Source organism: Ranitomeya imitator, chromosome 2 (assembly GCF_032444005.1).
Source record: "Ranitomeya imitator isolate aRanImi1 chromosome 2, aRanImi1.pri, whole genome shotgun sequence".
NCBI lineage: Eukaryota > Metazoa > Chordata > Amphibia > Anura > Dendrobatidae > Ranitomeya > Ranitomeya imitator.
In genome coordinates this window covers 316,432,142-316,504,230 of record NC_091283.1, presented here as the reverse complement: position 1 = coordinate 316,504,230, position 72,089 = coordinate 316,432,142, and the positions used below count along the sequence as shown (strand labels likewise).

Here is a 72,089-nt window from a genome sequence, read left to right as displayed (position 1 = left end):
GCGTTTTTCCTGGCGCTCGGATTGCTGTACGATGAGCCTAATTCTGTGGATCAGGCAGAGAAGAATTTGCTGGCTCTGTGTCAGGGTCAGGATGAAATAGAGGTATATTGTCAGAAATTTAGAAAGTGGTCCGTACTCACTCAGTGGAATGAAGGTGCGCTCGCAGCTATTTTCAGAAAAGGTCTCTCTGAAGCCCTTAAGGATGTCATGGTGGGATTTCCTATGCCTGCTGGTCTGAATGAGTCTATGTCTTTGGCCATTCAGATCGGTCGACGCTTGCGCGAGCGTAAATCTGTGCACCATTTGGCGGTATTACCTGAGCTTAGACCTGAGCCTATGCAGTGCGATAGGACTTTGACCAGAGTTGAACGGCAAGAACACAGACGTCTGAATGGGCTGTGTTTCTACTGTGGTGATTCCACTCATGCTATCTCTGATTGTCCTAAGCGCACTAAGCGGTTCGCTAGGTCTGCCACCATTGGTACGGTACAGTCAAAATTTCTTCTGTCCGTTACCTTGATCTGCTCTTTGTCATCGTATTCTGTCATGGCATTTGTGGACTCAGGCGCTGCTTTGAATTTGATGGACTTGGAGTATGCTAGGCGTTGTGGGTTTTTCTTGGAGCCCTTACAGTGTCCTATTCCATTGAGAGGAATTGATGCTACGCCTTTGGCCAAGAATAAGCCTCAGTACTGGACCCAGCTGACCATGTGCATGGTTCCTGCACATCAGGAGGTTATTCGCTTTCTGGTGTTGCATAATCTGCATGATGTGGTCGTGTTGGGGTTGCCATGGCTACAAGTCCATAATCCAGTATTAGATTGGAAATCCATGTCTGTGTCCAGCTGGGGTTGTCAGGGGGTACATGGTGATGTCCCATTTCTGACTATTTCGTAATCCACCCCTTCTGAGGTTCCTGAGTTTTTGTCTGATTACCGGGATTTATTTGATGAGCCCAAGTCCGATACTCTACCTCCGCACAGGGATTGTGATTGTGCTATCGATTTGATTCCTGGTAGTAAATTCCCAAAAGGTCGACTGTTTAATTTATCTGTGCCTGAGCACGCCGCTATGCGGAGTTATGTGAAGGAGTCTTTGGAGAAGGGGCATATTCGCCCGTCATCGTCGCCATTGGGAGCAGGGTTCTTTTTTGTAGCCAAGAAGGATGGTTCACTGAGACCTTGTATAGATTACCGCCTTCTAAATAAGATCACGGTTAAATTTCAGTACCCCTTGCCATTGTTATCTGATTTGTTTGCTCGGATTAAGGGGGCTAGTTGGTTCACCAAGATAGATCTTCGTGGTGCGTATAATCTTGTGCGTATTAAGCGAGGCGATGAGTGGAAAACTGCATTTAATACGCCCGAGGGCCATTTTGAGTACCTGGTAATGCCATTCGGACTTGCCAATGCTCCATCAGTGTTTCAGTCCTTTATGCATGACATCGTCCGAGAGTACCTGGATAAATTCCTGATTGTGTACTTAGATGACATTTTGATCTTCTCGGATGATTGGGAGTCTCATGTGAAGCAGATCAGAACGGTGTTTCAGGTCCTGCGTGCTAATTCTTTGTTTGTGAAGGGATCAAAGTGTCTCTTTGGTGTTCAGAAGGTTTCATTTTTGGGGTTCATCTTTTCCCCTTCTACTATCGAGATGGACCCTGTTAAGGTCCAAGCCATCCATAATTGGACTCAGCCGACATCTCTGAAAAGTCTGCAAAAGTTCCTGGGCTTTGCTAATTTTTATCGTCGCTTTATCTGCAATTTTTCTAGTATTGCTAAACCATTGACCGATTTGACCAAGAAAGGTGCTGATGTGGTCAATTGGTCTTCTGCTGCTGTGGAAGCTTTTCAAGAGTTGAAGCGTCGTTTTTCTTCTGCCCCTGTGTTGTGTCAACCAGATGTTTCGCTTCCGTTCCAGGTCGAGGTTGATGCTTCTGAGATTGGAGCAGGGGCTGTTTTGTCGCAGAGAAGTTCTGATTGCTCGGTGATGAAACCATGCGCCTTCTTTTCCAGGAAGTTTTCGCCTGCTGAGCGAAATTATGATGTGGGCAATCGAGAGTTGCTGGCCATGAAGTGGGCATTCGAGGAGTGGCGTCATTGGCTTGAAGGAGCTAAGCATCGCGTGGTGGTCTTGACTGATCATAAGAACTTGACTTATCTCGAGTCCGCCAAGCGGTTGAATCCTAGACAAGCTCGTTGGTCGTTGTTTTTTGCCCGTTTTGACTTTGTGATTTCATACCTTCCGGGCTCTAAAAATGTGAAGGCGGATGCTCTGTCTAGGAGTTTTGTGCCCGACTCTCCGGGTGTATCTGAGCCGGCGGGTATCCTCAAAGAGGGAGTAATTTTGTCTGCCATCTCCCCTGATTTGCGGCGGGTGCTGCAGAAATTTCAGGCTAATAAACCTGATCGTTGCCCAGCGGAGAAACTGTTTGTCCCTGATAGGTGGACGAATAAAGTCATCTCTGAGGTTCATTGTTCGGTGTTAGCTGGTCATCCTGGAATCTTTGGTACCAGAGAGTTAGTGGCTAAATCCTTTTGGTGGCCATCTCTGTCGCGGGATGTGCGTACTTTTGTGCAGTCCTGTGGGATTTGTGCTCGGGCTAAGCCCTGCTGTTCTCGTGCCAGTGGGTTGCTTTTGCCCTTGCCGGTCCCGGAGAGGCCTTGGACACATATCTCTATGGATTTTATTTCAGATCTTCCCGTCTCTCAAAAGATGTCAGTCATTTGGGTGGTCTGTGATCGCTTCTCTAAGATGGTCCATTTGGTACCCTTGTCTAAGTTGCCTTCCTCCTCTGATTTGGTGCCATTGTTTTTCCAGCATGTGGTTCGTTTACATGGCATTCCAGAGAATATCGTTTCTGACAGAGGTTCCCAGTTTGTTTCGAGGTTTTGGCGAGCCTTTTGTGGTAGGATGGGCATTGACTTGTCTTTTTCCTCGGCTTTCCATCCTCAGACTAATGGCCAGACCGAACGAACCAATCAGACCTTGGAAACATATCTGAGATGCTTTGTTTCTGCTGATCAGGATGACTGGGTGTCCTTTTTGCCTTTGGCTGAGTTCGCCCTTAATAATCGGGCCAGCTCGGCTACCTTGGTTTCACCATTTTTCTGCAACTCTGGGTTCCATCCTTGTTTCTCTTCAGGGCAGGTTGAGTCTTCGGACTGTCCTGGTGTGGATACTGTGGTGGACAGGTTGCAGCAGATTTGGACTCATGTAGTGGACAATTTGACCTTGTCCCAGGAGAAGGCTCAACGTTTCGCTAATCGCAGACGCTGTGTGGGTCCCCGACTTCGGGTTGGGGACTTGGTTTGGTTATCTTCTCGTCATATTCCTATGAAGGTTTCCTCTCCTAAGTTTAAACCTCGTTTTATTGGTCCGTATAGGATTTCTGAGGTTCTTAATCCTGTGTCTTTTCGTCTGACCCTTCCAGATTCTTTTTCCATACATAACGTATTCCATAGGTCATTGTTGCGGAGATACGTGGCACCCGTGGTTCCATCTGTTGATCCTCCTGCCCCAGTTTTGGTGGAGGGGGAGTTGGAGTATATTGTGGAGAAGATTTTGGATTCTCGTGTTTCAAGGCGGAAACTCCAGTATCTGGTTAAGTGGAAGGGTTATGCTCAGGAAGATAATTCCTGGGTCTTTGCCTCTGATGTCCATGCTCCTGATCTTGTTCGTGCCTTTCATATGGCTCATCCTGGTCATCCTGGGAGCTCTGGTGAGGGTTCGGTGACCCCTCCTCAAGGGGGGGGGGGTACTGTTGTGAATTCTGTGGCAGAGCTCCCTCTTGTGGTCACAAGTGGTACTTCGGCTGATTCTCTCTGTGAGCTTCCGTTGGTGGAGGAAAGTGGTACTGCGGCTTCTGAGTTTCCTTCCTCAGGTGATATGGTGAAGTCGTTAGGTGCTACCCTATTTAACTCCACCTGGTGCTTTGATCCTGGCTTCCAGTCAATGTTCTAGTATTGAACCTGTTTCCTCCTGGATCGTTCCTGTGGCCTGCTGCTCTGCATAGCTAAGTTCCTCTTTGCTATTTGTTTGCTGTTTTTTTTCTGTCCAGCTTGTCAATTTGTTTTTTTCTGCTTGCTGGAAGCTCTGGGACGCAGAGGGTGTACCTCCGTTCCGTTAGTTCGGTACGGAGGGTCTTTTTGCCCCCTTTGCGTGGTTTTTGTAGGGTTTTGTGTTGACCGCAAAGTTACCTTTCCTATCCTCGCTCTGTTCAGAAAGTTGGGCCTCACTTTGCTAAGTCTATTTCATCTCTACCTTTGTCTTTTCATCTTAACTCAGTCATTATATGTGGGGGCTGCCTTTTCCTTTGGGGTATTTCTCTGAGGCAAGGTAGGCTTATTTTCTATCTTCAGGCTAGCTAGTTTCTCAGGCCGTGCCGAGTTGCATAGGCAGCGTTAGGCGCAATCCACGGCTGCCTCTAGTGTGGTTGGAGAGGATTAGGGATTGCTGTCAACAGAGTTCCCACGTCTCAGAGCTCGTTCTTGTTTTTTGGGTTATTGCCAGGTCACTGTATGTGCACTGACCTCTATGTCCATTGTGGTACTGAATTACCTTTCATAAGTTTTCCAGGAAGAATTTGCAGGCATTTAATCCATCTTGGTGTGGATATTGGAGTATAAAGATTCCACATCCATGGAGGCCAGCATGGTTCCTTCTGGTAGAGGATTAGGTTTCAAAAGATAAACTGCAAATAAAGGAAAAGGTTGTTTTCTTAGGTCACTGCATTTCACCTCAGCAGAAGCACATGACACCAGAAAGGAAAAAAGCCGTAAGCCAAGAAATTGTGCTCACGTCCATCAGTACAGTGAGAACATTCCTGGGGCTGATTGGCTACTGTAGAGAACGGATTTCCTGTACATCACAAATCATGTAGACATCTCTTTGATGTCTTGTCAATGTGTAACATTGCTCAGCCATACCAACTGACCACAGAAGCAAAAGAGGGGTTCAAGGACCTGAAGGAAGCGATTCTCTCCGCCCCAACACTAGGAATCCCAAGTTATTACCTACCTTTCCGTTTGTACTGTCATGAATCCGGGGGGACATGTTAAGGGTGCTCTGTTTTTAACACAGCTACTTGCCAATGTGCAAGAGACACCAGTCCCTAATGCAGGTCTAGAGCTTTATGTAGATGGGTCACAGTTTTTCCAAGATAAAGTACCTCATTCAGGTTATGCAATAGTTGATCAACATGAGGTGGTAACAAGTGAAGCTTTACCTTCTAGGATGTCTGCTCGGGAAGCTGAATTGAAAGCACTCGCTGAGGCATGTATAATGGCAGAGCATTTACCGATAGTGTCACGCATTCTGCATTTTCAATGATTACGGTCCCATGTGGAAGAGCAGAAAGTTTATTGGTTCTTCTGGTAAAGCTGTTAAAAATGCAGACTCGGTGGCTCAACTTCAAGTTGCTATAGTTAAGGTGCAAGCTCACACTACAGAGCGCACTAGTGAAGCTGAAGGTAATAACCGAACTGACATTGAAGCAAAAGCTGCTGCTTTGCTTCCTCTCCCCAAAGAGATATACACTGTGCAGATGTCCAGGGGGATGGACCTACAACTACTCCAGAGCCCGCAAGATCAGGCCTCTACACCGGAAAAAGAAGGATGGCAAAGGCACTCAGGTGCTAAAGAAGAGGATGGACTGAGGAGAGTGGACAGTAACTACTGCCTGCCTCGGGCACTATTCTTCATTATGTGTGCCCTTTATCATGGACTGACACCTCAGTCTAAGGACACAATGGTAAGTCAGGTAAAAGCTAATTGGGTAGCCCCAGAATTCCATTGTGCTGCTGCTAGATTCGTATAGGGATGCACAATCTGTGTATACCTAAATGTGGAAAAAGTCCACCGCCTGACCATTGTACCTGCTTTAGCTACCTCAAATTAATTTCATACAGCTAAAGGTAGGCATCTATGAATATGTGTTGGTATGCATCGACTAGAGGACATTTCTGATAGTATAACTGATTATTTATTTGATGCTCTAAATGTTGAATCAGCCTACATGAAACAGCTTATAGTTATTAATCAGTGTTCCATCTATCTATATAATCATCTAAGGGTCACTTCCATCTGTTTGTCTGTCTGTCATGGAAATTCCGCGTCGCTGATTGGTCGTGGCCGTCAGTGACAGGCACAGTCCGGCCGCGAATTCACCCCTTCCTACTCTCTGTCAGTGCCCCCTCCAGTCAGTGCTCACACAGGGTTAATGGCTGTGTTACACCGTGTTATGCCGTGGTGTAACGCAGTCCATGAACACTGCTATTAACCCTGTGTGACCAACTTTTTATAGTAAAAAGATCTAATGTTAAAAATAATAAACAAAATAAAAAATCATTATATTTTCACCTTCCGTCGCCTTTCCCACTGCTCCTTGCGACACTCTGGTCCATGCATTGCGGTCTCGCGAGATGATAACGTAGCGGTCTCGTGAGACCGCAATGCATTCTTGGGACCGGAGCGTAGCGAGGAGCAGCGGTAAACACCTGACTTAGATCCAGGGGCAGACAGAAGGTGAGTATATAACTATTTTTTTTGTTTAGTCTTTTTTTTAACAGGGATATGGTGCCCACATTGCTATATACTATGTGGGCTGTGTTAGATACTGCATGGGCTGTGTTATATACTACACCTCTGTGCTATATACTACGTGGCTGTGGTATATATTACGTGGCTGGGCAATATACTACATCGCTGTGCTCTATACTACGTGGCCTGTGTTATATACTGCATTGGCAGTTATATACTACATGGCTGTGCTATATACTACGTGGCTGTGCTATATATCACGTGGCTGTGCAATATATTACGTGGCTGGGCAATATACTACATTGGCTGTGTTATATACTGCATGGGCTGTGTTATATACTGCGTGGGCTGTGTTATATACTATGTCTCTGTGCTATATACTATGTGGCTGTGGTATATATTATGTGGCTGGGCAATATACTACATCGCTGTGCTCTATACTACGTGGCCTGTGTTATACTGCATGGGCTGTGTTATATACTACGTGGCTGTGCTATTGTCACGATATGGTATGAAATCTATATATATAATTGTCTAAGGGTTTTTCCGTCTGTCTGTCTGTCTGTCTGTCCTGGAAATCCCGCGTCTCTGATTGGTCGAGGCCTGGCGGCCTCGACCAATCAGAGACGGGCACAGCGACGATGATGTCATAAAGGACGTAGACATCCCGCGTCTCTGATTGGTCGAGGCCAGGATTGGCCTCGACCAATCAGCAACGGACACAGCGACGATGATGTCATAAACGAAGTAGAAATCCCACATTTCGGATTCAGCGACAGGCACAGTATCGACGTAGATGTCATAATGGTTGCCATGGCGACGATGATGTCATAAAGGTTGCCTCGACCAATCAGCGACGGGCACAGTCTGCCGCGAATTCTGGAATCATCATTGTCCATATACTACGGGGACATGCATATTCTAGAATACCCGATGCGTTAGAATCGGGCCACAATCTAGTATCATATAAGTTTAGTTGCTCTTCAGCTCATGAGGTGGGCTAAACCCCCCCTTCACTAGCTGACTCTACTTGTTTCTCTCTGGGCTACAGACTGTATGCTAGAAGGGGGTTTTATTGCCCTGGGGTCGTAAATTCCAGGCTCAGAGGAAAGTCCCTCACCCCTCCCACCTTCACCAGTTAGAACTGGAAAAATGGCTCCAAAATTCATGAAAGATTCTTTGTTTGGTTTTTGTACGATATTATGCACCATGTTTACGTTAAGAACACGAAAATATATATTCGTATTCCCACTCGGTGTATGTACCCATCCCTTGAAACTCGGGCTTCTAACTCCATCTGGTAAAGAAGTAGGGTTTTCTCTGTAAATATGTATCCCAGATAGGACATATTTGATCTCATTAGAATGCTCACGTTAATCCGAGATGAATGATAGGTTGAGTCTGACTCTGTCGTGTTTTGTAGCGAAGTTATAGCAAGTAGATAAATTTAAGATTGAAGTACTCAGAATGTAGAGAGAGGAGGGTCTGGATAAGCCAGCCCTTCTGTGATGTCAAAGCCTTAAGGTATTAAGTTGTGGCACACATCCCCAGCTCACTCTTCTGCTGGATTTCTTCTTCTGGACTTCTTGTCCTATTGTCCTGGAAGAGCTGAGTACATCCCATGGACTGGGATGTATGGAAACTGCACTAGCCTGGGGTGTCCGCCATGCTTTTAACATGTGAGTGTTATCTTTTCTCATTTATTCCCTTTATGTTATAATTACCCATGTACATATTTGCAATTGTCTCATTTGTAACATCTTTATAAAATATTTTTGATAAAGCACTGCCTAATTTGTTAATGGGATATACTATTAAATGTTAGTTCAGTTCTCCATGCTCTAAACGTACCCTGTCTCTTGAAGAGAATTACGCTACTGTGTTGGGTTAGCTTCGGACCCGTTTAATCGAAGCTGGTGGCAGCGAGAGTGCGCTGACTGTTGAGGGATGCTGAAGCGACTGCGGCGTTAATAATTATTGTTCCTGCCTGAGTGGGAGTAGTTATCGCGTCACTGCAGCGTGCCCAATAGCCAGTACATAGCAGGCAGCCTTTCTGGCGACTAATTACCCAGGGTGCAGTACCTAATCTGACCTGAGAGTAAGGGGGGCGCCAGAGAGCTGCAAGTGTTAAGTGGAACTGTAAGCGGGATATACATAAATCCCTACAGTTCATGGTATACAGAAAAGCAGTGGGATACCTAGAATAAGCCCCTGCTGTAAACTAAGAGGTCAATAGCCTTGTGTGTGGTTTTTCATCACATTGTTAGCAGTGGAGGGACAACTAAGATAAGCCCCCCTGCACATGTGATAGCCGTCTGTTGGCTTAAAGTCACCCCAACCCGTGACGTAGGGGTGACGGTCACGGTGTGAATCCTGACCCATTGGCGACAGCGGTCAGGGGAATCGTGACAGCTATATATTAAGGGGATGTTCAATATATTATGTGGCTGGGCAATATACTACGTATCTGTGCTATATACTACTGGCGCTGTGCTATATACTACGGGTGCTGTGCTATATACTATGTGGCTGGGCAATATACTACGTGGGCTGTGCTATATAATACGTGGGCTGTGTTATATACTACGTGGGCTGTATGCTACTTGGCTGTGCTATATTTCTCTGCTGTATCTGTGCATCATGAATCATGGTATGTGTTAAAGAGGGGGGCCCACTGAGACACTTTCGCCCGAGGCCCTCAAAAACCTGGAGCAGGCCCTGGCTTCACTGATTGTTCGCGCCCGGGCGTGACCAATCAGCGACAGGCGCAGTCCGGCCGTGAATTGGCACGGACTTTGAACCACGCTTTGCTAATTGGTCGCGCCTAGCCGGCCGAATTCGGTGTATAAATTGCATTATTCTGAAAACTTCATAAATAAACTACATACATATTCTAGAATACCCGATGCGTTAGAATCGGGCCACCATCTAGTGGTGTATAATTATCTAACAGCCTCTCAAGGAGGATTCTGTAAGGTGGTAGGACCTGCCTGCTGCCACTATATGGATCCTAAAGGATTAATGACAGTTACCCATGATATAGAACAAGCTGAAATGATAAAGGGAAGGGGTGCGAAAAGCTACAGTAATTCATTCGATGATTTACCCCTCCATGAATGGCTTTCATGGTTAAATCCCTTGAACCTGTTCAAAGGAATAGGAGGATGGATATCAAGTGTAATTCATTTCTTAATTCAAGCAGTTTTTGTGATACTAATCATTGCAGTGATGATAAAGTTATTTATTATGCTTTTAAAGAAAATTCTCAGTTCTAAGTGCAAATATTTTCCAGGTAAGCGTAAAGCTAATATCAATACTGACTCTGAGATAAGGCAAAGTCAAGTGATGACTACCTTGATAATAAGGCAGACCCAAATGCCTAGGTAGGCAAAGCTAATAACCCATGCCCCTGCGATATCCCTCAGACTAGGGAAACCCTGTCTGTCCCTCTCCCAGAGATTACACTGATGGAGTGCTTGTCTGGGCCGCCAGGCCTGACCCTAACTCCTGTTTCAGTACTAATCTGGAACCTCCACCCAGTGATAATTCCTCACACCAACCCCTACAGAAAGCACAGACAGGGAAAACCAAAAACGCACCACGCCGCAAACACACTCAGGAAAACACTATAATGAGCACAGGGCAAAACAAAACACAAATAGGAAGGAGAAATATGACAAAGGATCATACACCACCAGATATATTTCCACTCCAAGACCACCACTCCGAACCGAGATCACCAAGTACAAGACACAAGCTATAATCGGCGACGCCCAAAGTTCAGAAGAACTATTTAAAGGCCGTGGGCGTGACCCAGCCTCCAATCCAAGTACCAGCTAGATTAACCATGGACAACTTAGATAAAATCTAGCCGGCGCCACTGAGCGCATAGTGGATGAATGAAGAATTACAGCTGTCTGTCGGACGCCCTAGTGTGAATAGCGTCCGAGATGACAGTACCCCGCCTTCTACGAGGGACCCCAGGGCCCTCACGACTTATAGGACCTGGCTTGTCCAGATGGCGGCGGTGAAACATACTGACCAGCCGCTCCGCATGAATGTTCAAAGCTGGTACCCAAGACCTCTCCTCAGGCCCCTAACCCCGCCAGTGTACCAGGTATTGTAAAGTGCGGCGCACTACTCGAGAGTCAACCACCTTGGAAACTTCAAACTCTAAATTGCAATCCACCAAAACTGGAGGTGGCATCGGTGCCGCGTCCACGGAACCCACCACCTTTTTTAATAAAGACCCGTGGAACACATTGTGAATCTTGTATACCGTAGGGAGCTCCAAACGGTAAGCTACCGGGTTAATGATGGCAGTGATCCTAAACGGACCAATAAACCTTGGACCCAATTTAAGGGATGGTATTTTGAGTCTTATGTTTTTTGTGGACAACCACACCCAGTCACCCACACTCAGGTCCGGACCTGGCACACGTCTACTATCAGCCACACATTTGTACCTTGCCCCCACGCTCAACAGGCGCTGTTTCACTCTCCTCCAGACTGATGACAGTTGTGCTCCTAACTGGTCCTCCTCCAGGATGCCGGAAGAGCCCCCATGACTCAATGTACAAAAATGAGGATGGTTCACATAAACATAAAAAAACAGAGACTCCCCAGAAGATTCCTGGCGGTGATTATTTATGGCAAACTCTGCCAAAGGAAGGAACGTTGACCACTCCTCCTGGTTGTCAGAAACAAAGCAGCGTAAGTACTGCTCCAAATTTTGGTTCATCCGCTCGATCTGACCATTTGACTGAAGATGAAATGCCGAGGAATGTGACAATTTGATCCCCAGCTGTGAGCAAAATGCTTTCCAAAATTTTGCCACAAACTGAGAACCCCTATCAGACACGATGTCAGACGGGACCCCATGAAGTCTGACCACCTGCACAAATACCTGAGCCAGAGTCTTAGCGCTAGGCAACGAAGGCAAGGACACAAAGTGCAACATCTTTGAGAACCGATCAACAATCACCAAGATGACCGTGTTCCCAGCTGAGGAGGGCAAGTCTGTGATAAAATCCATGATCTCCGTCCAAGGGCCTACTGGGTACTTCGAGAGGAAGTAGTGTGCCAGCAGGACGGGAGCGGGGCGTCTTAGCCCTAGCGCATGTGGTGCATGCTGACACGTACAAGACCACTTCCTGTCGGATTTTGGGCCACCAAAACCGACGTGACACCAACTCTAAAGTACCCCTAACCCCTGGGTCTGGGTGGCCAGCCAGGACAGCATCATACCGTTAGGCGAAGATGGAGCAGTACAAACGATTTGTTAATGGGAAGCTCAGGTGGTACCTCCTCCTGAGCCTCGGCAATCTCAGCCTCAACCTCGGTTGTGAGAGCCGAGACCACTACACCCTTTTGGAGGATGGGTACGGGTTCTTCCCGAGGTTCTCCCCCCGGAAAACACCTGGATAAAGCATCCGCTTTAGTGTTCTTAGACCCAGGTCGGTAAGTAACAAAAAAGTTGAATCGCGAGAAAAACAATGCCCAGCGAGCCTGCCTGGGGGACAGACGCTTGGCAGACTCCAAATAAAGCAAATTCTTATGGTCGGTAATAACAGTAACCTGGTGAACCGACCCCTCCAAAAAATGTCGCCATTCCTCAAATGCCAACTTGATAGCCAACAACTCCCTGTTGCCGATATCGTAGTTACGTTCAGCAGGCGACAGTTTCTTGGAGAAATAGGCGCAAGGACGCAACTTGCTCAAGGATGAGCCTTGTGACAGCACCGCCCCCACACCAACCTCAGACGCATCGACTTCCACGGTAAATGGTTTCCATACGTCCGGCTGCACCAGAATGGGGGCCGAAGCAAAACTGTTCTTAAGAAATTCAAATGCGCGCACAGCAGCCTCAGGCCAGATGGAGAAATTGGTACTCTTTTTTGTCATGTCAGTAAGCGGTTTAGCAATGGTAGAAAAATCTTTGATAAACTTCCTATAGTAGTTAGAAAACCCAAGGAATCACTGAAGCGCTTTTAGGTTATCAGGCCGTTCCCAACGCAGCACAGCTTGCACCTTAGCAGCGTCCATTTTAAGCCCAGAAGCGGATACAATATAACCCAAGAAAGGCAACTCCTGAACCAAAAATACAGCTCTCTGAGAAGCTGTAACACCTGCCTGACATGCTCTAAATGAGTATCACGGTTGCAAGAATATATGAGACTGTCATCAAGGTACACAATAACGAATTTCCCCAAAACATGCGAGAACACATCATTTATGAAATGTTGAAATACTGCAGGCGCGTTTGTCAACCCAAATGGCATCACCAAATTTTCAAAATGACCCTCTGGAGTATTAAAAGCCGTCTTCCACTCATCACCTTGACGGACTCTTATGAGGTTGTACGCCCCAATGAGGTCAAGCTTGGTAAACCACTTAGCACCAGACACCTGGTTGAACAATTCAGGTATCAGTGGCATAGGGTATGGATCACGAACCGTAATCTGGTTTAACTCCCTGAAATCCAGACACGGGCGTAGTCCGCCATCTTTCTTCTTAACAAAGAAGAACCCCGCTGCCACGGCGAGGACGAAGGCCTGATGTGCCCTTTGCTCAAACTTTCAGCAATGTAGTCCTTTAACACTTGCCTCTCAGGACCAGAGATGTTAAACATCCTTGCTTTCGGCAATTTGGCCCCTGGTTTAAACCTGATAGTACAGTCATAGGGCCATGTGGTGGCAATTCAGAGCACCCCTTCTCTGAAAACACATCCGCAAAATCCAGCAGTGACTCAGGAATGCTAGGTGTCACAGCGGACACACATGTGGCCAGGCAATTCTCCTGGCAGAATTCGCTCCACTGAACTATGTCCAGAGTTTTCCAGTCAATCACCGGGTTGTGCATAGATAACATGGAAAACCCCAAACCATTTGTGCAGGAAGATTCCTGAGTACTCTACATGTAACCTGCTTGAAATGTAGAACCCCAACATGGAGTTTCACCTCAGCCACAAAATCAGTAATCTCCCCCTGTGGGAGAGGAGCAGCATTGATGGTAACCACCCGGATAGGATGAGGCAGTTTTTCGATCCTGAAACCGGCCGTGCGCGCAAACTCCTCATCAATGAGATTAGTGGCAGAACCACTATCCACAACAACAGTGATTGGCACCTCTTTCTGCCAGCGATCATAACTTTGGCAGGGAGCATGCATTGAGAAACCACCATGGAGGATATGCATAAGCTCAGATTGGCCTCCTCCACACCCTCTGAGCTTAGTAGTTTTCCGCTGTTGCGCTTTTCTTAGATAGCAGAGGACAAGTATTTACATAATGACCAGTTTTGCCACAGCAAAAACAGGCTCCCTGCTTCCTGAGCAGAGGGTCTCGATGTTTAACATGTGACACCCCTGCGATTTGCATAGGCTCCGTTGGCTCACCTGCAGCAACCTCACGTATACCTACGCCCTCTCCCATCGGCGGCGTCCCTTGCTCCCCCTGATGCAAACGGCGATCAATGCGGACAACAAGACTCATAGCGGACTCTAGAGAAGCAGGAGTCTCGTACATCAGAAGGGCTTTTTTAACCCTTCCTGAAACCCCATGAATAAACTGACTCCGCAGCGCGGGATCGTTCCGTTGTGTGTCAACCGCCCAGCGGCGAAATTGAGAACAGTAATCCTCTGCCATACGCTCCCCTGGCGGATAGCGTGAATTTTAGATTCTGCTAGAGCCATTCTGTCAGGATCATCATAAATGAGTCCAAGAGCAGAAAAAAAACTCTCCAGTGAGTTAAATGCAGCTGAATCAGATGGTAACGAAAACGCCCATGCTTGGGGGTCCCCGTTGAGTAATGACAACACTAGGCCCACACGCTGAGCCTCATTACCTGAGGAGATCGGGCGCATACGAAAATAAAGTTTGCAAGCTTCACGAAAAGTAACAAATTTACTGCGTTCCCCAGCAAACCTTTCAGGTAAAGGAAACTTAGGCTCAGCAACTCTACCTGCAGATTCGGCTTGCACATTAGCAGCTACTACTAGACCCTGTTTTTGAACTGCCCCCTTCAACTCAGTGACCTGTAGGGACAGCGCCTCCAACTGGCGGGTTATGGAAGTCATGGGATCCATGGAATACAAAAATATGGGCCGATTATAATGTCACGGGGAGCCTAGGTAGGCAAAGCTAATAACCCTGGCCCCTGCGATATCCCTCAGACTAGGGAAACCCTGTCTGTCCCTCTCCCAGAGATTACACTGATGGTGTGCTTGTCTGGGCCGCCAGGCCTGACCCTAACTCCTGTTTCAGTATTAATCTGAAACCTCCACCCAGTGATAATTCCTCACACCAACCCCTACAGAAAGCACAGACAGGGAAAACCAAAAACGCACCACGCCGCAAACACACTCAGGAAAACACTATAATTTGCACAGGGTAAAACAAAACACAAATAGGAAGGAAAAATATGAGAAAGGATCATACACCACCAGATATGATATTTCCACTCCAAGACCACCACTCCGAACCGAGATCACCAGGTACAAGACACAAGCTATAATCGGCGATGCCCAAAGTTCAGAAGAACTTTTTAAAGGCCGTGGGCGTGACCCAGCCTCCAATCCGAGTACCAGCTAGATTGACCCCGGACAACCTAGATAAAATCTAGCCAGCGCCACTGAGTGGATAGTGAACGAATGAAGAATTACAGCTGTCTGTCGAACGCCATAGTGTGAATAGCATCCAACATGACACAATCAATCGTAACAGGAAGAAATGAATATTTATTGCCCACCACGCCCATGGGCATGGAATGCAGTGCATATTAATTTCTCTTTAGCAGCGGGCACTAGAGTTAGCTAGAGCCGCCGTCTCCCATGTGACCCGCTGCTCCTCTGATACTACATCCCCACCACAGCCAGAGCCAATACATTTGGACTATAAATTTTGCTTCACATTTTGGGAGGAAAAAAGTGTATCTTATAGTCCAAAAAATACGGTAATTCTAATTTGTTGCTGAGACTCCTAGCATTAGTATACATCACTTTATGTATATCTCTGTATCTTTATTCTTTCTTAAATTATTAACTGTTCTAACTACACCCCATGCTACCCCCAATTTCTTTATTTGTGCCCAGGTCACTATCTGCACTATCTTACCCTCCTATAAAATGAATACCCTCCCCCCTAATCCCTGGTTTAAACACTCCTCCAACCTTCTCGTCATTTTCTACCCCAACACAGCTGCACCCTCCCAATTGAGGTGCAGACCGTCCCTAGCATAGAACCTGTAGCCAACTGAGAAGTCGGCCCAGTTCTCCAGGAACCCAAACCCCTCCTTATACACCAATTCATGAGCCACTTATTAACCTCCCTAATCTCCCTTTGCCTTTTTGGCGTGGCACGTGGTACAGGCAGTATTTTAGAAAATACCACCTTGGAGGTCCTTGCTTTAAGCTTACAGCCTAATTCCCTGAAATCATCTTTAAGGACCTTCCACCTAACTCTCCCAATAATCTGTCTACCCAATCAGTGATGTGTCAGACTCGAGCGCCAGGCAGACAGCATACTGTTCGGTGATCTCTATGTGACAGATTGCCTTATCTGTTCCCCTAATAATTGAGTACCCCACAACCAGTGCCTGTCTGGCCTGCCCTGCTCTCCTATTTCCTCCCTTACTGGAGCAGACACTCCTCCGGCTTTCAGAGGACATGCCTGGCTGCAGCAGTGCTACACCTGTACTGGCACCCCCCTCATCTGCTAACTTATCAAACTTAAGTAACCGAAATGTAGAGTATTAATAAAATGCAAACAGCATTTCAGTAATTCCTCCCTTGTAAACTCCCTGAATCCAAAGTCACTAAATCACAAGTCACACACTTACCGCCGTTCGCACTTACGCCCCGGACACACTCGGCTCGTTCACACTCCCTAAGGCTACTTTCACACTAGCGTCGTGCACTGCATGTCGCAATGCGTCGTTTTGCAGAAAAAACGCATCCTGCAAAGTTGTCTGCAGGATGCGTTTTTTCTCCATAGGCGTGTATTAGCGACACATTGCCACACGTCGGAACTGTCGGGCGACGGTTGCGTCGTGTTGTGGCGGACCGTCGGCACAAAAAACGTTACATGTAACGTTTTTTGCGGCGTCGTGTCCGCCATTACCGACCGCACATGCGCGGCCGGAACTCTGCCCCCACCTCCCCGCAACTCACAATGGGGCAGCGGATGCGTTGGGAAAATGAATCCGCTGCCCCCGTTGTGCGGCGCTTCCACAGTATACGTCGGCCCGACGCACTGCGACGGGCCGAGTAAGATGCTAGTGTGAAAGAAGCCTAAGGAAGAATATTTTAAGAGGTTTTTTTCCGCTTTAGAAGCTATCCAACCTATAGCTCAATGACTTCTGTACACCTCATACATACGGCTCCGCTCTGTACACACATGGCTCTGCTTCGTACACACTCAGCTCCTCTCCGTACACCTTGTACACACGCGGCTCCACTCCATACACCTCATACACACACGGCTCAGCTCCGTACACTTGTAACTCTGCTATATCCACACTGTAAACCCCTCCTAACCCCAAACATCCAACACCATAACAACCAGCACAGCAGAGTCCTGCATACACTGAGGCCCCTGATCATGTGACCCCCCTGACTCCTCCCCTCCTGTGACCTCATCACAGGTCCTGTGCACATACAGAGCAGCCATATATGTGGTGTCCTGTGGCTCTGCGGGTGGAGGTAAGTGCTGGAGGCCTCATTATCCTCTATGTGGAGTGCGGGTGGAGGTAAGTGCTGGAGGCCCCATTATCCTCTATGTGGAGTGCGGGTGGAGGTAAGTGCTGGAGGCCCCATTATTCTCTATGTGGAGTGCGGCTCTGCGGGTGGAGGTCGGTGCTGGAGGCTCCATTATTCTCTATGTGGAGTGCGGCTCTGCGGGTGGAGGTCGGTGCTGGAGGCTCCATTATTCTCTATGTGGAGTGCGGCTCTGCGGGTGGAGGTCGGTGCTGGAGGCTCCATTATTCTCTATGTGGAGTGCGGCTTTGCGGGTGGAGGTCGGTGCTGGAGGCTCCATTATCCTCTATGTGGAGTGCGGCTCTGCGGGTGGAGGTCGGTGCTGGAGGCTCCATTATTCTCTGTGGAGTGTGGCTCTGCGGGTGGAGGTCGGTGCAGGAGGCCCCATTATTCTCTATGTGGAGTGCGGCTCTGCGGGTGGAGGTCGGTGCTGGAGGCTCCATTATTCTCTATGTGGAGTGCGGCTCTGCGGGTGGAGGTCGGTGCTGGAGGCTCCATTATTCTCTGTGGAGTGTGGCTCTGCGGGTGGAGGTCGGTGCAGGAGGCCCCATTATTCTCTATGTGGAGTGCGGCTCTGCGGGTGGAGGTCGGTGCTGGAGGCTCCATTATTCTCTATGTGGAGTGCGGCTCTGCTGGTGGAGGTTGGTGATGGAGGCTCCATTATTCTCTATGTGGAGTGTGGCTCTGCGGGTGGAGGTCGGTGCTGGAGGCTCCATTATTCTCTATGTGGAGTGTGGCTCTGCGGGTGGAGGTCGGTGCTGGAGGCTCCATTATTCTCTATGTGGAGTGTGGCTCTGCGGGTGGAGGTCGGTGCTGGAGGCCACATTATTCTCTATGTGGAGTGCGGCTCTGCGGGTGGAGGTCGGTGCTGGAGGCTCCATTATTCTCTATGAGGAGTGCGGCTCTGCGGGTGGAGGTCGGTGCTGGAGGCCACATTATTCTCTATGTGGAGTGCGGCTCTGCGGGTGGAGGTCGGTGCTGGAGGCTTCATTATTCTCTATGAGGAGTGCGGCTCTGCGGGTGGAGGTCGGTGCTGGAGGCCACATTATTCTCTATGTGGAGTGCGGCTCTGCGGGTGGAGGTAGGTGCTGGAGGCTCCATTATTCTCTATGTGGAGTGCGGCTCTGCGGGTGGAGGTCGGTGCTGGAGGCTCCATTATTCTCTATGTGGAGTGCGGCTCTGCGGGTGGAGGTCGGTGCTGGAGGCTCCATTATTCTCTATGTGGAGTGCGGGTGGAGGTCGGTGCTGGAGGCTCCATTATTCTCTATGTGGAGTGCGGCTCTGCGGGTGGAGGTCGGTGCTGGAGGCTCCATTATTCTCTATGTGGAGTGCGGCTCTGCGGGTGGAGGTCGGTGCTGGAGGCTCCATTATTCTCTATGTGGAGTGTGGCTCTGCGGGTGGAGGTCGGTGCTGGAGGCCCCATTATTCTCTATGTGGAGTGCGGCTCTGCGGGTGGAGGTCGGTGCTGGAGGCTCCATTATTCTGTATGTGGAGTGCGGCTCTGCGGGTGGAGGTCGGTGCTGGAGGCTCCATTATTCTCTATGTGGAGTGTGGCTCTGTGGGTGGAGGTCGGTGCTGGAGGCTCCATTATTCTCTATGTGGAGTGCGGCTCTGCGGGTGGAGGTCGGTGCTGGAGGCTCCATTATTCTCTATGTGGAGTGCGGCTCTGCGGGTGGAGGGATGTGGAGATTCCCCATTACTGGGGGCATCTAGTGGGTTTGGATCAGGGAGAACCTTCTGAGTGGCCCCATAACCAGGTAACCCTGATTACACTATGGTGGCGCCCCCTCCCTCGGGTGACACTGTAGACTTGTATGGCGCGAGTGAGCTGAGCCTCGCTACCAATCCCAGATTTTCTCTGCCCCTTAGAGTAACACGGGCCGAGTGCTGTGTAAGGTGTTATCGCATACCCCTTGGCTGTGTTATCCAGTAATGTGACTCCGGCCTTACGACACGATACACTTTATTGATCCCGGTGGAAATTACGGTATTACAGCAGCAATACAAACAGCAGTACATAAAATATTCCGACACAAAACTTGCACAAGTATCCCAACATTACATTCTTACACCTTAGTAGGATTAGACGGCTGCTGAATGTGCTCTTCTGCTTCAAGAACAGCTCGTATACAGTCATGGCCAAAATTTTTGAGAATGACACCAAAATTATATTTTCACATGATCTGCTGCCCTCTGGTTTTTATTAGTGTTTGTCTGATGTTTATATCACATACAGAAATATAATTGCAATCATATTATGAGTACCAATGTCTTTTTTCGGCCTTACTATGTTACTATGAACAATAATGTATCATACAATTATTAGGTTCTGTAGAAGGACGTAGATCTGGGGATTTATTATGATGGAATATAGGCTGAACTGGATGGACAAATGTCTTTTTTTCGGCCTTACTATGTTACTATGAACAATAGGTTATATTGACAGAATGAGTTAATGCAGCAAGTCAATATTTGCAGTGTTGACGGTTCTTCTTCAAGACCTCTGCAATTCTCCCTGGCATGCTCTCAATCAACTTCTGGACCAAATCCTGACTGATAGCGGTCCATTCTTGCATAATCAATACTTGCATTTTGCCAGAATTTGTTGGTTTTTGTTTGTCCACCCGTCTCTTGATGATTGACCACAAGTTCTCAATGGGATTAAGATCTGGGGAGTTTTCAGGCCATGGACCCAAAATCTCTGTTTTGTTCCATGAGCCATGTAGTTATCACCTTTGCTTTATGGCAAGGTGCTCCATCATGCTGGAAAAGGCATTGTTGGGCGCCGAACTGCTCTTGGACGGTTGGGAGAAGTTGCTCTTGGAGGACATTCTGGTACCATTCTTTATTCATGGCTGTGTTTTTAGGCAAGACTGTGAGTGAGCCGATTCTCTTGGCTGAGAAGCAACCCCACACATGAATGGTTTCAGGATGCTTTACAGTTGGCATGAGACAAGACTGGTGGTAGCGCTCACCTCTTCTTCTCTGAATAAGCTGTTTTCCAGATGTCCCAAACAATCGAAAAGGGGATTCATCAGAGAAAATGACTTTGCCCCAGTCCTCAGCAGTCCACTCCCTGTACCTTTTGCAGAATATCAGTTGTTCCCTGATGTTTTTTCTGGAGAGAAGTGGCTTCTTTGCTGCCCTCCTTGAAACCAGGCCTTGCTCAAAGAGTCTCCGCCTCACAGTGCGTGCAGAAGCACTCCCACCAGCCTGCTGCCATTCCTGAGCAAGCTCGGCACTGCTGGTAGTCTGATCCCGCAGCTGAAACAGTTTTAAGATACGGTCCTGGCGCTTGCTGGTCTTTCTTGAGCGCCTTGGAGCCATTTTGACAACAATGGAAGCTCTCTCCTTGAGTTCTTGATGATGCGATAGATTGTTGACTGAGGTGCAATCTTTGTAGCTGCGATACTCTTCCCTGTTAGGCCATTTTTGTGCAGTGCAATGATGGCTGCACGTGTTTCTTTAGAGATAACCATGGTTAACTGAAGAGAAACAATGATACCAAGCACCAGCCTCCTTTTAAAGTGTCCAGTGATGTCATTCTTACTTAATCATGACTGATTGATCGCCAGCCCTGTCCTCATCAACACCCACACCTGTGTTACAGGATCAATCACTAAAACGATGTTAGCTGCTCCTTTTAAGGCAGGACTGCAATGATGTTGAAATGTGTTTTGGGGGTTAAAGTTCATTTTCTGGGCAAATATTGGCTTTGCAAGTACAGTAATTGCTGTTAAGCTGATCACTCTGACATTCAGGAGTATATGCAAATTGCCATTAGAAAAAATGAAGCAGTAGACTTTGGAAAAATTTATATTTGTCTCATTCTCAAAATTTTTGTCTATGACTGTAGTGGGGGTGTATTATTGATCATTATAGCGCTACACTTCTTCTGAATTCTATCCTCCAAAACCTCCTCAAAAGAGTCCAGGTGGAGGCCAACGCTTGCCTTCTTGATAAGTTTCTTGAGCTTATTTGCATCAGCTGCTCGCACACTACTGCCCCAGCAAATGATAGCAAAAAAGATGGCGCTTGCTAGTGATGAGCGATTGAGCGGATATACTCGTTGCTCGGGTTTTCCCGAGCACGCTTGGGTGGTCCCCGAGTATTTGTGACTGCTCGGAGATTTAGTTTTTCTCGATATAGCTGCATGATTTACAGCTGTTAGCCAGCCTGAGTACATGTGGGGGTTGCCTGGTTTTTAGGGAATCCCCACATTTAATCAAGCTGTCTATCATCTGTAAATCATTCAGCTGCGGCAAAGAAAACTAAGTCTCCGAGCACTAACAAATCCTCGGGGATCACCCGAGCAACGATTATATTCGCTCATCACTAGCGCTTGCCACAACGGACTGGTAGAACATTTCCTTTTTCCTTCTGTAACTCACCACCAACTCCTTGGTTGTCTTTACATTTAGTTCTAGACAGTTAGTCTGGCACCAATCCACAAAGTCAGAAATCATCCGTCTATATTCCCTCCCCCGCCGGCCCCCCACAATGCCCCCTGCAATCACTGAGTCATCTGAGAATTTTAGGAGGTAACAAAAATCTGATTTATACTGAAAGTCAGCTGCATACAATGTGAAGAGGAAGGGCGACAACACTGTACCCTGAGGGGCTCCAACACTGCTCCATACACTGCCAGATACCACCTCCCCATCCTTACAAACTGCGGCCTGTCCGTCAGGTAGTCGTTTATCCAGTTCACCAACCCCTCATCTACAGCCATATCAGTCAGCTTATTACGTAGTAAGGGAGGCTGTAAGGTATTGAAAGCACTTGAGAAGTCAAAGAACATGGCGCGCACTGCAGTTCCATCATTGTCCAAGAATGAATGTACTGTGTGGATGTAGGAGAACGTACTGAAAATAATCTCTATACAGAGACCAGCACTGATATTACCGCCATATGGTGACATATAGTGATAGATCTCATCCCTGCAGAACATACTGTAAAGGAGATTACAGCACAGTTACAGATGGTGAATTACAGCTGACGTCTTTTCCATCTGGCCCAGACCGATATGACAACTTCTCCAGCCAGAACTCCTCTGCAGAGATTAAACCAGACATATCTGACTTCTCACATTTCCAGCCTCGCCCCCATCTATTCCCAACCTGAAGAACCTCCTAATCCTGCCAATACCCCAGTACTGAGCTGCTGCTGCCGAATGTGTCCCTATTACTGCGCCTACTATGTGGTACTGTGTGCCCTCTAAATCAGGCCTGGGCAAAGTTCGAGACAGCCGTGGGCTGTAAATCAGAGGTTCACGGGCCGCCCGGTGCCTGCCTTCTCGCTGTCTCCATGTGCGGCTCTGTGCTGCACCCGCCGCTGATTCCTTTGGTGGAGGGGCCTTCGGCTCATGCAGTATATATAGGGAGGCTGTGTGGGGCTTATGCTGTATATAGGGAGGCTGTGTGGGGCTCATGCCGTATATAGGGAGGCTGTGTGGGGCTCATGCAGTGTATATAGGTAGGCTGTGTGGGGCTCATGCAGTGTATATAGGGAGGCTGTGTGAGGCTCATGCAGTATATAGGGAGGCTGTGTGGGGCTCATGCCGTATATAAGGAGGCTGTGTGGGGCTCATGCTGTATATATAGGGAGGCTGTGTGGGGCTCATGCTGTATATATAGGGAGGCTGTGTGGGGCTCATGCAGTAAATGGGGAGGCTGTGTGGGGCTCATGCAGTATATGGGGAGGCTGTGTGGGGCTCATGCCGTATATGGGGAGGCTGTGTGGGGCTCATGCCGTATATGGGGAGGCTGTGTGGGGCTCATGCCGTGTATGGGGAGGCTGTGTGGGGCTCATGCCGTATATAGAGAGGCTGTGTGGGGCTCATGCTGTATATATAGGGAGGCTGTGTGGGGCTCATGCAGTATATAGGGAGGCTGTGTGGGGCTCATGCCGTATATGGGGAGGCTGTGTGGGGCTCATGCTGTATATATAGGGAGGCTGTGTGGGGCTCATGCTGTATATATAGGGAGGCTGTGTGGGGCTCATGCCGCATATAAGGGACTGTTGGGGGCGCTCATACAATATACAGTGGGGCTGTGCTCGGGTTCAAACAACATACAGTGGGGCAAAAAAGTATTTAGTCAGTCAGCAATAGTGCAAGTTCCACCACTTAAAAAGATGAGAGGCGTCTGTAATTTACATCATAGGTAGACCTCAACTATGGGAGACAAACTGAGAAAAAAAAATCCAGAAAATCACATTGTCTGTTTTTTTATCATTTTATTTGCATATTATGGTGGAAAATAAGTATTTGGTCAGAAACAAACAATCAAGATTTCTGGCTCTCACAGACCTGTAACTTCTTCTTTAAGAGTCTCCTCTTTCCTCCACTCATTACCTGTAGTAATGGCACCTGTTTAAACTTGTTATCAGTATAAAAAGACACCTGTGCACACCCTCAAACAGTCTGACTCCAAACTCCACTATGGTGAAGACCAAAGAGCTGTCAAAGGACACCAGAAACAAAATTGTAGCCCTGCACCAGGCTGGGAAGACTGAATCTGCAATAGCCAACCAGCTTGGAGTGAAGAAATCAACAGTGGGAGCAATAATTAGAAAATGGAAGACATACAAGACCACTGATAATCTCCCTCGATCTGGGGCTCCACGCAAAATCCCACCCGGTGGGGTCAGAATGATCACAAGAACGGTGAGCAAAAATCCCAGAACCACGCGGGGGGACCTAGTGAATGAACTGCAGAGAGCTGGGACCAATGTAACGGCCTACCATAAGTAACACACTACGCCACCATGGACTCAGATCCTGCAGTGCCAGACGTGTCCCACTGCTTAAGCCAGTACATGTCCGGGCCCGTCTGAAGTTTGCTAGAGAGCATTTGGATGATCCAGAGGAGTTTTGGGAGAATGTCCTATGGTCTGATGAAACCAAACTGGAACTGTTTGGTAGAAACACAACTTGTCGTGTTTGGAGGAAAAAGAATACTGAGTTGCATCCATCAAACACCATATCTACTGTAAAGCATGGTGGTGGAAACATCATGCTTTGGGGCTGTTTCTCTGCAAAGGGGCCAGGACGACTGATCCGGGTACATGAAGAATGAATGGGGCCATGTATCGTGAGATTTTGAGTGCAAACCTCCTTCCATCAGCAAGGGCATTGAAGATGAAACTTGGCTGGGTCTTTCAACATGACAATGATCCAAAGCACACCGCCAGGGCAACGAAGGAGTGGCTTCGTAAGAAGCATTTCAAGGTCCTGGAGTGGCCTAGCCAGTCTCCAGATCTCAACCCTATAGAAAATCTTTGGAGGGAGTTGAAAGTCCGTGTTGCCAAGCGAAAAGCCAAAAACATCACTGCTCTCGAGGAGATCTGCATGGAGGAATGGGCCAACATACCAACAACAGTGTGTGGCAACCTTGTGAAGACTTACAGAAAACGTTTGACCTCTGTCATTGCCAACAAAGGATATATTACAAAGTATTGAGATGAAATTTTGTTTCTGACCAAATACTTATTTTCCACCATAATATGCAAATAAAATGTTAAAAAAACAGACAATGTGATTTTCTGGATTTTTTTTTTCTCAGTTTGTCTCCCATAGTTGAGGTCTACCTATGATGTAAATTACAGACGCCTCTCATCTTTTTAAGTGGTGGAACTTGCACTATTGCTGACTGACTAAATACTTTTTTGCCCCACTGTATATAGGGGGATGTCGGCATTCTTAGTTCTGCTCAATATTAAGTTATACAATTAATATTAATAAAATTATCAATAATATAATAGTTATAATATATCATAGTAACATAGTTAGTAAGGCCGAAAAAAGACATTTGTCCATCCAGTTCAACCTATATTCCATCATAATAAATCCCCAGATCTACGTCCTTCTACAGAACCTAATAACTGTAAGATACAATATTGTTCTGCTCCAGGAAGACATCCAGGCCTCTCTTGAACCCCTCGACTGAGTTCGCCATCACCACCTCCTCAGGCAAGCAATTCCAGATTCTCACTGCCCTAACAGTAAAGAATCCTCTTCTATGTTGGTGGAAAAACCTTCTCTCCTCCAGACGCAAAGAATTCCCCCTTGTGCCCGTCACCTTCCTTGGTATAAACAGATCCTCAGCGAGATATTTGATAGTAACAAAATCTCGATATTAGTATTGAGAATTAATTTCAGCCTATTGGTTTAGCCCTCCACAGTGGTTGCAGTCTCTCATGTGGCCCCTCGGGAAAATGAATTGCCCACCCCTGCTCTAGATGGTAAACCAAACCTTTAGAATCTAGTAATGCACTCTTCTCGCCTAGAAAGTAATTATGTTCCCTGTGTTCCCCTCTGACACTCACAATAACCAGAGTGCCCGTATAACAATAAGTGCCCACATAACATTTTAATAATGTCCCGATTCTCCTCCCTGTTCAGCTCCCCTCTCCACAGTATGATGCTCTCTTAGGCTGCCGTCACACTAGCAGTATTTGGTCAGTATTTTACATCAGTATTTGTAAGCCAAAACCAGGAGTGGAACAAATAGAGGAAAAGTATAATAGAAACTTGTGCACAACTTCTGGATTTATCACCCACTCCTGGTTTTGGCTTACAAATACTGATGTAAAATACTGACCAAATATTGCTAGTGTGACGGCAGCCTTAGGCTGGTTTCACATTTGCGTCTGTGCACGCAGCGTTTCATCCGCATAGATCTGGTGTGTCGTGCATATATATATATTTAACATGGTGTACACAAGGACATACGTTCACATGCTTTGCGTATGCTTTTGCGCATGCATCGTTTTGCAGTGTGCAGCAGGGCGTTGCGAACGCAACATGTTGTATTTTTGGAGGCGTCAAATATTGAGCTATCGTCCGCATGCGGACAATTGCAGATGATTGCGTAAAAAACACATTAATGTCTATGGCAACGCATTGGTACGCAAGGACATGCATACGCATGCATTCGAAACGCAATGCGTACTTCCCAATAATCATGTCCAGGAAACGATGTCACCACCTGCAAAATCACTGATGTATAAAAGGGGATGTGGAGACAGGTAGTCCATTACTCACAAGATTCTGGACAGAAACACAAGACTAGTTGTCTCCTGATCTATATCCCCCCTTGAGGAAGCGACAGTCATGCTCGCAAAACGCGCGTCGCCATCAGTGGTCGCCCCCTGGACTGGACTGAATAAGAGATACTATTATGGGTAATTAACTCTATATTTATTCTATGTTTTTTTTACATTTCTCTGAACAGCGCTGTATTGTGAGAGACATGTGATGTCTTTTCAGTCTAGATTATCCATATGACCTGACTTAAATTACACTGTTACCTTTGTCCCACTATATGTGGGGTATGTGCTTACGATTTCCTTACGGTTAAATTTAATGGCTATATATACTGTTCATTTGGACATCATCTTCAGTGCTGCATCATATGTGTCCAGATTGGCGGCCACTTAATATTGTCACCTTTAGGATCAAATTCTTATCCATATGAATGTAATATTTAATTGAAATTGTACTTATTTATTTATATATATTTTTCATCATGTTTTTGGTACTAATAAACAATATTGTTTTTAATATATGAAGACTCATATTCTCCTATTTTTTCAATAGTTGTCTCCTGGTGCTGCAGACTCTCCTGGTGCTGGCGACTCTCCTGGTGCTGCTGTCCTGGTGAGGACAACACTGGCTATGTAAGTATAGAACGTTTGAAAATGTCTGTCTCTCTCTCTTTTTTTTTTTTTTTTTTTTTTTTGTTCCTTTAGACTGGTTGTCTCCTGGTGCTGCCATCTGTCCTGGTGCTGCTACCTGTCCCTGTCCTGTGCTGACTGCTGTTGGACTACTGCCTGTAATGTAAGTATTGGTGTCCTTTTTTTTTGGGGGGGGGAGCGCTACATTGTGTTTGGCTCTTAAGTTTAAATTTAATTTTATTTTTTCTGTAGTGTTCCACTTGACTGCTGCCTGCTCTTCTACCATGTCCTCAAATGAAGAGGTGACGGCTTCCCAGGGTGGACATGACCCCGATTATGTAATCACATTTGCTATACTGATTGGTATGTATTGACTGGCAATACTATAGCTGTGTTAAATCATGTAATTTCTTTACAGGTACCTCGGGCTCATGTGTCTCAGGAGCAAATACGTGGTGTAAGTATTCTTTTCATCAGAGTTGCAATTGATTTTTGTTTCATTTTTACTTAAAATTATTTTGTTTTATTGGATCTATAGGTTCCACAACGGGAAGAAGCCAAACAGGACATTGAAAACGAGCAACTAATTCACCTTGTGGTACACCCGTGATCGTCAGCACTCCGACATTGCTGTGATTTGACGACTCTGGGAAGAAGTGGCCAGATCGCTGCTGCATGATCGGGACCGTGTCACGCCACGCATCAGAAATGATTTTGGTAAGTATTTGAAGGTGGTGTGATGCGCCAGTGAAACTGTAAATGTAGGTGCATTGTTTTACAATTATTTTTTTCCTTTTTTTTTCCCCACCACAGTGAAGAGAATAAGAGTGCGTTGACGCTTGATGAAGGATCTCTTCAACAAGGACATGATACAGGAGAACCAGGTTAAAAGTGGTGCTGCTCAAAGGATGCTCAGAAAATACCACCGGAACCTTGCTTTTCTGATGCCTGCACTTGCTACCCGAACGTGAGTATCTTTTGTTTTGTCTTACTATTATTTAACCTCTTTTTGGTGTTTTACTAATGTCTTTCTTTTTTTTTTTTTCACCACACAATCTGGATTGTCCTCTGTTGGAGTGGACCCTCATCGACCAGCCAATGAACAAGCACAATCCCGCAACATATCAGACTCTCACCTACCATCGAAAGCTTCAAAAAGAACCTGAAGACCTACAGTACCTCTTCCGGCAAGCCTATAACCTGCAATAACCACCGATCGACCAAACCACTGCACAACCAGCTCTATCCTCACCTACTGTATCCTCACCCATCCCTTGTAGATTGTGAGCCCTCATGGGCAGGGTCCTCTCTCCTCCTGTACCAGTTGTGACTTGTATTGTTTAAGGGTAAAGAGAAACACGGCACTCGAGGATGGTAGTGCTGTTGGTGCCCAAGTCAGGTATCGAACCCGTCAATACAAAATATAAGAAACTTGGCACTCATTAATTGAAACGCAGAGGTTCCTTTTATTATGCATCCACAAAAATGTTATGAACGTTTTCGGTCCGGCATAGGACCTTCATCAGATCAATTTTAAACATAAGCTGTAATGTACATGAAAATAAAGGATTTACTACAAAGGTAATAACAAAAAGATGCAAAATCAGTCATATAATGTCACATAGCATATAAAACAATGTGTCCATGACCAAAACACTTGAGAGGTGAATCGGTGCCTTCCGAAATTTATATCAAAGGTGCTAGGTGAGGCAAAAAAAAGGTAAAATCTGTGCTGTAGAAATGGTTAAGGGAAAAAAACAGGCCAAGTAATACGTGCTAAAGATGTATGTGTTTAGATGTACTATGCTTGGAGATATAAGAACTGAGGAAGCAAAGGATACTTTCTCTATCCCACGGCGTGCAGATATGTGGCCGCTTGGTAGAGTGTGGTGGAAGATCTGTAAGGCAAGTTAACGTGACTATAAATTGTATACCTGGAAAAAATACGGACACTGTTAAGGTGCAGAGATGACGTGTCTAAAGTGCTAATAAAGGGAGAGCTAGATGATGAACAGGATAATGCCCCATTAGAGGTGTAGGGAACCATGGTTATAGCAGGATACTAAACCTAGATGCAGGTATAGGGATGTGGTGGTGCTATGTATAAAGAAGTTGTATAGTACCTGGATGTGAAGGAACAACTTTATACGCAAAGGTGCAGACGGGGCATTGTGTCTGCTCTAGAATGGATACGCTAAGGGAGAAGACACAATTAGGGCAATCAATGGGAGATAGGCAATATACCCATAATACATGGACCTAAAGGAAAGGATCCGATACCTGAACTGCTGCTTGGTACCGCGTGGCACATAAAGCGCTAGGGGTAGAGGCAACGACGTTGCAATGGAAGAGCGCTGTAGTGAGAAAGGGGTTTAAAATTATAAAGTGTACTACAGGGTAGAGGAGTCCGGCAGAGGCCTCGTCTCGTAGTGTTACCTGAGTAACATGGATTCACCCATGTGAAAACACTTATACAGGATGTCAATAATCGCCTTGATCGCCTGGAAGCCGACCTTGAGAGACCGGCGTGACATTGTTTTATTCTTCAATAGAGCGGGAAGTGTCAGAAAACTTTGCACCTCAATTCCAGATCAACATCATGCGGGCCTGCCAGGCTACTTACAGCCAAGCATTGCTGCAGCTGCGGCAGTCACAAAGTTACAATCCACAGGCCGGAAGATATTACCAGCAGCTGAATATCTACTTTCAAACTCCCAGAGTTCCGGACTATCCACCACCACCCCCGCCTCCAGTTCACAGATCCACGATGCTGCCAACTTCATCATCCCTGCGGCCAGCAGCATCTATGACGCTCCCAAGTTCAGCACCCCTGAAGCCAGCAGCATCCACCCCGCCACCAAGTTCAGCACCCACCACGCTACCAAGTTCAGTTATTAGAGGACTGGGGGGTCTGCAATACCAAGACAGGTTGTTACACTTGGGGTTATTTAGTTTGGAAAAACAAAGGATAAGGGGTGATCTTATTTTAATGTATAAATATATGAGGGGACAGTACAGAGACCTTTCTGATGATCTTTTTAATCAAAAACCTGAGACAGGGACAAGGGGGCATCCTCTACGTCTGGAGGAAAGAAGGTTTAAGCATAATCACAGATGCAGATTCTTTACTGTAAGAGCAGTGAGACTATGGAACTCTCTGCCGTATGATGTTGTTATGAGTGATTCATTGCTAAAATTTAACAGGACTGGATGCAGTTCTCTGGATGCCTTTCTTGAAAAGCATAATGTTACAGGTTATATACACTAGTTTTCTTGATAGGGCGTTGATCCAGGGAACTAGTCTGATTGCCGTATGTGGTGTCAGGAAGGAATTCTTTTCCCCAATGTGGAGCTTACTGTTTGCCACATGTTTTTTTTTTGCCTTCCTCTGGATCAACATGTTAGGGCATGTTAGGTTAGGCTATGGGTTGAACTACATGGGCTTAAAGTCTTCCTTCAACCTTAATAACTATGTTTCTATGTTACCCCTGCAGCCAGGAGTATCCACCATGCTGCCCAGTCCAGCACCACGCCAAAAGACTGCTACAGAGTGTCATGATATATACTTTTGCCCTGTCCTGTATTTGAATAATATGCCATTTGATGTATGTAACTGTTCTCTGGTTTCTATTAGCTGTAATTTATGTATTTTCTTGTGCTGGGAGTTCACCTGTAACAATATGTCTCCTTCCCCCAATACTTGAAGCCCTAAACTATAATGTAATTAAGCTTTGTCAACACCACCAGTGAAAGAATAGCCATTCTTCCTCACAGCAGGTGGCTAGTCAAATGTACATACTACATAGACTACTTGGAGCCCACCAGTCTAGAATCTTCTGGTGGACCCAACCATTGAATAGAAGGTGTGACCCCTACCCCCCTTCATGGGCGGATCCCAGGAGCTCAGACAATCCATTCTTATTTTGAGATCAGATGTGAGTTGATCCATAAAGGAGAAGGAGTGGGGATTCTTAGCTGAGGCAAGACCCCATGTCCATCTGTGACTGCGGAAGCGAACGGGGAGAGACTTGAGCTGAGGACATATCTCGTCATTCGTGGGATTGTTTTGGGATTCCTTGGACTCGTGTGGACTACTGCTTTGTTAGCTGGCACAAGGATTATCGGGAGGTGCCCCCGAATCTGTTCCGTTGGACTAATTGTGGACTCTGTAGATCTACCTGCATGTGTTGTTCCAGCGTTCTTGATAATAAATCTGTTGAATCATCCCTCGGCCTGTTGTCCCATCTTGCTCTGCCGTACACCCATCACACAGAGGCCACCACTCCCACTCGGCCAAGAAAGCAAAGGTTCAAAACTAATAACATTTCCACCAGGATGAAGACCTGGAGTCAAAAAACCCTGCTAAAATTGGACCCACCACCTCCACCCTCACCTACCAATGTGTCTCTCTTCTCAACTGTGTCACTACCTTCCCTTGTGTCTGTCCCTTCCAGTTTGTCTATCCATTCCCATGATTCCACTGTGTTGTCTACTCCCAATGTGTCCCTATGCTGAGAAATAACTTACCAAAGTCGCCGTTTTCGCCTGTCAATCAGGCTGGTCAGGTCGGGAGAGTTTGCATCTCGGCTTTGGGAAAATGGCCGCCGCGATCTCATCTGCGCACGCGCGGCATCCCGCGGCCATTTTCCTGAAGCCCCGTGCAGCAGAGCACTCGATCTGCGCACGCACGGCACCAGGAAGATGGCCGCCCCCACCGACGAAAGGGATGACAGCGCAGATCGCGCGCTGCTTGTTCACGTGCCCACAGTGGATTAGTCACCTCAACATGCGGACACCACTACGCCACCAACGTAAAGCTGAGGAAGAACCAGCGCTGTGAACACGCCCTCCCGACCTGACCAGCCTGATTGACAGGCGAAAACGGCGACTTTGGTAAGTTATTTCTCAGCATAGGTGGGGAATCGGGGTACACTACATACACTGTAGTAACACACAGCGCAGGCCCTATTTAACAGTATTTATAGCTCAATCTCAAAAAACGGGGTGACAGGTTCCCTTTAATTCAGCAAACATTGCAGGTACATTTAGAATTTACAGGTATATTTAAACAATACAAACGGCGCCAGCACGGGAGTTGAGTATAGGGTTTATTATTATAATCGGGGCTAAACATATTAATCAAGACGGTGTTGTCCTATTGGACTCTGCCTGTGGCGCAGTGGTTAGCACTGCAGCCTTGCAGCGCTGGGGGTCCTGGGTTCTAATCCCACCCAGGACATCATCTGCAAAGAGTTTGTATGTTCTCTCCGTGTTTGCGTGGGTTTCCTCCGGGCACTCCGGTTTCCTCCCACATTCCAAAAGACATACTGATAGGGATTCTAGATTGTGAGCCCCATCGGGGACAGTGATGATAATGTGTGCAAAACTGTAAAGCGCTGCAGAATATGTTAGCGCTATATAAAAATAAAGATTATTTATTTATGGCCCAACCTAATAGACCTTATATTTCAGGCCCAGACACCATTATTAGGCATGTAAGTATCGTAGTAACTAGGCCACCCCATACTATCGAGTACTTTGGGTCGAAGGGCATTCAGCCAAACTCTGGCACACCTTCTTAGATGTCATGTTTTTTTGGCAGCAGCAAGTGGTTAAACTGCCAGGGCTTTGTTGTAGCCGCCCCTGTGCCATCCCTGCAGTGTAAATCTATGTTCTGGGGCACAAATGAGTAAAAGAAATGTTTAACGTGTCAAAAACAATAATTTTTAGTATCTGTTTTTTTTCCTGGTGTTTTTCCTGTAATATAGGAAAGCCTAAGGCCAGAAATAAATCCCATAAAACACTGTACATGGAGACTTTGGGATCAGATAATTTCTGTCCGCTGTGTTTGTGCAAACAAAAAAGCTTTTTGTCATGATCCGTTCCAGGGTTTAATCCTGTCTGCCCTTTTTCTGGGTGGGATCATGTCAAGTTAATTTTGCTCTGCCTCATTCTGGGTTCAGGTTTGCTATTTAGCTCCCATGCATCCTGCTGGCAGTGTCAGCTATAGTTCTGGCTTTGGCGTGTGAACCTGACTCTGCTAGCTCTTGGTTTGTCCTGCTGTGATCCCTGACTTGCCCCGTGTCTGTTGACTCCCTCTGTCTGCCCTTTCTCCAGCGTTTCGGTTTTGATTCTCTGGTTTCTGACTTGGCTTGTATTCAGATTCTCTTCTGCCTCCTGACTTTGTTTTATCCGCTTCTGAACCTCCTGGTTTGTTCCTGACCACGTGTATTGTTGATCTTTTTAGTACTTCTGCCTATTGTTGTTTTTTGACTCGGCTTGTTGGACCACTCTCTCGGCACTTGGTGGTGTCTATGCTGCTGCTCTGCAGTGCTTCTCTGTGTACGCAGTCTCACTTCCCTCTCAAGCTCCCTCTGGTGGAGGTTGCGTTATATTGCACTGTAGCAGCATGACAATTATAAAAGCCTCAAACTCCTGTGTGTGACTCCGACATAAGATCTAATGTGATAGAAGATTACAGTGCGGCGAAGACGGGAATCATTCATATAGACGGCAGGTGGTGATGGAGTCAGTGACGGACTCTGGACAAATATGTTTCTAGAGCCATAGTAGAAGATAATGTCGTTCTCATCAAGAAGTAGTTATTTCTCATGTCACGTAATGAATATCTTCTGCAGTATTGCTAACGCCGATTCCAGTGTCGGTAAATGAGACGAGAATTAGTGTTATGGAAGATGAGTCTATGAGAAACGTATTCAGCTGCCGACTCCGAGGAAGAAACTGCTTGTTGTCTGCGGCCTAAAATACACTGCTCTAAAAAATAAAGGGAACACTTAGACAGAATATAACTCCAAGTAAATCAAACTTCTGTGAAATCAAACTGTCCACTTAGGAAGCAACATTGTTTGACAACCAATTTCACATGCTGTTGTGCAAATGGAATAGACAACAGCTGGAAATTATTGCCAATTATCAAGACACACTCAAAAAAGGAGTGGTTCTGCAGGTGGGGACCACAGACCACATCTCGGTACCAATGCTATCTGGCTGATGTTTTGGTCACTTTTGAATGTTGGTTGTGCTTTCACACTGGTGGTAGCAAGAGACAGACTCTACAACCCAACACAAGTGGCTCAGGTAGTGCAGCTCATCCAGGATTGCACATCAATGTTAGCTGTGGCAAGAAGGTTTGTTGTGTCTCAGCGGAGTGTCCAGAGGCTGGAGGCTCTACCAGGAGACAGGCCAGTATACCAGATGTGGAAGGGGCTCAGCCTTTGTGCAAGGAGGAACAGGAGGAGCCCTGCAAAATGACCTCCAGCAGGCCACAAATGTGCATGTGTCTGCACAAACGGTTATAAACCGACTCCATGAGGATGGTCTGAGTGCCCGATGTCCACAGATGGGGGTTGTGCTCACAGAAAAAAATTCATCATGTAAAAACTGTAGTAAAAAAATTACCTTTAATTACGTCTTAAAGCAGTAAGTTGATATTAAGGACCACTACTACCATTTAAAAGATACCAGGAGGCGCCTGTACCCACTAAACTGAACTGTTCCTACCTACCAGCGGAGGTTGGCATCCTACACTTGCACAATGGCGCCCCCACTCACCATCGACTGTCCCTCCTACCCCTATCCAGCCCTGTGGGATGAGGAAAGAAATAAGAGGAGAGATAATGAAATGAGTTTGTTTGGACAGTATACCACAATTATAGTGGGGGGTTGATGTATTACTTTTTTATCATTACTGCCAAAATTTTAATGTTGGGTAGTAAACCACGTGAGTGAATAGATATTTAGATTTTCAAGTACCCAAGATAAAGGAGGTTGTAAAAGATAATATAGACTTGGTGAAGGGCCAAAATGAATTGAAGGGGCCTTACCCTTATCTATCTCCTGCCTATCAGCGGAGGTTGGCACCCTATATGATATTTACGATTTTGTTTCATTCCCCCGCTCGAGACGGTTGTCCCTCCTAACCCTAAGACCATAAGGAAATTTCCATATGAGGGGCAGTGAAGGGGTGAAGTCTAACAATGATGGCAATGATATGTTAGACTCAACAGTTTACTATCCAAAATTAACATACAAGTGAGCTCAAACTAATAAATGATCAATATAGTTCCACTTCCTCTTACAGGGCAAATAGTTACACTGTCTAAGTATGAACTAAACAGCCAATATCATATATAAATATCATAGAGCCTGCATAAATATTGCACGATCCCAGGGCATTCACCCCCTAACCCCAAGGGTGGTTTGCATGTTAATGACCGGGCCAATTTTTACAATTCTGACCACTGTCCATTTATGAGGTTATTACTCTGGAACGCTTCAACGGATCCCGGTGATGATTCTGACAGTGTTTTCTTGTGACATATTGTACTTCATGTTAGTGGTAAAATTTCCTCAACATTTCTTGCATTTATCTGTGAAAAAAATGGAAAATGTTGAAAATTTCGCAATTTTCCAACTTTGAATTTTCATGCCCTTAAATCACAGAGATTTGTCTCACACAAAATAAGTAACATTTCCCACATGTCTACTTAACATCAGCACAATTTTGGAACCAAAATGTATTTTTTTGTTAGGGAGTTATAAGGGTTAAAACTTGACCAGCAATTTCTCATTTTTACAACACCATTTTTTTTAGGGACCACATTACATTTGAAGTCACTTTGATGGCTCTATATAATAGAAAATACCCAAGTGTGACACCATTCTAAAAAACTGCACCCCTCAAGATGCTCAAAACCACATTCAAGAAGTTTATTAACCCTTCAGGTGTTTCACAGGAATTTTTGGAATGTTTAAAAAAACAAAATGAACATTTCACTTTTTTTCACAAAAAATTTACTTCAGATCCCATTTGTTTTATTTTACCAAGGGTACCAGCAAAAATTGGACCCCAAAAGTTGTTGTACAATTTGTTCTGAGTACGCTGATACCCCATGTGTGGAATAAACTACTGTTGGGTGCATGGCAGAGCTCGGAACGAGCGCTGTTTGGAATGCAGACTTTGATGGCATGGTCTGCGGGCATCACGTTGCGTTTGCAGAGCCCCTGATGTACCTAAACAGTAGAAACCCTCCACAAGTAACCCCATATTGGAAAATAGACCCCCAAAGGAACTTATCTAGATGTGTTGTGAGAACTTTGAATCCCAAGTTTTCCACTACTGTGTATAATGCAGAGCCGTGAAAATAAAAAATCTTTTTTCCCACAAAAATAATTTTTAGCCCCCCAATTTTTATTTTCCTAAGGGTAACGAGAAATTGGACCCCAATAGTTGTTGTCCAATTTGTCCTGAATATGCTGCTACCCTATATGTTGGGATAAACCCCTGTTTGGGCGTACAAGAGAGCTCGGAAGGGAAGGAGCACTGTTTTACTTTTTCAACGCAGAATTGGCTGGAATTGAGATCGGATGCCATGTTGCATTTGGAGAGCCCCTGATGCATCTAAACAGTGGAAACCTCCCAATTCTAGCTCCAACCCTAACCCGAACACACCCCTAACCCTAATCCCAACCCTAACCCCAACACATCCTTAACCCCAACACACCCCTAACCCTAATCCCAACTCTAACCACACCCCTAACCCTAATCTCAACCATAATCCTAAACACACCTAACCCTGACACACCCCTAATCCCAACCATAAATGTAATCCCAACCCTAACTTTAGCCCCAACCCTTACTTTAGCCCTAACCCTAATGGGAAAATAAATTTAAAAAAAATGTTATTTTATTATTTTTCCCTAATTAAGGCCGGTTTCTCACTTGTGTTCCCCTGATGTGCGGCGGGCTGCGGACTTCCTCTGTGGAGCCCTCGGCCACACCTCTGCTGTTATCTCCGCCTACATCTGTATGTGGCCCGCATGCGTCCTGCGTACCTATATTTAACATTAGGTACGCAGGTCGTGCGGCTGTATGCGGATGGTGCCGCATGCGTTTTGACGATGCGGCAAAAAAAAAAATGCTACATGGCTGCGTCTCTGCTGGTCCCCGCATCGTCAAAACGACGCATGCGGCACCATCCGCATACAGCCACACGACCTGCTTACCTAATGTTAAATATAGGTACGCAGGTCGCATGCGGGGAGGTGCGGCCGAGGGCGGGGCTTCACGGAGGAAGTCCGCAGCCCGCCGCACATCAGGGGAACGCAAGTGAGAAACCAGCCTTTGGTGGTGATAAAGGGGGGTTTGATTTACTATTTAGAGCGGGTTTTTATATTTGGCAGCTGTCACACACTAAAAGACGCTTTTTATTGCAAACAATAGTTTTTGCATCACCACATTTTGGAAGCTATAATTTTTCCAAATCTTGGTCCACAGAGTCACATGAGGTCTTGTTTTTTGCAGGACGAGTTGATGTTTTTATTGGTACCATTTTTGGGCACGTGACATTTTTTCATCGCTTTTTATTCCGATTTTTGTGTGGCAACATCAACAAAAACCAGTAATTCATGAATTCCTTTTTTGGGGGGCGTTTATACCGTTCCGCGTTTGGAAAAATTGATAAAGCAGTTTTATTCTTCGGGTCAGTACGATTATAGCGATACCTCATTTATATCATTTTTTTTATGTTTTGGCGCTTTTATACAATAAAAACTTTCATATAAAAAATAATTTTTGCATCGCTTTATTCTGAAGACTATAACTTTTTTATTTTTTTCGCTAATGACACTGTATGGCGGCTCGTTTTTTTTGCGGGACAAGATGACGTTTTATAGCGGTACTATGTTTATTTATATCCGTCTTTTTGATCGCGTGTTATTCCACTTTTTGTTCGGCGGTATGATGATAAAGCATTGTGTTGTGCCTCATGATTTTTTTTACAGTGTTCACTGAAGGGGTTAACTAGTGGGACAGTTTTATAGGTCAGATCGTTGCAGTCGGCGATATTAGATATGTGCACTTTTATTTTTATTTTTTTATTTACATAAAGGAATGTATTTATTGGAACAATATATATTGTTTTTCTTTACTTTTTTTTACTTTGCCCCAGGGGGGGACATCACTATATATTTTCAGATCGCTGATCTGACATTTTGTTCACAAGCCAACCTCCCTGCAGGACCCGGAAGGACCACCGTGGCCATCTTGGATCTGGGGTCTGCAGTGAGGAGAATGAAGGAGACCTTTGGAACAACGCGATCACATCGCGTTGTTCCCGAGGGTCTCAGGGAAGCACACAGGGAGCCCTCTCCCTGCGCGATGCTTACCTATGCCACCGGAACGCTGCGATCATGTTTGATCGCAGTGTTTCGGGGGTTAACCCCTTTACCCCCAAGGGTGGTTTGCACGTTAATGACCGGGCCAATTTTTACAATTCTGACCACTGTCCCTTTATGAGGTTATAACTCTGGAACGCTTCAACGGATTCCAGTGATTCTGACATTGTTTTCTCGTGACATATTGTACTTCATGACAATGGTAAAAATTCTTTGATAGTACTTGCGTTTATTTGTGAAAAAAACGGAAATTTGGCGAAAATTATGAAAATTTCGCAATTTTCCAACTTTGAATTTTTATGCAATTAAATCACAGATATATGTCCCACAAAATACTTAATAAGTAACATTTCCCACATGTTTACTTTACATCAGCACAATTTTGGAACCAAAATTTTTTTTTGTTAGGGAGTTATAAGGGTTAAAAGTTGACCAGCAATTTCTCATTTTTACAACACCATATTTTTTTAGGGACCACATCTCATTTGAAGTCATTTTGAGGGGTCTATATGATAGAAAATACCCAAGTGTGACACCATTCTAAAAACTGCACCCCTCATGGTGCTCAAAACCATATTCAAGAAGTTTATTAACCCTTCTGGTGCTTCACAGGAATTTTTGGAATGTTTAAATAAAAATGAACATTTAACTTTTTTTCACAAAAAATTTAATTCAGCTCCAATTTGTTTTATTTTACCAAGGGTAACAGGAGAAAATGGACCGCAAAAGTTGTTGTACAATTTGTCCTGAGTACACCGATACCCCATATGTGGGGGTAAACCACTGTTTGGGCGCATGACAGAGCTCGGAAGCGAAGGAGCGCCATTTGACTTTTCAATGCAAAATTGACTGGAATCGAGATGGGACACCATGTTGCGTTTGGAGAGCCCCTGATGTGCCTAAACATTGAAACCCCCCACAAGTGACACCATTTTGGAAAGTAGACCCCCTAAGGAACTTATCTAGAGGTGTGGTGAGCACTTTGACCCACCAAGTGCTTCACAGAACTTTATAATGCAGAACCGTAAAAATAAAAAATCATATTTTTTCACAAAAATTATCTTTTTGCCCCCAATTTTTTATTTTCCCAAGGGTAAGAGAAGAAATTGGACCCCAAAAGTTGTTGTACAATTTGTCCTGAGTACGCTGATACCCCATATGTGGGGGTAAACCACTGTTTGGGCGCATGGGAGAGCTCGGAAGGGAAGGAGCGCCGTTTGACTTTTCAATGCAAAATTGACAGGAATTGAGATGGGACGCCATGTTGCGTTTGGAGAGCCACTGATGTGCCTAAACATTGAAACCCCCCACAAGTGACACCATTTTGGAAAGTAGACCCCCTAAGGAACTTATCTAGATGTGTGGTGAGCGCTTTGACCCACCAAGGGCTTCACAGAAGTTTATAATGCAGAGCCGTAAAAATAAAACAAAAATTTTTTCCCACAAAAATTATTTTTTTAGCCCCCAGTTTTGTATTTTCCCGAGGGTAAGAGGAGAAATTGGACCCCAAAAGTTGTTGTCCAATTTGTCCTGAGTACGCTGATACCCCATATGTGGAGGGAACCACCGTTTGGGCGCATGGGAGGGCTCGGAAGGGAAGGAGTGCCATTTGGAATGCAGACTTAGATGGAATAGTCTGCAGGCGTCACATTGCATTTGCAGAGCCCCTAATGTACCTAAACAGTAGAAACCCCCCACCAGTGACCCCATATTGGAAACTAGACCCCCCAGGGAACTCATCTAGATGTGTTGGGAGAACTTTGAACCCCCAAGTGTTTCACTACAGTTTATAACACAGAGCCGTGAAAATAAAAAATCTTTTTTTTTTCCCACAAAATTTATTTTTTAGCCCCTAGTTTGTTTTTTCCCAAGGGTAACAGGAGAAATTGGACCCCAAAAGTTGTTGTCCTATTTGTCCTGAGTACGCTGATACCCCATATGTTGGGGCAAACCCCTGTTTGGGCACACGGGAGAGCTCGGAAGGGAAGGAGCACTGTTTTACTTTTTCAACGCAGAATTGGCTGGAATTGAGATCGGACGCCATGTCGTGTTTGGAGAGCCCCTGATGTGCCTAAACAGTGGAAACCCTCCAATTATAACTGAAGCCCTAATCCAAACACACCCCTAACCCTAATTCCAACGGTAACCCTAACCACACCCCTAACCCTGACACACCCCTTATCCCAACCCTATTCCCAACTGTAAATGTAATCTAAACCCTAACCCTAACTGTAGCCCCAACCCTAACTGTAGCCCCAACCCTAACTGTAGCCCTAACCCTAGCCCTAACCCTAGCCCTAACCCTAGCCCTAACCCCAACCCTAACCCTAGCCCTAACCCTAGCCCTAACCCTAGCCCTAACGGGAAAATGGATATAAATACATTTTTTTAATTTTTCCCTAACTAAGGGGGTGATGAAGGGGGGTTTGATTTACTTTTATAGCGGGTTTTTTAGCGGATTTTTATGATTGGCAACCGTCACACACTGAAAGACGCTTTTTATTGCAAAAAATATTTTTTGCGTTACCACATTTTGAGAGCTATAATTTTTCCATATTTTGGTCCACAGAGTCATGTGAGGTCTTGTTTTTTGCCGGACGAGTTGACGATTTTATTGGTAACATTTTCAGGCACGTGACATTTTTTGATCGCTTTTTATTCTGATTTTTGTGAGGAAGAATGACCAAAAAAACAGCTATTCATGAATTTCTTTTGGGGGAGGCGTTTATACCGTTCCGCGTTTGGTAAAATTGATAAAGCAGTTTTATTCTTCGGGTCAGTACGATTACAGCGACACCTCATTTATATCATTTTTTTATGTTTTGGCGCTTTTATACGATAAAAACTATTTTACGGAAAAAATAATTATTTTTGCATCGCTTTATTCTGAGGACTATAACTTTTTTTATTTTTTTGCTGATGTTGCTGTATGGCGGCTCGTTTTTTGCGGGACAAGATGACGCTTTCAGCGGTACCATGGTTATTTATATCCATCTTTTTGATCGCGTGTTATTCCACTTTTTGTTCGGCGGTATGATGATAAAGCGTTGTTTTTTGCCTCGTTTTTTTTTTTTTTTTCTTACGGTGTTTACTGAAGGGGTTAACTAGTGGGCCAGTTTTATAGGTCGGGCCGTTATGGACGCGGCGATACTAAATATGTGTACTTTTATTGTTTTGTTTTTTTTATTTAGATAAAGAAATGTATTTATGGGAATAAAATTATAATTTTTTTTTCATTATTTTGGAATATTTTTTTAAATTTTTTTTTTACACATTTGAAAAAATTTTTTTTAACTTTTTTACTTTGTCCCAGGGGGGGACATCACAGATCGGTGATCTGACAGTTTGCACAGCACTCTGTCAGATCACCGATCTGATAGGAGTGCAGGCTGCTTCACAGTGCCTGCTCTGAGCAGGCTCTGTGAAGCCACCTCCCTCCCTGCAGGACCCGGATCCGCGGCCATCTTGGATCCGGGCCTGGAGCAGGGAGGGAGGGAGGTGAGACCCTCGCAGCAACGCGATCACATCGCGTTGCTGCGGGGGGCTCAGGGAAGCCCGCAGGGAGCCCCCTCCCTGCGCGGTGCTTCCCTGCACCGCCGGCACATCGCGATCATCTTTGATCGCGGTGTGCCGGGGGTTAATGTGCCGGGGGCGGTCTTTGACCGCTCCTGGCACATAGTGCCGGATGTCAGCTGCGATAGGCAGCTGACACCCGGCCGCGATCGGCGGCGCTCCCCCCGTGAGCGCTGCCGATCGCATATGACGTACTATTGCGTCCTTGGGAAGTAAAGCCCACCCCACATGGACGCAATAGTACGTCTAATGGCAGAAAGGGGTTAAAGTGCCAGGAGCGGTCACAGTATCGGATGTCAGCTGTGATAATCAGCTGACACCCGGCTGCGATCAGCCGCCCTCCCCCCTGAGTGCCGCTGATCAGGTATGACATACTATTCCATCCATGGGAATTATGTCACAGGTCACATGGTCGGGATAGTACGTCCGATGGCAGAAAAGGGTTAAGCAATAAGCCCAAAAATATTGAAAACCAGATAAGGCTCAGCTGCATGTTAAAGAACAGGTATATGCCATCAAATCAAGAACTTATAAAAAACAAAAAAAACAAACCTAAGAGCTCTGAAACACACTCAATGCATTTCCCCTTTCAAGGTTCATCAGGAGTGAATAAAGTATACATAGTATAAAGAGACTACTTAGCTGCTGAAGAAATTGCTATGACCGGCACAATAGCAGGGTTCAGAGTTCAAGCACATAAGGAAACGATACCCCTTCATAGTGTGCTGCATGATACGGTGCATGTTGATCCATGTTGCTATTGTGCCGATCTTAGCAATTTCTTCAATCACTATAATTGTGGTATACTGTCCAAACAAACTCTCATTTCAATATCTCTCCTCCTATTCCTTTCCCCATCCCACAGGGCTGGATAGGGGTAGGAAGGACAGTCGACAGTGATCGGGGGCGCCATTGCGCAGGTGTAGGGTGCCAACCTCCGCTGGTAGGTAGGAACAGTTCAGTTTAGTGATAGGTACAGGCACCTCCTGATATCTTTTAAATCGTGGTAGTGGTCCTTGTTATCACCTTACTGCGTTAAGATGTAATAAAGGTAATTTTTTAAGTACAGTATTTACACGGTGAATTTCTTTGTTCAATTTTTCTGCACAGGAACAATCTTATTCTAGCTGTGATTTCGTCATGGGTTGTGCTTACAGCCCAACACCGTGCAGGAAGATTGGCGTTTGCCACAGAACACCAGGATTTGCAAATTCGCCACTTGCGCCCTGTGCTCTTCACAGATGAAAGCAGGTTCACACTGAGCACATGTGATGGAGTTTAAAGACGCCGTGGAGAGCGATCTGCTGCCTGCAACATCCTTCAGCATGACCAGTTTGGCAGGGGGTCAGTAATGGTGTGGGGTGGCATTTCTTTGGAGGGCCACATAGCCCTCCATGTGCTTGCCAGAGGTAGCCGGACTGTCATTAGCTTCCGAGATGAGATCCTTAGACCCCTTGTGAGACCATATGCTGGTGCAGTTGGCCCTGGGTTCCTCTTAATGCAGGACATTGCCAGACCTCATGTGGCTGGAGTGTGTCAGCAGTTCTTGCAAGATGAAGGCATTGAAGCTATGGACTGGCCTGCTGTTCCCCAGACATGAATCCGATTGAACACATCTGGGACATCATGTCTCGCATGATCCATCAACGTCACGTTGCACAACAGACTGTTCAGGAGTTGGCAGATGCTTTAGTCCAGGTCTGGGAGGAGATCCCTCAGGAGACCATTCGCCGCCTCGTCAGGAGTTTGCCCATGCTTGTAGGGAGGTCATACACAAACATCTGAACATCATTTCCTTGTCTAGAGGCATTTCCACTGAAGTTGGATAAGCCTGTAATTTGATTTTCCACTTTGATTTTGAGTATCATTCCAAATCCAGACCTCCATGGGATATGTATTTTGATTTACATTGATAATTATGTTTTATTGTTCTGAACACATTCCACTATGCAATGAATAAAAATTTGCAACTGAAATGTTTAATTCTGTGATATGTAGGATATCGTATTTTAGTGTTCCCTTTATTTTTTTGAGCAGTGTATATTGGTTTTATTAGTAGATGTAAAGAAGAACTAAATACTGTAAAATAATCAATCTCATATGCTTCCCTTATCTCCAGTAATTGTATTATTACACGGCATTTTTATGATGTTACATTGGCTTATTTTCTCATTCAGGTCTCGACAATATCGGATCCTCTCAGTGAAGATCTTCTATATAAGAGCATTTTCCTAATTTACCCATCAAGGATGAATATGGACAGATACAAGATGGCGGAGAGGATATTACACCTCACCCTAGAGATTCTCTTCCGGCTTACTGGAGAGGTGAGAGATTCTGATGACGTCACATTACATCATTCTTATCTATGAGAATAACAGATGGACAGAATTGTAGAGTTGAGGACTCTGGAAATGTTTGTAGTGAGATTTATTAATGTGTCTCTCCATACCCAGGATTACACAGTAGTGAACAAGACCTCTAGTGATCGCTGTCAGGACCCTGTGTCTGAGGGATTGGGAAGACCCCTGAGCCCAATCACGGGGCCTCCACCTCACCTGATACATGAGGACATCAATGACCAGAAGATCCTAGAACTCACCTACAAGATGATTGAGCTGCTGTCTGGAGAGGTGACACTGCTGGGAATGCTGGGACATTATACAGTAACACTATGAAGGGATCGGGGGGATGATGGTATCATTGTATGTGTCAGGTTCCTATAAGGTGTCAGGATGTCGCCGTCTATTTCTCCATGGAGGAGTGGGAGTATTTAGCAGGACACAAAGATGTATACAAGGAAGTCATGATAGAGTTCCCCCAGCCCCTCACATCACCAGGTAATAGACAGGACTAAATACATACGGCCTATAATTATCTGTATGTAAGGAATTAATTCAGTCCCTGTATGTGTTTCCTCCAGTTCTATCCAGTAGGAGGACAACACCAGAGAGATGTCCCCGTCCTCTTCTTCCACAGGACTATAGACTAGAAGATCCCAATGTTCCTCAGGATCATCAGGTAGATGGAGAGAAGGTGTCATGAGATCTCCCCTATGATGAGTAGACTGCTGTGAAGGTCTTGTGCTCAGTCTTGTTTTATTCACCAGTATTATATGTTTTATACTTGTGTAATGAGAACGGTGCAGATGGCAGGCAGGGCTGCCACCAGGAATTTTGGTGTCCCATACTGGCAAAACTTTCTGGCCCACTTGGGACTCTGCCCAGGCTACACCCCCCCCCCAGCTCCGCCTCCAACTCTCGAACCTTCCACAGTCCCACTGCCCACTCATAGATAAACTCTGCATCTGCATCTGTATAATGCATCCCATAGTCATATATAGTTGAATAACGCATCCCCTTAGGAGTATAATGCACCTCTATAGTACTATAATGCACCTCATAGTATAATGCACCCCCATAGTGGTATAATGTACCCCCATAATAGTATGATGCACCCCCATAGTAGTATGATGCACCCCCATAGTAGTATGATGCACCCCCATAGTAGTATAATGCACCCCCATAGTAGTACAATGCACCTCCATAGTAGTGTAATGCACCTCATAGTATAATGCCCTCCCATAGTGGTATGATGCACTTCATAGTATAATGCAGCCCCATAGTAGTATAATGCAGCCCCATAATAGTATAATGCACCCCCATACTAGTATAATGTAGCGTCATACTGCAGCTTAACAAAAAAAAAGTTTATCCTGACCTGGCTGAGGTCCAGCGGTGTCCTCCACCTGATACATCTGAGGCGTGTACCATCATATGTGAGTGTCATTATACGCCGGCAATGTGCCCTCTGACATCAGCTGCCAGCTTGTGATCTCCCGCAAGGCAACAGATTTTAACTTGCCGTGCGTCTGACGATGCATGATCAGTTGAGCCGCTGGGGCCCGTAGAGGAGAGGCGGCCTGCTGCGGGCCCCCTCTGCTCGCCAGGCCCTATTCGCCAGTAAGGGCTATAATGCTCTGATGGCGGAACTGATGGCAGGATTAGAGCTGATCATAGATGTGACTATCTTTTCTATTCATCTGTCTGTGACTTTTGCAATACTTGCTTCAGGGTGAAGATCTGACCCATATTAATACTACAGAGACATATGTGAGGGGGGATGAGTGGTGTAAAGAGATTTCTACATATGGCTACCCAGGTGAGTAGTATCCACTAAATGGTTCATGCAGCTTTACATGAACACCCGAGCCTTACACTATGGCTGGTCCGAATAACTATAGCATTTGTCACCATCCACCTCTCGTGTCTCCCCTTTTCCTCATAGCTTGTAAGCTTGCGAGCAGGGCCCTCATTCCTCCTGGTATCTGTTTTGAACTGTATTTCTGTTATGCTGTAATGTCTATTGTCTGTACAAGTCCCCTCTATAATTTGTAAAGCGCTGCGGAATATGTTGGCGCTATATAAATAAAAATTATTATTAAATTATTATTGTTATAAATTATTATAAATATAGAGAAGTCACAGATTCTTCTTAGTCACCGGCTATGGCTGCTTTATCAGTTGCATAGCCCGGTCGTATCACAATCGGGTGTTCACCACTTTGCCTCTAGACCTCAACATTCTCCTCCATCCAAACTTTGACACATCCGCTCTAAACTGTTATAAAAAAAGTATTTGAATGTCTAATATTTCTTCTTGAAACTGATCTGACATCTACCGTTGGTCCTTATAATAGTTTAGCTTGAAAGAGCCACTGAGCCCCATACTCTAATTACCCCAGAGAGGTTTCACCACTAGTTACTCATTTATTACTGACTAGATGGTGGCCCGATTCTAACGTATCGGGTATTCTAGAATATGTATGTAGTTTATGAAGTTTTCAGAATAATGCAATTTATACACAGGATTCAGCGGGCCGGCCGTGACCAATTAGCGAAGCGTGGTTCAAATTCCGCGGCAATTCGCGGGCGGACTGCGCCTGTCGCTGATTGTCCGTGGCCGGGCGTGACCAATCAGTGAAGCCAGGGCCGGCTCCAGGTTTTTGAGGGCCCCGGGTGAAAGAAGACTAAGGCTGGGTTCACATTGCGTTAATGGGAAATCGCTAACGGACAGCGTTGCACGACGAAATTAACGCCGTGCAACGCGTCCGTTAGCGCGCCCATTCATAGCAATGGGAACACGCAGCACTAGCGCGTGCCATGTTCGGCACGCGCTATGCGACGCGCCGGTGTTTCCTGGCGCGCCGCGGACGCTGCTTGCAGCGTCCGAGGCGCGCCCGCGGTCCGTTCCCCACTCTCGCAGATCAGGGATCTGCGAGAGCGGGGACGTTGCCGCGACCCCGGGACGTGGCCCCATTAAAAACATTGCGTTAGCGCAACCCGCTAGCGCTAAACGGGTTGCACTAACGCAATATGAACCTAGCCTAAGTGGGCCCCCCTCTTTAACACATACCACGATTCATGATGCACAGATACAGCAGAGAAATATAGCACAGCCAACGGCATAACGCAGTGTAACGCTGCCATTAACCCTGTGTGAGCGCTGTCTGGAGGGGAGTATGGAGCCGGCACTGACGGCTGGGGAGTAGAGAGGGACTAATTCTCGTCTGGACTGTGCCCATAACTGATTGGTTGCGGCCACCAGGCCGCGACCAATCAGCGACGCAGGATTTCCGGGACAGACAGACGGAAGTGACCCTTAGACAATTATATAGTAGATGAAGACTGTTGAGTTTGATCATTTAAGTAGATGTGTTATTATCTTACGTCACAGTTTTTGACTACAGTAGTTACTGCTCAAATCCTTTGACTCAGGGAGCTGGACAACATATATCCATACTGCAGACTGGATGGTACTACAAATCCCAGGCACCCTAATCTCAGTGGCAGGGCAGAGCCTGTGTCACCCTGAGCTTCTGGTTTCGATGTCTCCTCCATTACCAGTGCCACCTGTAGAATGAATAAGGTCGTGCCTGGTAACAGAACCAAACATCACAGGAGCAGATCCCAGAGGAGATAGGACATACCATATGCAGAAGCCCTAATATGAGAAAATGGCAGAAAACCAGTGCAGTAGAAATCCCCATAAATTGACTTCATTTTGGAAATTATAACCCTCAGGCGATTAATGTATTGTAGTAGTCACTATGTTCACTTTCTAGAAATTAGCACGCAGTGGATGTTGGAGAGTGAAAATTGCAAATATGCCATTTTATTACCCAACACACAGTGCCCAGATTGTGGTCCAGGAGACACACACATTGTAAATTAAGTGGGTCCTTATCACTATAGTAATGCCAAATACATTATTATTTATTATCATTATTCATTTTTGTAGCAACATTTATTCCATGGCGCTTTACACATGCTTTATACATGGATGTTAAATGTGGTTTGGGCACACTGCAAGGCTAAGAAGCGAGGGGAAAATTTGACTTTGGCAGAGCGGATATTGCTGGATTGGTGTATGAAAGCCATGGTGCTTTTCAAGAGCCTTTGAGCCACTTCTAATGTAGAAACCTGTCTTTCACTGACAGATGATGGACCTGAGTGGGGACTTGTTTTTTGGGAGATGAGTAGAAGGTTTATTGGTATAATTTTCCTCAACATAACATTGCTTGGTGACTTTTTACTCTATATTTCGGAGGCAGAATGGACAAACAGTTGAACACCACACTCTACTGGTTCATCCCATGAGGTTTTCTATTAGACTGTGAGCTGTCATTGTCTTAGTGAATAATTACATATTCAACATAACTTGTCATGTTGTGGACAGTTTACGTACAAATGTTAAAATATGTAAAATTCAAGGATTTTTTTATGAAAACTAATTGGTTTTATTTTTAACAGATGACTGCACCAGGCGATCAGAGGGGCAGCTGACATCTTCAGTTTTTAAATCAGATAATCTTGAGATCCCACAGGATACAATTGAAGTGAATGCCATTATTCCAGATATACCATCATCCCTTCACAGCAAAGATCTATCGTCTGATCTTTTGAAACAGGTCCTGTCTTCTGATTCATTACCGACTACTAAGAAAAATCAAAGTCACAAAATAAGCATTAAAAAACAAATTGGTCCTGAAGTAAAGAAGCCATTTTCACTTTTAGAATATGGAAATCATTTTCCCCTCAAAGAATCTTTTCTTAAGCATCAAAATATTCACACAGCTGAGAATAGATTTTTTTGTTCCAAGTGTGGGAGATGTTTTAACCAGAAGTGGAATCTTGTTATACACCAAAGAACTCACATAGGGGAGAAGCCTTTTTCATGTTCAGAATGTGGTAAATATTTTACACACAATTCAAATTTTGTTGAGCACCAGAGAACTCACACAGGTGAGCAGTCTTTTTCATTTTCAGAATGTGGGAAATCTTTTAATCGGAAAGCGCATCTTGATAGCCACCAGAGATTACACACAGGAGAGAAGCCTTTTTCCTGTTCAGAATGTGGGAGATGTTTTAACCAGAAATCAGATTTGGTTAGGCACCAGAGAACTCACACAGGTGAGAAGCCTTTTTCATGTTCAGAATGTGGGAAATGTTTTAACCAGAAATCAGATTTGGTTAAGCACCAGCGAACTCACACAGGTGAGAAGCCTTTTTCATGTTCAGAATGTGGGAAATGTTTTAACCAGAAATCAGATTTGGTTAAGCACCAGAGAACTCACACAGGTGAGAAGCCTTTTTCATGTTCAGAATGTGGGAAATGTTTTAACCAGAAATCAGATTTGGTTAAGCACCAGAGAACTCACACAGGTGAGAAGCCTTTTTCATGTTCAGAATGTGAGAAATGTTTTACACACAAATCAAATCTTCTTCGTCACCAGAAAAGTCACACAGTTGAGAAGCCTTTTTCATGTTCAGAATGTGGGAAATGTTTTAATCAGAAAGCGCATCTTGATAGCCACCAGAGAATCCACACAGGGGAGAAGCCTTTTTCCTGTTCAGAATGTGGGAAATGTTTTACCTGGAAAGCGCATCTTGACAGCCACCAGAGAATCCACACAGGGGAGAAGCCTTTTTCATGTTCAGAATGTGGGAAATATTTTAACCAGAAATCAGATTTGGTTAAGCACCAGAGAACTCACACAGGTGAGAAGCCTTTTTTATGTTCAGAATGTGGGAAATGTTTTAATCAGAAAGCGCGTCTTGATAGCCACCAGAGAATCCACACAGGGGAGAAGCCTTTCTCATGTTCAGAATGTGGGAAATGTTTTAACCAGAAATCAGATTTGGTTAAGCACCAGAGAACTCACACAGGTGAGAAGCCTTTTTCATGTTCAGAATGTGGGAAATGTTTTAACCAGAAATCAGATTTGGTTAAGCACCAGAGAACTCACACAGGTGAGAAGCCTTTATCATGTTCAGAATGTGGGAAATGTTTTAATCAGAAAGCGAATCTTGATAGACACCAGAGAATCCATACAGGGGAGAAGCCTTTTTCATGTTCAGAATGTGGGAAATATTTTAATCGGAAATCAGATCTTGTTAGACACCAAAGAATTCACACAGCGGAGAAGCCTTTTTCCTGTTCCTAATGTGGGAAATGTTTTACATGGAATTCAACTCTTTAATAAACATCAGAGAAGTTGCACAGGGGAGAAGCGTTTTTCATGTTCAGAATGTTGGAAATATTTAACCAAAAATTGTAACTTCTTAAAACAGTTGTCTTACTACTAGGACAACACCTTGTCATTCCTTATGTTATGTTATGGAAAAAGGCTACCCTAGGCATGTTTTGGAAACAGCTTATCAGGGTGCAACTAATAAAAGTAGACAACAGCTACTACACAAGCATGACATCTCACGGGAAAGAACAAAGGATGTGATCAGGATCGTAGGGACCTATGATCATAAACATCATAAAGTGAGGGAAATCATAAATAGACACTGGGACATCCTTAAAATGGATCCGGACCTCAGGGATCTGTTAGGTCCTCACCCAGATATCACCTATAGAAGAGGAAAGTCACTAAAAGATGTATTGGTTCATAGCCACTACAGTAGACCAAGAGGTGGGGGCACGTGGCTTGATAAAAAACCCTGTGGCTTCTTTCGTTGTGGAGACTGTCAGATGTGTAAATAGATGAAACCCAATAAGGCCTTTGTGAGCTCCTCCACAGGAAAGGTCTGCTATCAGAGGGATTTTTCTAACTGCAGGTCCTCAGGGGTGGTATACATGGCCACCTGCCCCTGTCCAAAGGACTATATTGGCAAAACTAAGAGGGAGCTGCATAGGAGGGTAGGTGAACATATGGGGGACATCAGAAATAACAGGGACACCACTCTAGCGAGACACATGAGACTTCAACATCTGGGTGATATGATGAATGTCAGATTTATGGCCATTGAGGTGATAAAACCCAACCCTAGAGGGGGTAATATGGATAAAATCTTACTGAGAGAATGTGAATGGACCTTTAGAATGGACGCAATGACCCCTAAGGGGCTGAATGAACAATTGTCCTTTGCTTGTTTCCTGTATCGTGGGGGCTTTATGTAAAGTGATTGCTTTTTCTGGTCATTAGAGTGTTCCCCATTTTCTGTTAGTTGGGAGGGACTTGATGTATATCTCCATGAAGAAATTCTGGCTATGCTTTTACTCTAAAATTCATCCTTTGTTAGGGTGATACATAGATTAGTATGATAAATATAACATACAATAGAAATCCTCTGACTTATGGGTCTTCTATGTTAAAGAAACGGGCTAATCTTATATATGTTGTACTCCTACCGTTAGATCATGGGTAAGAGATAGGGCCACGTATAGGTATGATCTTTTGACATTAAGCGGTATTCAGAATGGTACATTTCGAAAGAATAAGATATGCATATCTATATCATAAGCGGCCACAATTTACATTCACCGTTATGCTGCCAGCAGGCACTGGATGGCTAACATTTGCGATGCACAACCAGGAGTCTGCGCAGAAGCATCTAGTTGGTGTTTATCAGGTGGAACGCAATCGATGCGTCCCATCTAGATGCAAGCGCAATAGGCCCAGTGATGTCTTCACACACCTGAATCGAAAGGGTAGGTGTGATCTGGAAGGAACATGTGCAATACACGGTTGGGTAACGCGAGATCATGAGTGCATCCCACGGTGATTCTGCGCAGTATGCTGTATCTACGCAAGTCGCAGAGGCGGACCTCTGGCTGAACCGGAAATGAGACGGACATAGAGCCCGGGCGGCCTTTTTAAATCAGAGGTAGTGTATCAAAGTTCATAGCTATCTGACACCATCGGGACACATGTTCTTGAATCGGGCCTCCTGATGAGCCGGAGAGGCGAAACGCGTTGAGGCAGTACTTTGGAAAGGCGGACGGCATGCTTTGGCTGGATGAGTACTTTGATTTGTATCCGGATGTATACTCACTAGTATACTTACCTATATTTATGACAGCATACGTGCAGCACATCATATAGGGGCATTAACCACACAATTGAGCACATATTGAGGTCTCAAATCTGAAGGGCATAAAGACCCATTAGAATGTGGAATGAGAGCCAGCGTGCTGCATTGATCGAATTACCGTCCTAAACCTTTACACATATTCTCCATTGTTTTTATGGCACGGTGTGGGGATTAGGATTCCTTAGACATAGGATTGTTCTGTGTATAGTGGTCAGGGGTACCCTCAGTTATATAATTGGGTAGAGGGACCCTGGGCATCCAATAGGGTTCATCAGGGACCCTAGGGCCAGCCGTCGTGAGTGGGGGTGCCACAACCTTCCCCCTTGGGCGCCAACCCCCGCAGACAGGCAGGTACCAGTTTAGGTATTAGTGTAGGAACACCTATCCCTATACCAGTTTGTTCACGGTGTGTTTTGTTTACATGGTATCACCACAGGGTTGGTAGTATTTTAATAGTTTATAAATAAAAGTGGTTTTATGAGGTATTATATGATTTAGTACATTAATGGTTACCCTGGTTTAATATTAACTATTCAACAAGAGTGCTCTCTACTTCCTCCTATTGTTTAATTTGAAGTTGGGGACAGTGATTGCCCAGCCACATAGTATATTGCCCAGTTACGTAGTATATTGCCCAGTGATGTAGTATACAGCACAGAGCCACGTAGTATATTGCCCAGCTACGTAGTATATTGCCTAGCCACGTATGTCACAGGTTAAAAAATAAACATACACACCTTCCGATCCGAGGGCCCCTTGTAGTTCTGTTGCCTGTGCGTGGTGCACGCGGCAGCTTCCGGTCACAGGGTGTGATGACGTCGCGGTCACATGAACGTGACGTCATGGCAGGTCCTGGCGCAGGAGCTGTGATGACGTCGCAGTCACATGACCGTGACGTCGTGGCAGGTCCTTGTCGCATACCATCCTTAGCACCGGAACCTGCCTCTTGCATGGAGCGGTCACTGGAGCGTCGCGAAGGGCGAGTATATAATGATTTTTTTTTTTATTATTAACATTAGATCTTTTTACTGTTGATGCTGCATAGGCAGCATCAATAGTAAAAACTTGAAAGCTCCCAGGCTTTCTAGGAAAGTTCCCACGATCTATGAACAGCCAGCAGAGGGCGCCTCACCGCAAATGAAGCTAAATATAGCTCATTGATCTATATTTAGCCTCATTCCCCGGGGTTTTGCAGCGAGGAGTAGCATTGCATTAGCAAAGCTCCTGGCTGCAAAATGTTTTAACCCCTTCAGAAGGATTTACATCGTTGGACTTTACAGATCTGCGGAAGGTAAGTATATTGTTGGTTTATTATTTTTTTTTTTTCACAGAACGAGGGTCTTCACTGAGTGGATTGGGCGTTAAATAAAAATTTACAACATCCTTTGTTTTTATTTCATTAAAATAATTTTTAATAGTGTGTGTGTGTGTATTTTATTAACCCTTTCTTTCAATTGGATTAATAATGGATAGGTGTCATAATTGACGCCTCTCCATTATTAATTAGGCTTAATGTCACCTTACAATTGCAAGGTGGCATTAACCCTTCATTACCCCATATCCCACCGCTACACGGGAATGGGAAGAGAGTGGCCAAGTGCCAGAATAGGCGCATCTTCCAGATATGCCTTTTCTGGGGTGGCTGGGGGCAGGTATTTTTAGCCAGGGGGGGGCCAATAACCGTGGACCCTCTCCAGGCTATTAATATCTGCCCTCAGTCACTGGCTTTACTACTCTGGCGGAGAAAATTGCGCGGGAGCCCACGCCAATTTTTTCCGCCATTTAACCTTTAAATATAATAGAACGGCCAAATTTTGCATATACACACTACTAACATTAGTAGTGTGGAATATGCAAAAAAAATGGTGATATGAGATGGTTTACTGTATGTAAACCATGTCTCATATCATGTCGGGTTTAGGAAGGAGAAAGCAAAAGCCGGTAATTGAATTACCAGCTTTAAAGCTGTCTCGCGCTGCATTAAATATAAACATATATATATACAGTGGGGCAAAAAAGTATTTAGTTAGTCAGCAATAGTGCAAGTTCCACCACTTAAAAAGATGAGAGGCGTCTGTAATTTACATCATAGGTAGACCTCAACTATGGGAGACAAACTGAGAAAAAAAAATCCAGAAAATCACATTGTCTGTTTTTTTAACATTTTATTTGCATATTATGGTGGAAAATAAGTATTTGGTCAGAAACAAACAATCAAGATTTCTGGCTCTCACAGACCTGTAACTTCTTCTTTAAGAGGCTCCTCTTTCCTCCACTCATTACCTGTAGTAATGGCACCTGTTTAAACTTGTTATCAGTATAAAAAGACACCTGTGCACACCCTCAAACAGTCTGACTCCAAACTCCACTATGGTGAAGACCAAAGAGCTGTCAAAGGACACCAGAAACAAAATTGTAGCCCTGCACCAGGCTGGGAAGACTGAATCTGCAATAGCCAACCAGCTTGGAGTGAAGAAATCCACAGTGGGAGCAATAATTAGAAAATGGAAGACATACAAGACCACTGATAATCTCCCTCGATCTGGGGCTCCACGCAAAATTCCACCCCGTGGGGTCAGAATGATCACAAGAACGGTGAGCAAAAATCCCAGAACCATGCGGGGGGACCTAGTGAATGAACTGCAGAGAGCTGGGACCAATGTAACAAGGCCTACCATAAGTAACACACTACGCCACCATGGACTCAGATCCTGCAGTGCCAGACGTGTCCCACTGCTTAAGCCAGTACATGTCCGGGCCCGTCTGAAGTTTGCTAGAGAGCATTTGGATGATCCAGAGGAGTTTTGGGAGAATGTCCTATGGTCTGATGAAACCAAACTGGAACTGTTTGGTAGAAACACAACTTGTCGTGTTTGGAGGAAAAAGAATACTGAGTTGCATCCATCAAACACAATACCTACTGTAAAGCATGGTGGTGGAAACATCATGCTTTGGGGCTGTTTCTCTGTAAAGGGGCCAGGACGACTGATCCGGGTACATGAAAGAATGAATGGGGCCATGTATCGTGAGATTTTGAGTGCAAACCTCCTTCCATCAGCAAGGGCATTGAAGATGAAACGTGGCTGGGTCTTTCAACATGACAATGATCCAAAGCACACCGCCAGGGCAACGAAGGAGTGGCTTCGTAAGAAGCATTTCAAGGTCCTGGAGTGGCCTAGCCAGTCTCCAGATCTCAACCCTATAGAAAACCTTTGGAGGGAGTTGAAAGTCTGTGTTGCCAAGCTAAAAGCCAAAAACATCACTGCTCTAGAGGAGATCTGCATGGAGGAATGGGCCAACATACCAACAACAGTGTGTGGCAACCTTGTGAAGACTTACAGAAAACGTTTAACCTCTGTCATTGCCAACAAAGGATATATTACAAAGTATTGAGATGAAATTTTGTTTCTGACCAAATACTTATTTTCCACCATAATATGCAAATAAAATGTTAAAAAAACAGACAATGTGATTTTCTGGATTTTTTTTTCTCAGTTTGTCTCCCATAGTTGAGGTCTACCTATGATGTAAATTACAGACGCCTCTCATCTTTTTAAGTGGTGGAACTTGCACTATTGCTGACTGACTAAATACTTTTTTGCCCCACTGTAGGTGTCTCCCTGACATATATATATATGTATATATACCTATTCTATGTGTATATATCTACTCTCATCTAACCTGTCAGTGTGATTTTACTGTACTCTGCGCTGAATTGCCGGCTTTTCTAAGGACACAGGTGCGTAAAAATCGGACAGCACTCGCATGGTGCGAGTGCTGTGCATTTTTTTTCTCGCACCCATTGACTTGCATTGGCGAGTCTCGTCCGAGAATCTCAGCAATACGCAGCATGCTGCGATTTTTTTCTCAGCCGACACAGATTTTTCTCAGTCCGATTTCGGCTGGGAAAAAAATCGCAAATGGAGTGTCACATATTGATTAACATTGGTCCGAGTGCAATCCGATTTTTTATCGGATTGCACTCGTCCGTTTTCCTCACAAGTGGAGATGAGCCCTAATGGCCAGACCGAACGAACCAATCAGACCTTGGAAACATATCTGAGATGCTTTGTTTCTGCTGATCAGGATGACTGGGTGTCCTTTTTGCCTTTGGCTGAGTTCGCCCTTAATAATCGGGCCAGCTCGGCTACCTTAGTTTCACCGTTTTTCTGCAACTCTGGGTTCCATCCTCGTTTCTCTTCAGGGCAGGTTGAGTCTTCGGACTGTCCTGGTGTGGATACTGTGGTGGACAGGTTGCAGCAGATTTGGACTCATGTAGTGGACAATTTGACCTTGTCCCAGGAGAAGGCTCAACGTTTCGCTAATCGCAGACGCCGTGTGGGTCCCGACTTCGTGTTGGGGATCTGGTTTGGTTATCTTCTCGTCATATTCCTATGAAGGTTTCCTCTCCTAAGTTTAAACCTCGTTTCATTGGTCCTTATAGGATTTCTGAGGTTATTAATCCTGTGTCTTTTCGTCTGACCCTCCCAGATTCTTTTTCCATACATAACGTCTTCCATAGGTCATTGTTGCGGAGATACGTGGCACCTATGGTTCCATCTGTTGACCCTCCTGCCCCGGTTTTCGTGGAGGGGGAATTGGAGTATATTGTGGAGAAAATTTTGGATTCTCGTGTTTCAAGACGGAAACTCCAGTATCTGGTTAAATGGAAGGGTTATGCTCAGGAGGATAATTCCTGGGTTTTTGCCTCTGATGTCCATGCTCCCGATCTTGTTCGTGCCTTTCATGTGGCTCATCCTGGTCGGCCTGGGGGCTCTGGTGAGGGTTCGGTGACCCCTCCTCAAGGGGGGGGTACTGTTGTGAATTCTGTGGCAGAGCTCTCTCCTGTGGTCACAAGTGGTACTTCGGCTGATTCTCTCTGGGAGCTTCCGTTTGTGGAGGAAACTGGTACTGCTGCTTCTGAGTTTCCTTCCTCAGGTGATCTGGTGAGGTCGTTAGGTGCTTCTCTACTTAACCCCACCTAATGCTTTGATTCATGCTTCCTGTCAATGTTCCAGTGTTGGACTTGTTTTTTCTCTGGGTCATTCCTGTGGCCTGCTGCTCTGCATAGCTAAGTGCTTCTTTGCTATTTGTTTGCTATTTTTTCTGTCCAGCTTGTCTATTTGTTTTGCTGGAAGCTCTGGGACGCAAAGGGTGTACCTCCATGCCGTTAGTTCGGTACGGAGGGTCTTTTTGCCCCCTTTGCGTGGTTTTCTTTAGGGTTTTGTGTAGACCGCAAAGTTATCTTTCCTATCCTCGTTCTGTCTAGAATATCGGGCCTCACTTTGCTGAATCTTTTTCATCCCTACGTTTGTCTTTTCATCTTACTCACAGTCATTATATGTGGGGGGCTGCCTTTTCCTTTGGGGTATTTCTCTGAGGCAAGGTAGGCTTATTTTTCTATCTTCAGGCTAGTTAGTTTCTCAGGCTGTAAAAAAGAAAAAGTAGGCGCGCACTTACCCTGTTGCGGTGAATATCACTTTATTAGGACATATAAACAAACGGATAGCAGGGAGGGATAGGGTCAGCCACGGACAACGATCGTTTCGTGCTCTACGGCACTTCAACGGGAGGACCCGTTGAAGTGCCGTAGAGCACGAAACGATCGTTGTCCGTGGCTGACCCTATCCCTCCCTGCTATCCGTTTGTTTATATGTCCTAATAAAGTGATATTCACCGCAACAGGGTAAGTGCGCGCCTACTTTTTCTTTTTTGCCATTTGGATTCTGCACACATTTTTCCTGGCAGCAGCACCCCGTTGATTCAGGTGTAAAGGATTCATACAGCCAGTATCACTTTCTGTGGTGCTAGACCGATATTATAATACGGTCACTGAGTTGGACCTTTGAGCAGTGCGGATGTGTGTTTTCTCTACTATTGGACGTTTCTCAGGCTGTGCCGAGTTGCATAGGGAGCGTTAGGCGCAATCCACGGCTGACTCTAGTTGTGTTTGGAGAGGATCAGGGATTGCGGTCTGCAGAGTTCACACGTCTCAGAGCTCGTTCTATGATTTTGGGTTATTGTTAGATCACTGTATGTGCTCTGACCTCCATGTCCATTGTGATACTGAATTGCCTTTCATAACAGGACTAATCGGACTGTGGCCGTTGCTGATTGGTCGCGGCAGCCATGACAGCTGGCGAGACCAATCAGCGACTTGGATTCCATGACAGACAGAGGCCGCGACCAATGAATATCCGTGACAGAAGGACAGACAGACAGAAAGACGGAAGTGACCCTTAGACAATTATATAGTAGATTATGATTGGCCCCACCCCCATTCTGGTATGAATGGCCCCATCAGAAAACATAAAAAAATTAATCATTTCACTTACATTCCCTGCGCCCCTCGCAGCATCTTGTTCTGGTGCCAGCAGCTGCTTTATGCTTGTAAGCAGCGCATGGCAGGGATGTCATGCGCAGCTCATAAGCAGAGCACAGCTGCCAGAATACTCACTGCTCTGCACGCCGGGACTGTGTGCGCATAGAGCAGTATTTATTGCTCTTCAGTAGTGCAGTGTCAGCCAGAGCCTTCTTGCTGCTGCCCGTAGTCACATGTGCAGCTGCTTAAGATAAATGAATATTCACTTCTCTGGGCGTGGAGAGAGGTGAGTATTCATTTCTCTTAAGTAGTGGCACACGTGGCTGCCCGGCAGCAACAGTAAGCCGGCGGCTGACACTGTGCACACTACTGAAGAGCAATGAATACTCACTACCCACCACACACATAGTCCCGGTGTGCAGAGCAATGAGTATTACGGCAGCTGCCCATCGGCTTGCAAGCAGCGCATGATGACCCTGCCATGCGCTGCTTACAAGCATAAAGCAGCTGCTGGCATCAGAACAAAATGCTTTGAGGGAGTGCCAGGAAGGTAAGTGTAATGATTTGGTTTTTTTTTTATGTTTTCTGATGGGGCCATGCATACCAGGACCGGGCTTGGGGGCCAATCATACCAGAATAAGGATGGGGCCATGCATACTAGGAAAAGATGGGGGTGGGGGCCATGCTTACCAAGACCGGGGTTGGGGGCCAATCATACCAAGATACTATTAAAGCGAAATAAATATTCATTGCCCTCCACATCTATGAGCGTGGAATGCAGTGAATATTCATTTCTCTTTAGCAGCGTGCACAGGAATTAGCCACAGCAGCCGGCTACAGCCTCCTGTGACCTGCTGCTCCCCCGATGCCACTCACCCACCTTTCCAACACAACCAGAGCCGGTACATCCAGACTATAATACGCACTTTGCGTTTTCCTCCACTTTTTTGGAGGAAAAAGTGCATCTTATATTCCAAAAAATACGGTAAGTATTTGATCACTTACCAACCAGCAAGAATTCTGTCTCTCACAGACCTGTTTTTGATTAAGAAGCTCTCCTACTCTGCACTCATTACCTGTATTAATTGCACCTGTTTGAAATCATTACCCGTATAGAAGCCCTTGTCCCCACACTCAATCACACTCCAAGCTCTCCACCGTGGCCAAGAACAAAAAACTGTCTAAGGACACCAGGGACAAAATTGTAGACCTGCACAAGACTGGGATGGGCTCCAGGGTAGTCCTGCACAAGACTTGCATGGGTTCCAGGACAATAGGCAAGCTGCTTGGTGAGAAGGCAACAACCCTTGGTGCAATTATTAGAAAATAGAAGAAACACAAGATCACTGTCAATCTTCCTCGATTTGGGGAACCCTGCAAGATCTCGTCTCAAGGGGTAAGTATGATTCTAAGAAATGTCAGGAATCAGCCCAGAACTAAATGGCAGGACCTGGTCAAAGACCTGAAAAGAGCTGGGACTACAGTCTCAAACTTACTGTCAGTAACCTACTATGCTGTCATAGATTAAAATCCTGCAGGGCACGCAAGTTCCCCCTGCTCACTCCGGCAAAAGTTCAGGCCCGTTGGAAATCTGTCAGTGACCATGTGGATGATCCAGAGGAAGCATGGGAGAAGGTCATGTGGTCAGATGAGAACAAAATATAACTTTGTGGTATAAACTCCACTCTGTGTTTTGAGTGAGAAGGATGAGTACATCCCAACCATGAAGCATGATAGGGGAAACCTCATGGTGCTTTTCTGCGAAAGAAATCAGATGACTGCACCATATTGAAGGGAGGATGAATGGGGTCATGTATCATAAGATTATGGCCAACAACCTCTTTTCCTCAGTAAGAGCATTGAAGGTGGGTCATGGCTGGGTCTTCCAGCATGATATTGACCCCAAACACAGTCTTGGCAACTAAAAGTGGCTTCGTAAGAAGCATTTCAAAGTCCTGAAGTGGCCTAGCCAGTCTCCAGAAAAATTTTGGATGGAGCTGAAAGTTAATGTTGCCCAGTGACAGCCCTGAAACCTGAACTAACTGGAGATCTGTATGGAGGAGTGGGCCAAAATCCCTGCTGCAGTGTGTGTGTGTAAACTTGGTCAATAACTATGGGAAACGTCTGACCTCTGTAATTGCAAACAAAGGTTTCTGCACTAAATATTAAGTTCTGTTTGACATGAAATCTACTATTGACATGAAATCCTAACCAGAATGTCACACACAAAAAAAAATCTCATGATGGGTAAAACCAGTGTGCTGTCTCAAGACCTTTGCAACCTTATTCTTGCAAATTATACTCATGGGATTTGTTACAGAAACATTTATAAACTACTGAAGGTTCTAGTGAGTACTGTTGTGGCAGTAGTCTGGTAATTGAAAGAACATTATTTTACCATAAACCGGCCATGACCAGGTTTTAGACAAAAATTTTTCCAAGAGCCAAGGATTACCTGAGGAGAGCTACAGACTGACCTGGAATGAGCAGCTACAATTGTTATAAAGAAAACTAACAGTAATAGGAAAATACACTGCACTCACGGATGGAATATTGCAAGTGAATCATTAACAATTTATTGGTGTACATACACATCAAACAGACAGTAATGCAAATATATGCAGTAGAAAGCGTATATACAGATGACGTTTCGAACCCAATCGGGTTCTTAATCATATAACGCTGTGGAAAAAAATGGGAAAATACAAATACATAAATCATAACAAACATCATAATAAAAATAATAAATGCAGCAGCACCAAACCAGAAAAGTACACCAAAGGTACAGAGCCCAAAGAGATAGCCCCAAAGAAAACAGTAAGTCTAGACGTAGATCAGTCCCAATGAAGAGGGATGTAACATCACCAACAGTACTGAAAGATCACCAGAACACATCAAAATATACAAAGTGACACCAGAGTGGGACAAGGGAAGTCAAGTATTACCTTGTAATGGTATGTATCAAAGAGAACTGAGAAAATCACAGCCGGGATGGACTATTACACTGAGCAATTATGCTGTGGGGAATAGTGTGATAATTAGGAAGGAGGTTAAATATGGATGCAAGCCAGACAAGTGGATAAACAATACCTAGAGCAGATGTGGAAAGCATCCAGATGGAGGCTAGCTATCGCTAGATAGTGGAACCTGTGGACATGAATGCGTCATAAGAGATATCATGTCAGTATTTAATGTGTAATATACTGCGTAGTTCTGCTGCATTACCTGTAGGTAGGAGACTGTAGAGCGGCGCTCCCGCGCCCTGCTGTGCTGCATAGGTATAGGGTAATGGTAGCGCTTATATAGGGATTAATGTGCTGTGGCGCCGACCGGAAGTAGCCCTGGAGAATTGGAAATGACGTCGCGCAAAATTGCAGAGCCACGGCGCTTGCGCAGGGGTTGCTATGGACGCCTAGTGCTGTGAGCAAAGTACACACTGGGTGCCTGCGCAACAGAGGATAAGATCGCAAAAGCAGGGGGCTGCGGGTAACATTGCAGAGCCACGGCGCTTGCGCAGGGGTTACTATGGACGCCTAATAAATAATAATCTTTATTTTTATATAGCGCTAACATATTCCGCAGCGCTTTACAGTTTGCACACATTATCATCACTGTCCCCGTTGGGGCTCACAATCTAAATTCCCTATCAGTATGTCTTTGGAATGTGGGAGGAAACCGGAGTGCCCAGAGGAAACCCACGCAAACACGGAGAGAACATACAAACTCTTTGCAGATGTTGTCCTTGGTGGGGCTTGAACCCAGGACTCCAGCGCTGCAAGGCTGCTGTGCTAACCACTGAGCCACCGTGCTGCCTAGTGCTGTGAGCAAGGTGCACACAGGGCACCTGCGCAACAGAGGATAAGATCTCAAAAGCAAGGGGCTAAATGTAACATATAATCTATAATAGTGCAGTGCAACCGGATAGACCGCCCATGTCCACAGGCACGGACAATTTTTTTAATTTTTTTATTTCCGCTTCTATTTCCGCTTTACATTTATTTGTATTTTTATTTTAATTTTTTTATTTCCGCTTTACATTTATTTGTATTTTTATTTTTGTTCTATGCTTTTTGTTTTCTCAGTTCATTTTTCGACTAGCTATGACATTTCCACTGCGTCCTACACTTCCATCTTATACTACCCAGGGGCCTGAGGGTCTTCTGAATGAAACTAGCGGTCAGGTCTCTCACTACCTTTTGCATCTACTCCCAGTACTTTGCTAACTTTCGGTGGTTCCCCATAGATTAATGTTATACATTTTTGCTTCCTGCCGCCAGCTCCGTGCCTGAGGACTTGGGCGGTCTATCCGGTTGCACTGCACTATTATAGATTATATGTTACATTTAGCCCCTTGCTTTTGAGATCTTATCCTCTGTTGCGCAGGCGCCCTGTGTGCACCTTGCTCACAGCACTAGGCGTCCGTAGTAACACCTGCGCAAGCGCCGTGGCTCTGCGACATTACACGCAGCCCCCTGCTTTTGCGGTCTTATCCTCTGTTGCGCAGGCACCCGGTGTGTACCTTGTTCACAGCACTAAGCGTCCATAGTAATCCCTGCGCAAGCCCGTGGCTCTGCAATGTTATCCGCAGCCCCCTGCTTTTGCGGTCTTATCCTCTGTTGCGCAGGCGCCCAGTGTGTACTTTGCTCACAGCACTAGGCGTCCATAGCAACCCCTGCGCAAGCGCCGTGGCTCTGCAATTTTGCGCGACGTCATTTCTGGTTCTCCGGGGCTACTTTCGGTCGGCGCCACAGCACATTAATCCCTATATAAGCGCTACCATTACCCTATACCTATGCAGCACAGCAGGGCGCGGGAGCGCCGCTCTACACTCTCCTACCTACAGGTAATGCAGCAGAACTACGCAGTATATTACACATTAAATACTTACATGATATCGGTATCTCTTATGATGCGTTCATGTCCACAGGTTCCACTATCTAGCGATAGCTAGCCTCCATCTGGATGCTTTCCACATCTGCTCTAGGTATTGTTTATCCACTTGTCTGGCTTGCATCCATATTTAACCTCCTTCCTAATTATCACACTATTCCCCACAGCATAATTGCTCAGTGCAATAGTCCATCCCGGCTGGGATTTTCTCAGTTCTCTTTGATACATACCATTACAAGGTAATACTTGACTTCCCTTGTCCCACTCTGGTGTGACTTTGTATATTTTGATGTGTTCTGGTGATCTTTCAGTACTGTTGGTGATGTTACATCCCTCTTCATTGGGACTGATTTACGTCTAGACTTACTGTTTTCTTTGGGGCTATCTCTTTGGGCTCTGTACCTTTGGTGTACTTTTCTGGTTTGGTGCTGCTGCATTTATTATTTTTACTATGATGTTTGTTATGATTTATGTATTTGTATTTTCCCATTTTTTCCACAGCGTTATATGATTAAGAACCCGGTTGGGTTCGAAACGTCATCTGTATATACGCTTTCTACTGCATATATTTGCATTACTTTCTGTTTGATGTGTATGTACACCAATAAATTGTTAATGATTCACTTGCAATATTCCATCCGTGAGTGCGGTGTATTTTCCTATTACTGTTATTAAGGACTTTTTTGTCCGTTACACCAGCACCCTCTTTCGGTATAGCAAGAGTGCAGACTAATTTCTCTCTGATAGAGAAAACTAAGGCATGCACTCAACCTCCATGGTCTGTATACAGGCTCACCACTCAAGGTTCCATTGCTGAACAAGTTTTTTACAAAATTGCTTTTTATTGATTTTTAACATCTATAATTAAATAATAAAATTATATACACTTAGTTTACAAACTCTCAGATTTAGTTTATTTTCTTCCATTTTCAAAATGAAAGGATCCCAAATGGAGTAATTGAAAAATAAATTAAACAAACATAATTCCCTAACTTCCTCCCTCCACCCAGACATGCAGGCCATAGTATTTATATTTCCAGTGTTCACTTCTATCCTATCATTCTCTTGACCACAGTAAAGGTACCGTTACACTAAAAGACTTACCAACGATCACGACCAGCGATACGACCTGGCCGTGATCGTTGATAAGTCGTTGTGTGGTCGCTGGGGAGCTGTCACACAGACGGCTCTCTCCAGCGACCAACGATCAGGGGAACGACTTCGGCATAGTTGAAACTGTCTTCAACGATGACGAAGTCCCCGGGTAACCAGGGTAAATATCGGGTTACTAAGTGTAGGGCCGCGCTTAGTAACCCGATATTTACCCTGGTTACCATTGTAAAAGTAAAAAAAAAAAATACAGTACATACTCACATTCCGATGTCTGTCACGTCCCCCGCTGTCAGCTTCCCGCACTGACTGTGTCAGCGCCGGCCGTAAAGCAGAGCACAGCGGTGACGTCACCGCTGTGCTCTGCTTTACGGCCGGCGCTGACACAGTCAGTGCGGGAAGCTGACAGCGGGGGATGTGACAGACATCGGAATGTGAGTATGTACTGTTTTTTTCCTCTTCCATGATAATATAATAAATTTAATTAATTAAAAAAGAGTGGAAAAAGCACAATAAGAAGATATCCATCCCTCAGGCCTTAAAACGCAAATACCCCTTTGATGAAGAGATCTGTGAGAAGTGGGAAGAGGCTCCTAAGTTAGATGCTGCCATTGCCAGCACCTCTAATGGGGTAGCATTGCCATTGGAGGACATGGGAGCCCTAAAAGACCCCCTCGATAAAAAAGCAGATGCCTTTCTAAAATCGGCTTCGGAAGCAGCGACATGGTCGTTTAAACCAGGGGTGGCGGCCATATGCACACCACGTGCTATGGTCAAGTGGTTAGAGGAGTTAAGTGACCAGATCAAAAACAAATGCCCGAGAGAGAGACTGCTTGAAGCATTACCCTCTCTACAGGGCGCCGCAAGATTCCTGGCAGATGCTTCAATCGATTCTGTCAGAAGTGCCGCACGTGCATGTGCTTTATCCAACTCGGGTCATAGGGCTTTGTGGCTGAAGAATTGGATGGCTGACTTCCAATCAAAGGTCAAACTCTGTGGGGTACCCTGTGAAGGGCAATATCTTTTTGGTAAAGCTCTAGATGAGATCCTTGAGAAAGCATCAGACAAGAAGAAGCGTTTTCCACCTCCTTCCTTTCCTAGACGCCGATGGGAGACGAACGGCAATAAAAGTACTCGACCCAAACTGTTACATGGCAGTGATCCATCTCACAGACGCTTACTACCATGTGCCAATTGCTGTCCAACACCAACAATATCTGAGATTAGTGGTAAACCTTGCAAAGACCCCCACTCATCTACAATATCAATGTCTTCCCTTTGGGGTAGCCATAGCACCCCGCGTGTTTACAAAAATCATTTCCGAAGTGGCGTCCTTCATCAGAAAAGAGGACATAATGCTTGTACCTTATTTGGATGATTTTCTGGTAATAGCAAACAACAAAGAAAATTGCGAGAAAACGGTTGCAAGAGTACTGGAGGTGCTGACCAAGTTAGGATGGATTATAAACCAAAGAAAGTCAAGACTAATCCCAACGCAGACTCAAGAGTTCCTCGGGATCCTATTGGATTCAGTCAAACAGGCGTGTGTCCTTCCAAACAGAAAAATTCAAACTATTCAACAGAAAGTACAACTGTGCCAGCTACAACGACCATCTCACTACGGTATGCAGTGTCGCTCTTGGGAGTTCTGACGGCAACAATTCCGGCAACACGGTGGGCGCAAAGCCATATACGGGAGTTGCAATGGCAGATTCTAACCGAGCAAAGGAAGAATCCATACAATCTGAATCGAAAGTTTCTTTTATCTCCAAGAGTTCGGGACTCACTAAAATGGTGGCTGAAAACAGGAAATTTAAGCAACGCAGTGCCGTGGTCAGTACAGAATCCGGTAGTCCTTACTACTGATGCAAGCCCATGGGGGTGGGGAGCACACTTAGAGGATTGGGTCCTACAGGGTCAATGGGGGCCTCAATGACAGCAGCGTCCTCCAATGTAAAAGAATTGTCGGCGGTAAGACAAGCACTTCTTCATATAGGGGGAAGGATGCGAGGAAGACATGTGGTGGTGATGTCCGACAACAACACGATAGCCTATATAAATTGTCAAGGGGGCACAAGATCAGCATCCCTTATAGCAGAAGCCAAAGAACTGTTCATATGGGCCGAGAACAACCTTCTATCCTTAACAGGGACATACCTAAAAGGGTCAGAGAATCAAGTAGCCGACTTTTTAAGCCATCACATATTACATCAAGGGGAGTGGTCCATGAACCAGGAAATATTTGGGAAAATATGTGCCAGCTGGGGTGTTCCAGAAATAGAATTATTCGCCACAAAAGAAAATCGGAAGGTGAGGAAATTCTATTCTCTGAACCCGTGAGAACACCCGGAAGGAGTGGACGCGTTTCTATACCGATGGAACTTTCATCTGGCGTACACATTTCCCCCGATACCATTAATCCCGACAGTCCTCAAGAAAATTCGGGAAGACAAGGCACGAGTGATCCTCATAGCTCCCTTTTAGCTGAAAAGGGCATGGTTCATGTGGCTCAGACGCATGTCTATCTCGGACCCGTGGATCCTCCCGGATGCCTCGGATGTCCTACACCAGGGACCAGTTCAACATCCTCAAGTACACGGGCTACATCTCACTGCCTGAAACTTGAGAGGGGGCTTCTATTAGCAAAAGGATTCTCAAACCCTTTGGTGACCACGTTGCTCTCTAGCAGGAAAAAGGTCACCTCAGAGAAATACCCAAAAATTTGGCAAAAATTCCTGGAATTCTCGGGGCGACAGTTGTCCGATACAAGCCAAGAAGTCCTGGTAAAATAAATTCTAGAATTTCTCCAAAAAGGGTTAGAGAGGGGGCTATCTACTAGCACCTTAAAGGTGCAAGTCTCCCCCCTGGGTGCGCTGTTTGATCAGAAACTTTCTGACTACCCTTGGGTCTATAGGTTCATCCGAGCCTCCTTTACATCTAGACCCTCAAAATTATTACCTTAGGTGGCTCTGTTTCCCCCTTTGAGCCTCTCGATTCCATTTCAATAAAATCCTTAACCCTAAAAACTGTCCTCCTGGTTGCCTTAACTTCAGCCCGTCGTACCTGCGAGCTGCAAGCTATTTTGGTTAACCCCCCCTTACACTACCTTCCAGGATGAAAAGTGGTTATCAAAACCGACCAGGCCTTCCTACCAAATGTCAACTCAAAATTTCATAGGGACCAGGAAATTATTCTGCCCTCATTCTGTCCTCAACCAAAATCGCAGGGAGAGCAAACCTTCCATTGTTTTGATGTCAGACGCTGCCTACTTCAATATACAGAGGCCACAAAATCTTGGCGTCGGTCATCAGCCCTTTTTGTCACCTTCCAGGGGACAAACGGGAAAAAAGGCCTCAAAGGCGACTATTGCACGGTGGTTGCATACGGCTATTTCACTTTCATATTCCTCTTCTGGCCAAGTTCCCCCACAGGGTGTTACGGCTCACTCCACGCGTGCTATTGCCACATCCTGGGCAGAAAGGGCAAACGCCTCGGTGAAACAGATTTGTAGAGCGGCAGTATGGTCTTCACCATCCACCTTCTTCCGACATTATAGACTAGACTTGGGTCTATCAAACTTGTCTTTTGGGAGACAAGGTATTATCTGCTGTTGTCCCACCCTAGGAGTCTTTTATTTCTTCCTCTCACGTGCGGTGCTGTCATGGTGAAGGGAAAAAATGATAATTACTTACGGGTAATTTGATTTTCCAGAACCATGACAGCAATGCATTAATTCCCACGCTATCTTGGTGATGGTTGTGTGATTCACAAAAAAAAAAAAAGAAGTTCATTATATATATATATATACACACAAAGGAAATATATGTATAGATTAAAACTAATAAAGAGCTATACAATGTAAATATATTATATGAGTGTATACTTACAAAGCGGTCATCTTCCATACTCTGAAACAAACTGAGGAGAGAGGGGCTGCCCCATTCTTTTATCTCTGCTGCAGATTTCCTGGTCCTGGGGGCGGATGCCATCTCTCACGTGCGGTGCTGTCATGGTTCTGGAAAATCAAATTACCCGTAAGTAATTATAATTTTTTCTATTTATGGAGTGGAACCCTATTTGAGCACCCTACAAGAGTGCCACACAGCCTTCTAGCACTCATTCCTATCTTTTTCTGACAATTGTAGAATTTTCTAAATTTACTTTTATTGAAGGTGAAGCCTGAAAATCTAATACTTCTGACAAATCTCTCCACATCTGCCATGTAAAGTATTATGTCATCCGCAAAATATGAGGCTTTGATCCTCATGACCCCTACTTTTATCTCTTCAAATTCCCTCTGTTGTTCCAAGTAGTGTGCCAAGGGTTCAAGTGCTAAATCAAATATAAACGTTCACAAAGGACATTCCTAGAGGTTCAGAGGTTTTAATTTTTACCGTGGGATTTGTATACAAGACTCTTACAAAGTTTCTGAAATTACTTGTCATACCTACTTTGTCTAGTACCTGTCTTATCCAGTTCCACTTTACCTTATCAAACTCCTTCTCTGCGTCTAATGTAACTATCACTCTTATTCTCTCCACGTTTTATTACATCTAAGGGTAAGTTCACACAGGGCGTTTTTGCTGCGTTTTTTTCTGCAGCAAAACCTGATCATCTTTGCAGGAAAGAAGCTGCACCAAAAACGCAGGTTTAGGTGCATTTTTTTTCATGCTGTTTTTTCTCTTTGCGCATGCCAATAAAGTTGAGTGCACACAGAGAAAAAAAAAAACAACTTCCTGTAGATAGAATGAATAGATAAATTAATTGAATAGATAGAATGAAAAAATAGATTGATAGAATAGATAGAATGAGTAGATAGATTGATGGAATAGATAAATTACCTGCTGTATCCTCTTCCCCAACATTATCCCACGGTGCAGAGGTTACCTCCGGTCAGGCAGTGAGGGAGCGCAGGCTTGGTGACGTCACCGCTAGTTACTGAGCCTGCGCCCGCTCTGTCTCATTCATTCTCCAGTCGCTTACACCCGGGAGTGGTCACATTAGAAGCGCTCCCGGTTGTAAGCTTTATCTCCCCCAGATTCTGGGTGGGACACTCGATATATTGGACTATGGTGGATCAGGGAGTATACTTTTGCTTTTTTATTTTATTTTTATTACAGAAGATCGAGGGCTTTGCTTTGGAATAGCAGAACAATAAAAATATGGTCAAAACTGTGTGTAGTTTTATTTAATTAAAATACTTATCTTAATAATGTCTTTATTTAACCCTTTAACCGCTATAGTATTACTAATGGATAGGTGTCTTATTGACGCCTCTCCATTACTAAGCCGGCTTAATGTCACCTTAACATTAACCCCTCATTACTCCGCTTGCCACAGCTACAGGGCACCTGGGAAGAGTCGGGCAAAGCGCCAGAATTGGCATCTAATAGATGCGCCTTGTCTGGGTAGCTGCAGGCTGCTATTTTAAGGCTGAGGGGTGCCTATATCCATGGTCCCTTACCAGCCTGAGAATACCAGCCCCAGCTGTGAGGATTAGCAAGGCTGGTTGTGAAAAATGGGGGGAACCCCACGCCGTTTTTTTTATTATTTAAATAATTTTTTTTTAATGCGTGAGGACCCCTCTATTCTTGATAACTAGCCCACACTGTTTTTTTTAAAAATTATTTATAACACAGGAGCGTCAGATGAAAACTCCCATCTGCCGCTCCTGCTCTGAATGTCATTCTTGGCTGTAGGTGTCAGACGATGTGTTCAGTAGTCCCATCAGCTGACACCAGTGATTGGAGGTGAAGTTTACACCTCCGATCACAGCTGAGCGCTCTCCGCTGTCTTCTGACAGCTGCGGCTCTCTGATCGGCAGGGAGGATTTCTCCACCGATCAGAAGCGGGGTTTGCCATGCTGTCATGCATATGACAGCGTGTCAAACACTAATGTCGGACCCCCCCCATTCAAGTGAATGGGGGGTGCACTGCTGGATGACAGGCTGCATGAACGCATCATGCAGCCTGCTATCTCGATGTAGCAGAGCCGAGTGTGACATCACATCTGGCTCTGCTTGACTTTTCTGCAGCATGTACGCTGCAAGAAACGTCAACCTAGCGTATTTGCAGCATTTTTTTCACCACCCATTCAAGTCAATGGGTCAAAAACACTGAAAGAAGTGGCATGCCCTATGTAAAAAAAAATGCTGCAAATTACTGATCAAACAAAAACCAATGTGTGTGCATGAGATTTCTGAAATCTCATAGGATTTGCTGGTGCTTAAAAAGCAGCTGAAAATTAGCATCAAAAACGCCTTGTGTGAACTTACCCTAAGGCTAATTGCTACCAAAATCCTTTAGCAGCATGTCCATGCTCAACTTTCCTCCCACCTCTCATCTAACTCTCTCCTTGACAACCTCCAATCTGCATTCTGCCCCCACCACTCCACCAAAACTGCCCTGACCAAACTTACTAATGACTTACAGCCAAAGCTAACAGACAGTTCTCCATCCTCCTCCTTCTCGATCTGTCCTCTGCCTTTGACAGTATACTGCTACAGATTCTTTTTTCCCTTGACATCAAAGACTTTGCCCTGTCCTGGATCGCCTCTTACCTTTCTGACCACACATTTAGCGTTTCCCACTCCCACACTACCTCCAGTACCACCTGTATGCGGGCGACACGCAGATCTACCTCTCTGGCCCAGATGTCACCTCTCTGCTGTCCAGAATCCTGGAGTGTCTATCAGCCATTTCCTCCACCTCTCGCTTCCTAAAACTCAATGTAGACAAAACTCAACTCATCATCTTTCCTCCATCTCGCTTATCTTCCCTACCCGATCTATTATGGTAAACGTCATCACGCTCTCTTCCACACCTGAAATCCGCTGCCTCAGAGTAACTCTCGACTGCCCTGTTCTTCAAACCACACGTCCTAACTCTTGCCATCTCCTGTCGCCTCCAACTCTAAAGTATTTCCAGAATCCGTCCCTTCCTCAGCCCTCAATCTACTAAAACTCTTGTGCATGCTTTCATCATCTCCCGCCTCGATTACTGCAACACCCTCCTCTGTGGCCTCCTCGCCAACTCTCTTGCACCACTCCAGTCTGTCCTCAATTCTACAGCCCGACTAATCCACCTCTCTCCTAGCTACTCCCCTGTTTCTCCCCTCTGAAAATCCCTCCACTGGCTCCCAATTCCCCAAAGAATCCAGTTCAAACTACTAACACTGAGCTACAAAGCCATCCACAACCTGTTCCCTCCCTATATCTCTTAACTAATCTCCCAATATCTTCCCTCATGTAATCTTTGATTCTCCCAAGACCTCCTACTCTCATCCACACTTATTCGCTCCTCACACAACTGCCTCCAAGATTTATCCCAAATATCCCCCAACCTCTGGAATTCCACGCCTCAGCACGTCCGATTATCCACCACCCTCGGATCCTTCAGACAGAACCTGAAAACCCATCTCTCCAGGAAAGCCTACAGCCAACAATAACCGAGCCGCCGCCTCACCACCGCCAGAGCCGCCGCCTCACCACCGCCAGAGCTGCTGCACCCCCGACCTTCTGTCTCTTCCCCATTATCCCGTAGAATGTAAGTCCGCAAGAACAGGGTCCTCTCCCCTCTGTACCAGTCTGTCATTGTAAATTTGTTTACTGTAAATGATATCTATAACTTTGTATGTAATCCCTTC

General features: G+C 45.3%; 1 protein-coding gene across 1 annotated transcript; it reads left to right on the top strand.

The window, feature by feature from the left end:
- Positions 1 to 17,184: 17,184 nt before the first annotated feature.
- LOC138663434 (zinc finger protein 271-like) lies at positions 17,185 to 51,379 on the top strand. Its single transcript, XM_069749640.1, has 7 exons — positions 17,185 to 17,237; positions 43,916 to 44,065; positions 44,195 to 44,371; positions 44,455 to 44,578; positions 44,662 to 44,759; positions 45,812 to 45,899; positions 48,550 to 51,379. Exons 1-7 carry the CDS (start codon positions 17,208 to 17,210, stop codon positions 50,241 to 50,243), a joined length of 2,361 nt encoding a protein of 786 aa, XP_069605741.1. The 5' UTR covers positions 17,185 to 17,207; the 3' UTR covers positions 50,244 to 51,379.
- Positions 51,380 to 72,089: the final 20,710 nt, after the last annotated feature.

Excerpts from the sequence above, each read along its gene's own strand:
- LOC138663434 (XM_069749640.1), top strand. The coding sequence starts at position 17,208 with ATGTGGTGTCCTGTGGCTCTGCGGGTGGAG. Across the intron at positions 44,760-45,811 it reads ATGTTCCTCAGGATCATCAG|GGTGAAGATCTGACCCATAT; the intron begins GTAGATGGAGAG and ends TACTTGCTTCAG. Across the intron at positions 45,900-48,549 it reads TTCTACATATGGCTACCCAG|ATGACTGCACCAGGCGATCA; the intron begins GTGAGTAGTATC and ends TATTTTTAACAG.